We start from the raw sequence: 71,617 nt of genomic DNA, 5'->3' as shown, positions 1-71,617 counted from the left end.
TATATATATATATATGTATAATATATAAGTATGTATTTTAAGGTGGTAGACGCTAGAAAAACACAACGAAAAAAAATCATAAATTAATAAATTAATAATCATTCATCATAATTAATAAGCCCTTTGTATTTAATTTGTGTGTATTTAAGTGACGGTACTTAAGGGAAAATACTTGCATGCACTGAGACTGTTCTTAACATATGGTTGTCTTAGTTACAGCGGCCATCTTGAAAAAAAAAACCTTTTCTGGAGGTCTCAAAGTTTAAAAACTATTATTTATATTGAACATATAATCATTGATCCTTTTTTTTTACTAACTTTTTGTTAATTTTGTATGGTAAATTCTAAGTTAATTTAGCATTGATTTAAATGGTATTTCACCATACATATTTTTAAAAATTCGAAACAAATATTCCTTGATATGGTAAAATGCGAAATTGATTGCAGGTTAATGAGATAGAGATGTAGTGAAGTAGTACATGGTGTGACGTATATGTACACGTGCATGGAGGCCTACAACAAACCTAAATGTAACATAAAAAAAATTCCTACAGTTAAAAGAGAAGCTGGAGCATATCAATTAGCACCGTAATATTTGAATCGTTTTCTTGTGATTGAAAAGAAAAAAAAAACAACAACCCGGGTTATTCATTCATGTGTTAGCCATCGTCTCACACTCCACGTCCTTGACTGTTGCTGCTAGCCATCATTCAAAAACTGATGGAAAACATCATCGTCTGCTTACTGTCGTATTTCTCCTTCTTCCCACCCCCTCCCCATCATGGACAAAAAATCTGGCAACGGTTAAATCACGGTGACCCTTACTCGAGAATTTACCGTTAACCCTAACTCGATCACCTGTAACCCATACTGGGTCCCTCCTTCTCCCCTCCACCCCGCCCTCACCTCTCCCACACACACCCCCAACACTCAATGCTCTTAAGTACAATCAGCAGTCGAGCAGCCGTAAGCCAAATTGGTGTATCGCTCTTGTAGTATCACGAATAGTTGTATCACTTGTGGTAGAAAACACAATGCTATGGGATGGAGACAGTCTTGTGTATTAGCACATGTGCAATAGATTGCTTAATACCGTTAAGTAACACAGGGTTGCTGAGATTTGTGGATTAGAGGGTAGTACTCATTCGCAGATTATACTGTAGCACTCGTTCGCGGATTAAATGGTAGTACTCAATCATGGATTAGAGGGTAGTACTAATTTGCGGATTAGAGGGTAGTACTCAATCGTTGATTAGAGAGTATAACTCGTTCGCGGATTAGATGGTAGTAATCATTCGCGGATTTGTGGGTAGAAATCATTCGCGGATTTGATGGTAGTACTCATTCGCGGATTAGTGGGTAATACTCATTCGCCGATTAGCTAGACATGGGATACACATGGAACAGTGAGAGAAAAAAAATTACTCGAAATATTATATGATATCCGCATTAGAACTCACACGAAAAATTTAATACATTGGGAAACTGAGGAAGCGGCGGTTAGAAATATGACGGTAAAAGTGCCGTACAACAGAATCAATTGCATGATGACATTTTTATAATCTAGCTGAAACTTGAACTGTTAGAAATATGACGGTCAAAGTGCCGTACAAGAAGCGACATAAACCGCAACACGGCGTGACTAAAGTGCCGTACAAGAAGCGACATAAACCGCAACACGGCGTGACTAAAGTGCCGTACAAGAAGCGACATAAACCGCAACACGACATGACTTAAGTGCCGTATAAGAAGCGACATAAACCGCAACACGATGTGACTAAAGTGCCGTACAAGAAGCGACATAAACCGCAACACGACATGACTAAAGTGCCGTACAAGAAGAGACATGAACTGCAACACGACGTGACTAAAGTGCCGTGATATAAACCGCAACACGGCGTGACTAAAGTGCCGTGACATAAACCGCAACACGGCGTGACTAAAGTGCCGTACAAGAAGCGACATAAACCGCAACACGACGTGACTAAAGTGCCGTGACATAAACCGCAACACGGCGTGACTAAAGTGCCGTGAAACAGAAGACAAGAGTCTTGCCGAATGATACAAGTGGGATAAGTGGTGTGCGACATGATAAGTGGTGTACTACACCGTCAAGTGGTGCGATGATACAAAGTGCTCACACTTCTACCGTGAGGGGCGGCCACAGGGCACGTGAAACAATGAACGTGAGTACGACATAGGGTGTGGTGTAGAGAACTGCTCACTCTAGCTTGATCTGTTCAACATTTGTTTATAAAATAACGTGTATGTTGGTATACAAATATACGGAAATATATACATTCTTTGTTACATAAATTTTTTTTTTTTTTTTTGTTAAATAAAATATAAACCCACAAGTTGGTGAAGTGTTCTATAAATAGTATCTGTAACGTTAACCTTTCTATCAGCCAAATAGAAGGAGAACGTCCCCGGATTCTTTTTTCGGGGTCATATGCAAATGCCTTACGGCCAAAGTGGATGAACACTTAACACAATGACCACTAGGGCTCGAATTTAATGTCTAGGGAAGCTAGTGATACTATTGTAATTAACACTCATCCAATCTACATACGACCTTTTAATCAGCGAACTCAGTTGTGGCAGAACACAAGGATGAACTAGATAAATTATTTAATGTATAAAATATCAAAATCCAACTTACAAAATATAGGAACAAACTCTATCACAGATTTCTACACTGTCAAAAGAACAGCTACAGGCCACACAACACTGCTGTAGCTTCAAGACTTACTTAGCGACAAGTAATATTAAACTAGAAGACTAAATCAACTGAAGAAAGCAAGGCACACACAGGACTTAAGTACTCTCACGTTCAAATGGTCAGAGTCTATAGCCGGACAATATGGACGGCTGCCTGACTAAGGTAAAACGGCCTCGTAGTCTTTTAGGTCAAGAAAAACTGCCTCGTGTTGCGAGTGTGCGGGGCAATTAAAGACTTCTGTGACAGGGGAGGTTATCCTCAACTCATGTCGCCATTGGTTGGGATAATCATCTGATCAGAATCATTCAATCAGATTTTAATGGAAATTTTCTATGTCTCAAACACCTTAATAGTCAATGGAAAAACCCCAGGTGTTACACCATCATTCCATATAAGGAATTATACAATGTCAAAATAAAAATGACTCGACCTAAGTAGGTCACATCCCCTCCCTTTTTGGAAGTGACAGATAGGTTCCACAAAAACATACATAAGGAACCAATCTGGCAATGAAATAACAAAAATGTTTTACAAATGTAGGCAATCAAAATCATAACACCAGATGAAAATATCCCTGAACATAAAAGGGAAGTAACTCCAACTTTTACAATTGGTGAAAGGGGAGTAACCCTTCAAAAAGTAATTATACATCAAAATTCCTCAAGAAAGGGTATTACAATTTTTCCATGAGAATATTAAAAGTGGTAAACCCGCCAGGGTAAGACCTTTATTTCAATGACTAGCTACAATATCAATTGAGTCATGTGAGACATATTATTATAAAAGATTACATTTAAGGTTCACCTGAAAATAAACAAAATATTCAACAGGATTGGAATTTTGAAAAAAATTCAAAACTCACACCACTCATTTTCATATGAGTGACACTCAAACAAAACCTGTTTATGGTCCTAATGAACCACAAAGCATGTCACATGATCAATGTGTGTAACAAGATTTTACATCCTTGACAAACAATCAGCCACAACATTATCACTACCCTTAATGTGCGAAATTTCCAGATTAAAATTTTGGAAATATAAGCACCATCTCAATATTCTTTGATTTGTCTGTCCTAACTTAGAGGTAAATTTCAGGGGATCATGGTCAGAAAACACTCTGACTGGATTGGTTGAAGAAGAGACATAGACTTCAAAATGTTGTAATGATAAAACCAAAGCTAAAGCTTCTTTTTCAATAGTAGAATAATTCTTTTGGTTCTCATTTAACTTCCTGGAAAAAAAGGCAATGGGATGGTCAATTCCCATGTTGTCTTCTTGAAATAGGACTGAGCCAATGGCTAAGTTGCTAGCATCAATGGTAAGTTTAAAGGGCTTGCTAAAATTTGGTGCAGCCATAACAGGAGCATTAGATAGAAATGACTTAATGGTTAAAAAAGCTTCTTGACATTTATTGGACCATTCAAATTCAACACCCTTTTTCAATAATGCAGTAAGAGGTTCAGCAATAGCTGAAAAGTTTTGACAGAACCGCCTATAGTAACCAGCCATCCCAAGGAACTTTTTGATCTCTTTACAATTTTTGGGAGGTGGTAACCTTACAATAGCATCTACTTTAGCTTCAATGGGCCGAACTTGGTTCGTTCCCACTTGATAACCCAAATAGGTAATTGAAGCTTTACAGAAATCACTTTTATGTAAGTTTACAGTAAAATTCACTTCAGACAATTTTCTAAAAAGGTTAGTCAATTGAACAATATGTTCTTCAAAAGTATTAGAAAATACAACTATATCATCTATGTAGGCCTCACATTGGTCTATGTCAGCAATGACAGAGTTAATGACCCTCTGGAAAGTTTGACCAGCATTTCGCATACCAAAAGGCATACGTTTGTATCTATAAAAACCATTAGGGGTTACAAAAGCAGATATTTCTTTTGCACTGTCAGATAAGGGGATTTGCCAGTATCCTGAAAGTAAATCAATTTTGGAAATTATCTTAGCTTGACCAACTTTATCAATAACGTCCTCTATCCGAGGTAAGGGATAGGAATCAGCTTTGGTGAGCGCATTCACCTTCCTAAAGTCGGTCACAAACCTGAAAGATCCACCGTCTTTCGGGACTAGGAGACATGGGGAACTCCAGTTGCTGAAACTGGGCTCAATGATATCATTCTTGAGCATATAATCAATTTCATCTTTTATCAAAGCAGCTTTTTCCGGGTTAACTCTATAGGGGTGTTGTTTAATGGGTTTTGCGTCACCTACGACTACATCATGAGGTGGTACTTTCGCTTCTTTGGGGACATCCCCAAAGATAGAGGGAAATGTCTCAAATAACTGAGACAATCTATGGCTTTCCTCTGTGGACAAATGCATAAGGTGGACATTCAAATTATCTAAAAAGGAAGAATTTACCAATTTTGGGGGTTTCAATTTATCATGTATCACATCATCAGAAACATTAGAACATACAGGTAAATTAATTTTAGCTGTGGATTGAAAATTGTTACAATTATCATAATACTTTTTCAGTGAGTTGACATGATACACTGTCTGTTTCTTTCTTCTGTTGGGCGTATTGACAACATAGTTCAAATCACTTAATTTTGAATGCACAGTAAAGGGTCCACAATATCTCAAGAATAACGCATTGTTCAGATTAGGTACTAGCACAAGAACTTTGTCGCCTGGATTGAATGTTCGTTTACAAGAACTCTTATCATACAGTTCTTTCATTCTCACTTGGGCCTTTCTTAAGTTCTTGTGAGCCATTTCGCACACGGCTTTCAGTCGAACGTGAAAATCGTCGAAGTTTTCCACTGGATGATCACTGGTACCTGTCCAACGTTCGTGTATCAGCTTCAGGGGGCCACGGACAGAATGTCCAAACACAAGTTGAAAAGGCGAGTAGCCTAAAGAGTCCTGGACACAGTCCCTCGCGGCGAAAATAATCCAAGGAACAGACTCATCCCATTGGGTGTTACTATTAGCGAATGTCCTTAGCATGGTTTTGAGGGTTTGGTGGAACCTCTCAAGTACGCCTTGAGACTGAGGGTGGTAGGCTGAGCTGGTGATGTGGGTAACGCCTAGCTTGGCTAGTGCTTCCTGAAAATGGTGACTGGTGAAGTTGCTGCCTTGATCTGTTTGCACGATTCTAGGTAATCCAAAGGTAGTGAAGAACCGGGTCATGGCTCTGACTACAGTCTTTGCCTTAATGTTCCGTAAGGGAATCGCCTCGGGAAAACGGGTACTTGAACACATAAAGGTAAGTAGGTACTCGTTGCCCGCCTTGGTTTTAGGCAAGGGACCTACACAGTCCATGACGATTTTAGAAAAAGGTTCTTCTAATACAGGAATCGGACTCAAAGGGGCCTTAGGAATTGTCTGGTTTGGCTTTCCGGCCAACTGACAGTTCGTGCAACTTCTGCAGTAACGCGACACATCTTTTCTCATTTTGGGCCAAAAGAACAGTTCTTTGATCTTCGCCGTCGTTTTAGTGACACCTGGGTGCGCTGACATTGGATGGTCATGTGCCAGTTTAAGTATTTCATGCCGATAAGGTGGAGGGACCCACAGCTGGTTTTTACCCAACCATGGTTCGGCTGGTGAGGCATTCACTGGTATAGCGCGACGAAAGAAGAGGCCGTTCTCGGAGAAATATTCTCCATCGTCAGATGATAGAGATTTTTCGACCGTTGCCTTGAGTTCCGCGTCGACTTGTTGAGCTTTAATGATGTCGTCCTGAGATATCCTCAGGGGTAAGCCCAGGCCTGTGTTTTCTGGAAGCATAGACTCCAGTTTGGGAGTCGAATTTCTTGACGATGATGGCGGGTGTGGTTCAGACGTTGTGTCAGCCAATTGTTTGGTCTGGCTTCTTGTCACCGCACATGCAGGATACAGTTCATAATCATTATCTGGAACTGTTGACAAAGGGTCTGAAACCGTACAGGGGTATACTTTGCTTCCCGCAAGGTCATTCCCTAGAAGTAGGTGTACTCCTGGGACAGGAATACTATCTATCACACCTAAAATGACCTCACCTTCGACGAGATGATGTTTCAGGGCAAACTTGTGTAGAGGGACGACAGTAGATTTTGTCCCCACTCCCTGGATAATGGAAATCTTTCCGGTGTTCGTCTCTGGTGAAATGTCCATTGAACTTTTCAAAAGGAGTGATTGTGACGCTCCTGTGTCTCTTAGAACGGTGATATTCTTCTGAGACAACGGATCACCTGGTTTGCTAATGATGGCTTCGGCAATAAAAGATGAAAAGTCAACTTTTCTCGATCCCTCGAGATCGGTAGACTCGGCAGAAACTGGATGGTGGCGAGAACAGTCAAAATGTGACTGCACATAATGTGTGGAGACTTGACTACCTTCTTGCGGACACTTAGGGTTAGAGTCCTTTTGAATTCTAGAGTTCATAGTTGAACTGGCTGCTTGAGGGGATAGAGCATAGTGCGCGGAAGTACGCACCACTTCCCTGTTATTCTGAAGACGTTTGTAACAGTCCTTGACATGGTGACCAGGCCTTTTGCAGAACTGGCATACCGCTCGACGATTGAGAGTTGATCTTGGTTTCTCTCTGGACTGTGATGCCTTCAAATGTTGGCCAACAGGATGATTGCTGCCAAAAAGGGGAAGCACGGGGTTGAGGCGGTTTCCTGACACTGGTGGTTTCTTATGCACCAACAGATATGTGTCAGCCGACTCAGCAGCCTTCTGGATGTCAGTTATCTTGTTATCCAGTATGTGTAGTCGTATCTCTTCAGGCAGGGACGATAGGAATTCTTCCCTTAGGATAAGTGACCTGAGTTTCTCAAACTCAGAAACTTCTTCAGAGTGTAGCCACCTTGAGAATATTTTCTCCTTTTCAAAGAGAAATTCCACATGTGATTGTGTGGGTAACTTGCGGAGTGTTCGGAATTTTGTCCGATAGGCCTCGGGCGTCAGTGCGTAGGCCTTTAAAATGGCAGTCTTGACCAAACTATAGTTATTTTGAACGTCGTGAGAGAGTGCCTGGTATGTTTTTGCAGCTTTCCCAGTAAGGACAGAACTCAATAAAGCAGTAATGGAAGTTTCGGGCCATTCACATGTCTTCGCTAAACTCTCAAACGAGTTAAAGAAAACGACCAAATCTGTTTCATCAAATTTAGGAACTAATTTCCCAAATTTGGCAATCACTTGCCCTACCGACAACTTTTTTGGATCTACCAGAGAAGTAACATCACTAACTTGACCAAACTCTAATTCCAACCTCCTCTTATCTAAAGCAATTTTAGCCTCTAACTCCTGTTCTTTTAAAGCCTTCTCTAAAGCAACTTTTTCCTTCTCTAAAGCAATTCTAGCTTCTAATTCTACCTTCTCTAGAGTTTTCTCCTCGCGGAGCAACACACCAGCCAACAAACTTTCATCAAATACTCCTTCATTAATGAAATGAACAACAATTTTATCTCTCAACACTTCTGACTTCTGCGTAACAGAATAATCCAATTTCAATTCCTTAACTACACTAACCAAAACTTTTCTACTCAACTTCTCGACCTCTTCAAACGTAGGATTAGCCAAAAAAGACTCCATAACTCTAACTTGAAAATCACAACAAGCCTAGATCCTTTAAATTAATACACAGCGTTGGGCCGTGTACTTGACCTCTAAATGTAGGACGTGACACGTCTGCTTATTTGACCTAGATACTCTAGCCTGAGCGCGCGTTGTAAGAGCACTGCGCTACTGGATATAAAAACAACTAGATCCAACTAACCTTAGTATTCAACTGATATAACCAACAACTGGAACGACAGATTAAATCTCGGCGAGCTCCCACTTTGTAACGTTAACCTTTCTATCAGCCAAATAGAAGGAGAACGTCCCCGGATTCTTTTTTCGGGGTCATATGCAAATGCCTTACGGCCAAAGTGGATGAACACTTAACACAATGACCACTAGGGCTCGAATTTAATGTCTAGGGAAGCTAGTGATACTATTGTAATTAACACTCATCCAATCTACATACGACCTTTTAATCAGCGAACTCAGTTGTGGCAGAACACAAGGATGAACTAGATAAATTATTTAATGTATAAAATATCAAAATCCAACTTACAAAATATAGGAACAAACTCTATCACAGATTTCTACACTGTCAAAAGAACAGCTACAGGCCACACAACACTGCTGTAGCTTCAAGACTTACTTAGCGACAAGTAATATTAAACTAGAAGACTAAATCAACTGAAGAAAGCAAGGCACACACAGGACTTAAGTACTCTCACGTTCAAATGGTCAGAGTCTATAGCCGGACAATATGGACGGCTGCCTGACTAAGGTAAAACGGCCTCGTAGTCTTTTAGGTCAAGAAAAACTGCCTCGTGTTGCGAGTGTGCGGGGCAATTAAAGACTTCTGTGACAGGGGAGGTTATCCTCAACTCATGTCGCCATTGGTTGGGATAATCATCTGATCAGAATCATTCAATCAGATTTTAATGGAAATTTTCTATGTCTCAAACACCTTAATAGTCAATGGAAAAACCCCAGGTGTTACACCATCATTCCATATAAGGAATTATACAATGTCAAAATAAAAATGACTCGACCTAAGTAGGTCACATATCACTAATATCAATATCGTAAGCCAACATTGACACAAACTCTATCCACTAACACTAATCCTAATTCTATTCCTCGCGACGATCAAAATGCTAGGGCTAAATTTAAGTTCCATTTTGATCATGACCTTGATAAAAAAATAGGGCCTAAATCTTAATATATTTTACCGTACTTAACTCTAATAATCCTTATGTATTAATCAGGAAAATACAAGCCTTTTTATCTTATCAAGGTCTAATAGTAATAATAATATCTCCTTGCCTTAGTCCGCGTTTCGGAATTACCTTTTAGAAGGTACCCCCGATCATTATCCCTGTTCTATCCTCCGGCACTGTAATGGGGGGGGGGGGCATTGTCTCGCTTACCCCCTCCCCCACCTTATCCTTAAACAAACCTAACACGTTATGCTATCAGAGTTACCGAGTCAGCTCCAAGGACTGAGTATTTGAACTCCCTAACAGTCGTGTAGAACAAGGGTCTCCAAACTTTTCAGACCGAGGGCCACATTAACTATCAAATTTCAGTTTGGGGGCCAGTTTCTTCCAGGCATGTCTTTGATTTCTCTGGGCAAAGTTCCTCAACCATCACCAACAAACAATTTTTCCTTAGACAAAAAGATCTCCGCGGGCCGGATGAGAGGACTTCGCGGGCCGCATCCGGCCCGCGGGCCGTAGTTTGGAGACCCCTGTACAGTGTAGAACACCGACCTCCCCCCCCCCCCCCCCAACATACAAAAAACGGTTGCGCCAATTTGTCTGTCTGTCTGTCTGCCTGTCACCAAATCTCTCGTGTGGTTTTAAACAATTATCTAGCAGAGCATTGCATTGACAAGTAGCAGAAACTATAAGTGGTTGGGCCACTGTCTCAAGTTCCTCAGGTTCTAATCCTTCCCAGGCCAAGATTTGCATAAACGCTCTTGCGTGTAACAATGCAAGCGCTGAATAAAGTATAGAAGTATAATGTTGCAGTTGATTTTTTTTATTGCAGCGGCTGTTTTATTACGGACTATTTTAATCTTAGAGAGCTAGGCTGCTAACCCAAAAGTCTCGTGTTCGAATCCGGGTTCAAGTCAGTAGACTGTCCATGAGTTCACCCAGCTCTGATGGGTACCTGCTGACTAATAGTGATATTAGGGAAAGTAAAGACGACTGGACACAGTGCTGACCACACTATCCCTCACTATCCCTTCTTTTAGCGAGGTCACAGAACTCTACTTCGTTTGCCTCATGGACCGTAAAGTTTGAAATGAAAACTTTACTTTTACACCCCGCTCCCCCTACTAACTCAACTGCTAACCAATATGTCATACAACACAACACAACACCACAACTAACTTACAACTTAACTCCTAAAACACCACACACCAACTGACAACTTAACTTCTAAAACACCACACACCAACTAACTGACAACTTAACTCCCACAACACCACACACCAACTAACTTACAACTTAACTCCCACAACACCACACATTGACCCACACTTGTCACAAACATTTACACAGCGAACCCTCCCACAATCATGCACAAACAAAACAATCAACGCCAACTTACAGCAACACGAAACTACATCATCCGATTTCAAACGATGCAGGATAGGGGTCAATTTGTTTAACATATATTTCCTATACAGGGCGGTAATCTAGAGTGATGCCCCTTGGCTGACTAGTCGGGTCATGTAGCTTTAACCGAGTGACATCCTACAGATGTATTAACACGACACGCCCCCACTTTGTCTACCATTTGTACAGTCACGTGATAGGGGATTAACTGCGAGGTAGATCAAAAGTAATTAACGGATAATTTTTCTCAAAAGCGTTTCTGCGCTTTAATGCGGTTTTATTTACTCGCGGCGCCTCGGTGGTGTGTGGGGGGGTTGTAGGCCCGTGGATGGGGAGGTAAACACAAGCCCGACCGTTGTAGGGATTAGTTGGTCGTTGGGGCGGGGGTGCCGAGGGGGTGACCTAGCGGCAATGAGGGTGACACCCGATGTCTTCGGCACTCCCAGGGTCTAAGGGACATCAATCAAGAGGTGAAGGGAAAAGGTGGGGGGTGGGGCGGAAATCGGTGGCCTCCACGACGTGATGGTTTCAGGCGTTTGGGTGTGGGGTGGGGGGGGGGGGGAACAATGATCCCTACCTGTGGGGTGTCTAGATCATTCTTTTCTTGTTCCAGTTCCGTAATTTCAGGATGGATGGTGAAAAAAATGCGAATTCAATCCACTTAAAACAGACTTTCGACAATTTCTGTCTCTTTTATGGGACGATCAGTCTTGAATCTCCTCCGCAGAGATTATCTGTCACATGGTCACACAGAGATATCTATAACATTTACCACACAGAGATTATCTGTCACATGTAAGTGATGTTGTTTGATTTCCATAATGATGTTGAGTGATGTATGCTGATTTCCATAATGATGTGAGTGATGTATTTTGATTTCCATAATGACGTGAGTGATGTATGTTGATTTCCATAATGACGTGAGTGATGTATGTTGATTTTCATAATGACGTCAGTGATGTATGTTGATTTCCATAATGACGTGAGTGATGTATGTTGATTTTCATAATGATGTGAGTGATGTATGTTGATTTCCATAATGATGTGAGTGAAGTTGTTTGATTTTCATAATGATGTGAGTGATGTATGTTGATTTCCATAATGATGTGAGTGATGTATGTTGATTTCCATAGTGATGTGAGTGATGTATGTTGATTTCCATAATAATGTGAGTGATGTATGTTGATTTCCATAATGATGTGAGTGATGTATGTTGATTTCCATAATGATGTGAGTGATGTATGTGGATTTCCATAATGATGTGAGTGATGTATGTTGCTTTCCATAATGATGGGAGAGATGTTGTTTGATTTCCATAATGATGTTGAGTGATGTATGTTGATTTCCATAATGATGTTGAGTGATGTTGTTTGATTTCCATAATGATGTGAGTGATGTTGTTACCGTAACTCATTACATCTAAAAAAAGAAAAACTGACTCCATACACCATGACACGACCTCATCTGTTACAACATAATCCTTGTAAAACTATTATGAAGACCAAATCACTTAAGTGAAAATGACAGTAACACTTTTATAAGAAACAAATATTGCCTTTATAAGCCAGTTCTGTTAACGTATTCATCAAAGAAATCTTCACATTAATAAAACATGGTAACTAGGGGGCGTGACGTAGCGGTAGAGATCCAAAAGTCTCGAGTTTGAATCTATGTTCAAACCAGTAGAACGTCCCAGAGTCCACCCAGCCCTGATGGGTACCCAACTCACGTTAGGCTGACCACATTATCCCAGTGTATGCAGAGGTAATTGAAACGGATATATGTACTTCATCTGCCCCAATTGGGAAAAGGTTATAATGATAACAAATAGTTACAATACAGCACAATACATAACGTTTCCAAACTTTATAACGCAACATAACACAATATAACAGAATGATACACCACTCATGTGCCACAAAATGTTCACAATGCTATCATTTAATCATCTAGCTGTCAGCTGTCAATCTGTCATTCACCTTTACCCCCCCCCCCCCCCCACCACCACCACTACTAAATCAAACGATTTGTTTTATTTACTCTATCATCAAGCCTGCACCATGAAAGATATTATTTCAACTTAAGGAAACAATCTTCACCCCTAATGCTTCTATTTAACGCGACTCGCCTCCGTCAGGTTTTGTCCACCTCCCCCCACCCCGTCACTCCCGCCGCTGGTGGCACCATCTCACCGGAAGTGATGAGATGGGCGGACTTTATGATCAGAAAAATTTAGAGCATATATCTCACTCGTCGGCGTGAAATCTGACAGATTGTCGTCGTGATACGCTTGACTTCACCTCGACACTGCCGGTAACGACAAGACGGGGAATATAAATTTCCTCCAAACTCCACCCCCCACCCTTTTTTTTCTCCTCGTCACGGTCCAGTGGTTCACGGAGTATAACGCCACACCAGCGGCTGAAGCTGCGCAAGAAAGAGAAAAAAAAAGACTCGAATAGAAGAGTGCAGGGACCAGGGCCGGAGACAGAACCCCCCGGGCATGACGGCGAAACCTGACCCCCGGAGCCCCGGCCGGGGGCGGGCATGACCGCCGCGGCAAGGTGAGGGGTGACCCGCGTGAATGGGGGCCGCCACAAGCCGGCACGGTGGCTGAATTAAAAACTCATTTCCCGGACACGCTTGGCCGGAGACACGGTCGGGGAATTAATCTTGGCTAATAACAGGCGCGCGGGGATTCCCGCTAGACACAGGGGCCCCTGTACCACATCCTAGGATGGTGACAAAAAATAGACAAATTCAACGGGGATTCCCGCTAGACACAAGGCCCAGTACCACTACCACACCCTAGGATGGTGACAAAAAATAGACAAATTCAACGGGGATTCCCGCTAGACACAAGGCCCAGTACCACTACCACACCCTAGGATGGTGACAAAAATTAGACAAATTTCCACGGACCCGCTAGAGATAGGTCTTTGTATGATTCACAAGGATGGTGACAAAAATAAAAAGACGAAATGTGTGCATCTTAGTCTGATTTGGACACCTTATAATAGTGCAGAAGCTACCTAGTCAGTACATTTTCACAAATATGTGCTCATGACATTGTCAGATATAATATTTATTATACTCACCAACAGGTGAAGCTTGCTCTGAGGTAAAACGTATTAAACCGGTTTCTCCCAACCTAACCATACATGAATAACCATGTACCTACTCATACACTTAACTACACCTTTCTACCCATCAAATAATCCTAAACCTAACGTAAACCATACAGGAATAACCATGTCCCTACTCATACATTTAACTACACCTTTTTTACCCATCAACTAATCCTGAACCTAACTACTCTCAACCTCAGTCTACATTAACAAAACATCGGTCTCAACAACTCCCCCCCCCCCTATCATATCACCCCACACTATCCACCCGATACGCTATTAATTAATTGCAGCCCCACAATCCATTAAAATCCAATAATTAACCCACCCTTTCATGACCGACAACTCCATTAAACTAGAACCACCCACTGAATCTGATCGGACAAGGGAGGGCATCTCGCTAACCCATGAAAAGGGAGAGAAGTGCGAAGTAATAAAGCTTTAATACCTCAGGTCAGCACCTTCTGTTCCCGGCATGTTGACTGTTACCGGAGCCTGGCCCAAGCGTCTACACCCGGGCGTCGCATATCCCCCCCCCCCCCGTCTACACCCGGGCGTCGCATATCCCCCCCCCCCCCCACTAAATGGATGTCATTACGAACAGCGGAACGTGTCGGAGACAATACGAGGACGGCCGGGTCCCGGTTCGGATATGTCCGGATTGGGCGGATCTGGTCGCAGAGCTGGGAGGTAGCGTCGCTAATACGCGGGGATTTGCCGGGAGGGTCTCGGGTTTCGATTTGGTGGCAGGTTTTTTCAACGAGCACGTGATATCATCGTTAGTGATCAGATGGGTGGCCTAGAAATCGCTCATCTCCGAACAGGCGATTTTGTTTTTTTTTACCTGAATTTTTACTTTAATTAATCAAAATATATCGTTTGTGATTCTAGAATAGCTTCAGTGTTGTTGATATAAGGAATGAAATATGACGTAGAATGAAGGGATAAAACTAACTCCTATGAAGGGAAGTAACTACATCATAAATAGGGAAAAACCCACATGAAGGTAAATTACCGTGTTTAATAAAGGGAAGTAACTACATCAATTAAAGGGAAGTAAGCGCAATTAATACAGAGAAGTAGACACTTCTAATGAAGGGAAATAACAACATCGAATGAGGTGAAGGACCAAAACGTATAAAATACCATTCAATATGAGGGATCTGGGGCTATAAAACACCTTGACCTTTCTTGGTCGTTCATATCCCAAGGAAAATCTCTGGGGAAGGTCTTGGTTAAGCGATTTACTCTGAGGCTTCAGTGCAGGATCCTGAGATCTTGCCATAAATATTTGTCCGTTTTTTTCTGTTTGATTCATTAAAAATATATTGTTTATGAGCAGACCTTGTTTCCCCTCAATAATACCCTCACTTCCCCGCCCACACAAATCTAATGTTTCCCAACGTCTACCCGTTGTTTCTGTGGTTAAGCGAATCCCACTCTTAGAAAATCCCACCCACAAGACAGAAGTAAATGACACAGACATTGATGTGGGTGGCGGTTCTCGTGTGATCTGCATGAATGAGTTGTTGGATTAGACTGAGCTTGCTTGCAAAAATTTTGGAATGTTCTACGTCGAGCGTTTTGCCCCATAGGTTTACTGCAAGACAACTCTGGTATGATACTTTAAAGGGAGACGATTCAACCCAGTTAACTATTTATCGTTGTCTGAGGAAAAAAAACAAAATTCATAACTCGATGAACCAAAAAGTGAGTTTTGTTTTTCTAATTATGTAAATAAAACACGGGGTACGTGAAGTGCATTGCAATGTCGTCAACAGCGACAATAGTTGAGTAGAATGGTAGATCCATTGTTAGGGAGTACTAGATCATAGTTCTTCCTAGGTGAAATGACGTTAACGTTGTACGTGTAAGACTCAGTTAAGGTGAAATGACGTTAAGTTGTGTATGTGTGAGACGTCACTTGGATAGCAAAGATGTAAGACGTCAAAGTCGCGATGCCCTTAAAGAAGATGTGTATTTACGTACACATAATACCGAGACAGATTGGATGTAACGCTGGATAGCCAGACTGGATGTATGGATGTAACGATGGATAGCCAGACTGGATGTAACGCTGGATAGGCAGACTGGATGTATCGCTGGATAGCCACACTGGATGTATGGATGTAACGCTGGATAGCCAGACTGGATGTAACGATGGATAGGCAGACTGGATGTATGGATGTAACGCTGGATAGCCAGACTGGATGTATGGATGTAGCGATGGATAGCCAGACTGGATGTAACGATGGATAGCCAGACTGGATGTAACGCTGGATAGCCAGACTGGATGTAACGCTGGATAGGCAGACTGGATGTATGGATGTAGTGATGGATAGCCAGACTGGATGTAACGATGGATAGCCAGACTGGATGTATGGATGTAACGCTGGATAGCCAGACTGGATGTAACGCTGGATAGGCAGACTGGATGTATGGATGTAGTGATGGATAGCCAGACTGGATGTAACGATGGATAGCCAGACTGGATGTATGGATGTAACGCTGGATAGCCAGACTGGATGTAACGATGGATAGCCAGACTGGATGTATGGATGTAACGCTGGATAGCCAGACTGGATGCATGGATGTAACGCTGGATAAGATACATGGATGGCGCTGATTTGATTTGGTTCGATCATGATATTGATTGATTGATCGCCACGAGGGTGTCGTATTCCCCTCAACCAAGTCGGGGCAGGGGAGATAAATTAGGAAGGGGGTGGGGATTGTATTGATGAAACTACGGCCAGAGCAAAAGGGATTAACCGAAATGGAAGGAAAACACGGAGGGGGGGGGGGGGGGTACCAAGATGGTCATCAGAGGGACATGGACCGCTGTGCCCATACAATCCCGCACCCCTGCGTTACGTAAAAGAGCCGGATTTATCCCCCGAAATTTGCAATGACGTCGCTGATGTGAGTCAGTGTCTTTTGTGTGCGATACGGATCCCAGCGATAGCACTTCAGCTTTTTATTGTGTTAACGGGCACCCTTTCTTGTCCAAAGGCCGTCGTCATTGGGGACATGGCATTTTCGCTTGGTCAAGTCATTTCTTGTCTGAAATTCAAATTTGTGGGGCAGAGATTACAATTTTTTAACGAGATACTCGTAAGGATATTTTTTTGGTGTAGGATTAAAATTAGATCGAATGTTCGGGCAGTGACGGAATAAAATCAAGTGGCTATACACAATAACCTGGGGGATAAACAAATGATTTGAGATTATCTGGATTAGCACGAAGCACTTGCGCCTCTTCAACACGTCATCATTCTAAGAACATTTAATTTTCATTGAAATTTTTTAGTAGCAAACATGTTTAGCAATTATCGGCAATTATCGACACACCTAAACCCCGACCCACCTAATCCCCTACCCACCTAAATCCCGGCCCACCTAAACCCCGACCCACCTAATCCCCTACCCACCTAAATCCCGGCCCACCTAAACCCCGACCAACCTAAACCCCGACCCACCTAAACCCCGACCCACCTAAAACCCCGACCCACCTAAAACCCCGACCCACCTAAAACCCCGACCCACCTAAACCCCTACCCACCTAAACCCCGACCCACCTAAAACCCCGACCCACCTAAAACCCCGACCCACCTAAAACCCCGACCCACCTAAAACCCCGACCCACCTAAAACCCCGACCCACCTAAAACCCCGACCCACCTAAAACCCCGACCCACCTAAAACCCCGACCCACCTAAAACCCCGACCCACCTAAACCCCGACCCACCTATATCCCGACCCACATTTAACCCAAGTCACCAGTATCCAGTTCCCCCAACATCCTAACCCACCTACACCCCGACCCACCTACACATCGACCCCCCCCCCCCCCCCCCATATCCCGAACCATCCATTTCCCGACCCACATTTCGCCCATCCCACAACTTCTCACACCCCTCCAAAATCATCTTCCACCAAACCGCCAACTTTCCGAATCTTCCAAACTTTGGTCTCCAAAAACCTGGAGGGAAAAGCCTCCACCTTCCCCCTCCCCTCCCCCACCCTTCTACCCTACGCTCACCTGACAGTCATTAAGAAAATAGAGCAGACGATATGTATGTGTTTGTGCCCGCAACGCCCAGCCGGGAGTTGACGTCTGCTTCGTGTGAGCAGTTCTGCGTGTTCCTGCCACGGCTCATCCCTTCTGCTGCACTCTACTCTCACTGCAAATGTCTCCCCCGCCCCCCCCCCCCCCCAACCTACCGTCTACTCTCACTGCAAATGTCTTCCACCTCTCCTACTCTCACTCCAAATTGTCCCCATCTCCTAGTTTTCTGTCTCGCGTAATGTTTCAAATCAATTCAACAAAATGATCATTTAAAAGTTTTATTCTATCACTTCCAACGACTTCCATCCAGTCCAGAAAGTGTATATTACTATATTAAAAAGCAAATGTCTCTTTTACCTTCAAAATCTTTGCCCTTTCCACGCTATTAAAAAAAACCACCAATTAAATTTCGCCCTAGAACTCTCCATACCGACATTCTCTCATGTCATTTTTTTACTTTTTCGTCTTGTCCGACCAATTTCACGAAACATCGTTTTTATAGTTCAATAATTAAGGCCGATAATTCAATAATGTATGACTTCAATAATAATGACTTCAATAATAATTTCATTAATAATTACGATATCTATTATAATGGTTCAAAAGAGTAAATATAATATCTCATTGTGGTGGCACTCATTAATAAACTTAATGTTCATATTAAAAAGAAAATAATTTATAAACTTATAGCTACATTGTTCCTGATCCTATTCCAAAACCGTTATGGACAACCGTTCTACCTTAACTCTCCACAAATACAGTAGGCAAGTTTATCCCATTAACATTTTAAATAAAGTTGATTATACGTTGTCAATACTACCAGATAACATGTATCTTGATATATATATATATATATTTATATATGTATATATATATATATATATATATATATATATATAAAATATGTATATATAAAAACATGCAGCAATATATGCAGCAATGTCTAGATATTGACGGAAGGTTCAAGTTTCCGCTTAAGGCGCTGAAGTGTATTGCCGCGTGACTGGTTTACAGAGAGCCACTTATGAATTTGTTTACAGAACATAAGAGAGAGAGGCAGAAAACAGACAGCGGTACTAGACAGAATCGGCTTTATGTTACCCACTCCAGAGACTGTGACGGGGGCCGGTGTTTCAATTTCTGAACGCTTAAAAGAATTGTGTGATCTTGTTTGGGGTAACAGCAGTTCTCAAACTGATGAATGTTGGATGATGGGGTACGATATGGTGAACAGCAGTTCTCAAACTGGTGAATGTTGGATGATGGGGTACGATATGGTGAACAGCAGTTCTCAAACTGGTGAATGTTGGGTGACGGGGGTACAATATGGTGAACAGCAGTTCTCAAACTGGTGAATGTTGGGTGACGGGGGTAGAATATGGTGAACAGCAGTTCTCAAAACTGATGAATGTTGGGTGACGGGGGTAGAATATGGTGAACAGCAGTTCTCAAACTGGTGAATGTTGGGTGACGGGGGTACGATATGGTGAACAGCAGTTCTCAAAGTGGTGAATGTTGGGTGACGGGGGTACAATATGGTGAACAGCAGTTCTCAAACTGGTGAATGTTGGATGATGGGGGTAGAATATGGTGAACAGCAGTTCTCAAACTGGTGAATGTTGGGTGACGGGGGTACGATATGGTGAACAGCAGTTCTCAAAGTGGTGAATGTTGGGTGACGGGGGTACGATATGGTGAACAGCAGTTCTCAAACTGATGAATGTTGGATGATGGGGGTAGAATATGGTGAACAGCAGTTCTTAAACTGGTGAATGTTGGATGATGGAGGTACGATATGGTGAACAGCAGTTCTCAAACTGGTGAATGTTGGATGATGGGGGTACGATATGGTGAACAGCAGTTCTCAAACTGGTGAATGTTGGGTGATGGGGGTACAATATGGTGAACAGCAGTTCTCAAACTGGTGAATGTTGGGTGATGGGGGTACACTATGGTGAACAGCAGTTCTCAAACTGATGAATGTTGGATGATGGGGGTACAATATGGTGAACCGCAGTTCTCAAACTGGTGAACGTTGGATGACGGGGGTACGATATGGTGAACAGCAGTTCTCAAACTGGTGAATGTTGGGTGACGGGGGTACGATATGGTGAACAGCAGTTCTCAAACTGGTGAATGTTGGGTGACGGGGGTACAATATGGTGAACCGCAGTTCTCAAACTGGTGAATGTTGGGTGACGGGGGTACGATATGGTGAACAGCAGTTCTCAAACTGGTGAATGTTGGGTGACGGGGGTACGATATGGTGAACAGCAGTTCTCAAACTGGTGAATGTTTATGGAGGTAATACAATACAGTGAACAGTAGTTGCAAAATTAATTGAAAGGGTGCATAAACAAAGTTAAATTATCATTTCCACTTTTATAGTATTTATTTAGAACTTCTTACAAGGCACTGGCCGCTATCCCATACGCATGGTGTTTTATCTACTCACCAATCTACCCACGGGCGGGTAATGACCCCCCCCCCCCCCACTCCCCCACCAACTAGACAGAAGATAAAACCAAGAAGCACAGCGTGCAGTACCGGGTACCGGACTTAGACCCAGGGTAAGGATGGACAGTGTAGATCGGTGAAAGCACACACCCGACTACGTCACACAACTGAACATCACAAATATATACAAATTACGTAATCAGTCGAGTTATGGAGGAAGTTATAGTATTATCTGAGGGTCAAAGGTCTTCCATGTGATTGCCTATTGATAAGAGAAAAAAAACCGCATATTTTTGTTATTTAGGTCAATTCATATTTTTTAGAATCACAAATAGCTTGTGTAGCAACTAAGGGCAATACAACCACAAAGTGGTGGTAATGACGTATTTCAGATTAGTTAGAGACTAAAAGCCTGCCTTTACATAGTCCTCATGCTACGGAGAGGTGTTTCTTCATCGTGAGAAGAAACTCTGCTACGGAGTAAACCATAAATAGACTCTTCGTGAAACGGAATAGAAATATATTCTTCTTGGAATGGACTAAAGATAGATTCTTCTAGAAATTACCCGGACATAGATAATTCAAGCAGCAGCAGCCAAGACCAGACACACAAACTTGGAACAATGGTGTAGAGAAGGTCTAAATGACTCCAGTATTGTTCGTGACCGCAACAAAAATTCTCTGAGAGGTTTCTGTGAAACTGTAGAATATGTTTGTCGTGGACTTAAGTGTTTTGTCAATCTTTATAAACCTGGACTTAATATACATAATATACATAGACAAATTGCTCTTATCATTAGAAGCTATCATTAGAGCGATTTAGATAGAATTAAAAAAAATAGCAAACCACTTGACAGCGTGAAACCACAGCCCACCTGCTAAGCTATTCTTCATGTAAGACTTGTTGAATTCTATATACACATATTAAGTTTAAATATTAAGATGAAATTGGAGTGTTCTACCCTTTGTTTAGTTGGATTGTCTGGCCTTGTATATCCTTGTCTGTTTTTATTCACGAAGCAGCATAAAGGAAAGACAAGGTCTGGTTGGTTGTACGACATGTGAGCAGGGTAAGGACAGTTTGCGCATGTCCAAAATATGAAATAGCCGGACCTTTATTTCATTTCATCGAGTTTCTACTGCAGGGGTCTCCAAACTTTTCAGTCCGAGGGCCGCATTAACTATCACATTTCAGTTCGGGGGCCAGTTTCTTCCAGGCATGTCTTTGGTTTTTCTGAGCAAAGTTCCTCAGCCATCACCAACAAACGTTTTTTCCGTGGACAAAATTATCTCCGCGGGCTGGATGAGAGGATCTCGCGGGCCGAATCCGGCCCGCGGGCCGTAGTTTGGAGACCCCTGTTCTACTGGATAAGAACTTAGAGTAAAATACTGTAGCTCAAGACAAATATTTGATCTCAAATTCAAATGTCTTGAGATAAAATACGTTAAGACCATATTTATCAAGGTACACTGCGCAAAATATCTGAAAGGTTTGCCATAAAATTGCCCACAGACAAAAATTTCAAGAGAATATAAAACAGGACATAATGCATCTAGAATAAAATTTCTCCTGGAATAAACACCCGAACAACAATACGACCGAAGACAAAGTAGTATACATATTTTTATAACAAATGTATTGTAACATGTATTTTAGAATATTAGTTGACATATTTTTTATAAAACACTTGGTATTGTAAAATGTATTTAAAATATTGGTTGATAATATTTATTAGGATAGGCTGAAATGCATTTGAAAAACATTCTCTGTAAGAATCTTTTATCGTGCGTAGCGTGTAGTGTAGGCCATTCAAATAAAAAAACACACCGACATACACATATACACATACAACATTTGTTGATTTTTTGAGAAGGGGTGACATAATGTATTTTGTATATAAATACCAAGCGGGATAATTTGAAACAAAAACACAATCTTCAGTTTTGAAACAATCATTCTTACGGCAGAGGGGATCTAAAACAATCATTTCTACGTCGGTGAAGTTCTAAACCAATCATTAGTCTGTTTCGTGAGTTCCTCCGGCCTATTGTCAGCATTGAAGGTGAGCGACAGTGGTGCCAAGTGCAATGTAATTAAAATCTTCCTACACTGGCGCGTGTAATTATGTTGAGCGAGCGCATATTTTCTCACCAAACCTTCTACTGTTGACGTGTACAACATCCAATAGAATAAATTATTGATCTGTCGGAATTGTGAAGATTACAATCATATCCAGCGAACTATTCTTCAATTTTTTAAAACCCAATGAATTAGTTTTAATCGGTTTTTAATCAAAGAATAAAAAAAAAAATTCATTAAATGTTAAAAAATACAATTAAATTAATTATCAAAGATGAAGCTTGTAGCAGGTTTTGCGATCACATGACTTGAGCAGGTTTTAGCCGTCATCCAGCCCGTTGAAAACACGGGAGCTCTGCTAGTACATGCAAACATCACTATTGGAATCAATAGAGAATTCAAACAACCGAGCGCCCCAAAAAGTTTCCCCCGCCACCCACTGCTCCGGTGAGAACCAGGGTCAACAACTCTCCGACCCGTTTTGTTTTTGTTTTGTCAGACAGGTTTGCTTGCAACACGGGTTCGATTTTTCTCCCCTGGATAATTTATAAATGGGCAAACGGTTCGGGTATCCCCGGGTGTTTGGTGTCCCCGGCCCGACGGCCCGGGCCCTTTCTGCTCCATGGAGCGTCCGATGCAATATTCAAATAAGGCCGCTTTCATCACGTGACCCACGGCGGTCGCTGCAACCTTATGGTTTGGTGAAACCCGTTGCTGCAACCTGCTGTAGCCTTATGGTTTGGTGAAACCCTTTGCTGTAGCCTGCTGTAGCCTTATGGTTTGGTGAAACCCTTTGCTGTAGCCTGCTGTAGCCTTATGGTTTGGTGAAACCCTTTGCTGCAACCTTATGATTTATATGAAACCCATTGCCGTTTAGTATTCCTCAATGTGGTGGTGTTATGGGACCTAGGGTAGGTATAACCAGGTGGTAGGTTAGGTGGTATGAAGATATTTTGGTGTCTGGAATAGATGATGTAGTGCCTTTGATAGGTCATTCAAATATGTCTTGGTGCCTTGGTTTTGCGGCATAAAGATGCCTTGTTTCCCATGGTAACGTGGCACAAATAGACAGCTAGTCCAAGGCAGTGCGAGAATGGGGCGCAAAGCAAGGTGGACTTAGAAGTTTTGGGGCCATGCTTAGGTTCATCAAATAGGGTGCTCGATCTTTTTTGGCCTAAAAGTGTGTCGATGGTATGTGTCAATCCGGATAATGTCAGGCTAGTTATACCTCCGGGACAAACCACTTGACACTAAGTTGTCGGAGTCAAATTGGATGAGTTCAGTGTTATGTCAAACATGATTGAACGAATAAAGGATGAAAACATGCACTGTAAGTTTCTAATTTAAAATCATACCTTATATATATATATATATATATATATATATATATATATATATATATATATATATATATATATATATATATATACAACCTAAAATCTTTATAATTAATTCACCCTTTTTCGTATGTTATATTAGAACGAAATCTACCATGATGAATGTAAAAATGACGGCCTCGCTGGAAAACGCCACCTAATTAAATATTCTCGATTATTCCCCTTTATATTCCACAACTCTCCCCCGTTGTATAATCCATAGTTCTCTCCCTTCACATGTAGGTGGCGCTACAACGGTCAGGTGGCCGCAGTCAAACAAGGCTGGAATTGTGATGGTAACGAGCCCAAGATCGCCGCCCGGCCGCCCATTATCGCCCAGTTGTCCAAACAGCGCCGCCGACACTCCAGTGCGGGCCGGTGTGTTTGAGTAGGGCCGACAAGATTTGCATCAGAATGCCGTCGAGGGTGTGAAATTGCCTCGGAACTGCAAACTCTTCAGGTTTTTGTGGTCACGATATTTTTTTTTATATTCCTCTACCTAACGTAGATCCAGCCCCCCCCCCCCCTCTACTTAACGTAGATCCACCCCCTCTCTACCTAACGTATGTCCACCATCCTCCTCTACCTAATGTAGTTCCACCCCCCTCTACCTAACGTAGTTCCACCACCCCTCTACCTAACGTAGGTCCAACCCCTCTACCTAATGTAGGTCCACCCCCCTCTACCTAACGTAGGTCTACGTCCCACTCTACTGAATGTAGGTCCACCCCCCCCCCCCCCCCCCCCCCTCTACACAACGTAGGTCCACTCCCCACTACCTAACGTAGGTCCACCCCCCCCATAGTATACCTCATACACACATACACAGACCACAAGTAGTTAGTCTAGTAAAACTGTATGCAATTGAAAGAGGGTAAAATAATCGGGGCTAAAATAGTTAGAGTACACCATTCAGTTTAATAAAGACATGTATACAAGAAAGGTAACTCTAATGTTCGAGTCTATAATTAGCATCCAAACAGGTTTGTACAGATAAAAAGAATTACTGAATTAAATAATAGAGACACGATTTACTGCAGTGTATTTGTTTTTATAATTTATTTGAATTTCCGTGTTGGTCACCAGGAAATAAGTTGTATAGTGTACCAGGCTGAAAGTGGCAGAGGTGAGACGGTGGTGACACGGTTGAGCCACCATTTAGTTGTAGATATAGCGGGAGTTTTCTAAGCACACAGTGGTGACTACCAGTGGTGACAATGATTGGTGACAACGAGTGGTGACACTCAGTGTTGTCACTAAATAAGAGGTTGCTTAGTGGTGTGAATGGTCAGACAGAGAGGTGTTACACGTTTATGGAACACTGGTGACACACTGGTGACACACTGGTGGAAGTGATACACGGTGGAGGCAAAAAGGTGACATAAGGGGTGACATAAAGTGGTGACATAAAGTGGTGACATAAAGTGGTGACATAAAGTGGTGACATAAAGTGGTGACATAAAGTGGTGACATAAAGTGGTGACATAAAGTGGTGACATAAAGTGGTGACATAAAGTGGTGACATAGAGTGGTGACATAAAGTGGTGACATAAAGTGGTGACATAAAGTGGTGACATAAAGTGGTGACATAAAGTGGTGACATAAAGTGGTGACATAAAGTGGTGACATAGAGTGGTGACACAAAGTGGTGACATAAAGTGGTGACATAAAGTGGTGACATAAAGTGGTGACATAAAGTGGTGACATAAAGTGGTGACATAAAGTGGTGACATAAAGTGGTGACATAAAGTGGTGACATAAAGTGGTGACATAAAGTGGTGACATAAAGTGGTGACATAAAGTGGTGACATAAAGTTTTGACATAAAGTGGTGACTTAAAGTGGTGACATAAAGTGGTGACATAAAGTGGTGACATAAAGTGGTGACATAAAGTGGTGACATAAAGTGGTGACATAAAGTGGTGACATAAAGTGGTGACATAGAATGGTGACATAGAGTGGTGACATAGAGTGGTGACATAGAGTGGTGACATACAGTGGTGACATAAAGTGGTGACATAGAGGGGTGACATAAAGTGGTGACATAGAGTGGTGACATAAAGTGGTGACGTAAAGTGGTGACATAAAGTGGTGACATAAAGTGGTGACATAATGTGGTGATATAAAGTGGTGACATAACGTGGTGACATAATGTGGTGACATAAAGTGGTGACATAAAGTGGTGACATAAAGTGGTGACATAAAGTGGTGACATAAAGTGGTCACATAATGTGGTGACATAAAGTGGTGACATAACGTGGTGACATAAAGTGGTGACACAATAAAGTGGTGACATAGAGTGGTGACATAAAGTGGTGACATAAAGTGGTGACATAAAGTGGTCACATAATGTGGTGACATAAAGTGGTGACATAAAGTGGTGACATAACGTGGTGACATAAAGTGGTGACACAATAAAGTGGTGACATAGAGTGGTGACATAAAGTGGAACCACAAAGTGTTGATATGAGGAGGTGACAAAATTGTGACATAATATGAAAGAAAATATAGAGGTGTCAAAGGTCACCAACAGAGGTGACAACACCTTGTCAAAGTTTACAGACAGGTGAGACCTACCTGTGTGGCCGACGATTTACCTAAAGATGGCATGTATGTTGCAGGTGTAACCGAGGGGATATTGTCATAAAGATGCTTTGGTGGTAGCACACTCACAACACAGATTTTGGATATCTTATATCTGACGTAGAGTTCACCTGTTTCTTCGACCACGGCATTATTTATTCAGCACTATGCCCAACTGCGTTTACTTTCCATAATGTGAGTTGGGTACCCATCAGAGCTGGGCTGACTCACGGACTTTACCTGGATTCGAACTCGATACTTTCGGGTTAGCAGTTTAGCGCTTTACCGCATGCACTATAAACGTTAAAATTTGAAGAGATAACTTTTCTTGTGTTTAAAATGTGAAGAGCAAATATTGTGTGCTACGTTTGGTTTCTACCTATTGTATGTGGAGACAGCAGTCCGACCCTCATCAAACAAGTTCTGTACTATTATAACAGTTTCAGTATTTGTAGCGTTAAAATATCAATTTAATTTCGTAATAGGTAGGGAGATTTTTTATATAGCCAGAGCGCATTGGGATGTAGGTTGTATAAGACCTAGGTATGATAGTAGTCTAGTAAGGATAATTAGTGATATATGAAGGATATTAAATTAGGATAGTCTAGGACCCAAGTTGAGAAACCAAGGTAGTATAATCAGGGATCTAGATATGAGAATCATGGATCTAGATAGTATAATCAGGGATCTAGATAGTATAATCAGGGATCTGTAATATAATTAGGGATCTAGGTAGTATAATCAGGGATCTAAATAGTATAATCAGGGATCTAGATAGTAGGTCGAGGATTTAAATAGGAAAATCAGGGACAAATTAGAAACAAGAAACAAGAAACCTTCAACAGATCTCCAATTGCTTAAATTAAGGTTTTTCCCCTCAAAAAAATTACCGAAGACAATAGAGAGATCATTATTGAAAGTAAAAGTAAGGCGATACCTTACTGTAAAGTAAGGCGATACCTTACTGTAAACTGACATCTAGGGCTTACCCAGTGCCAGAACAGGTGACTCCCGTCACAACCAGGGGAGACCAGGTGTGAAGAAAAAAATGAGTATTTATTAAATGAAGCTCTAAAAGCTACTAACAAAGCGTAGCGGCATTACCTGGGGATGCCAGTGGCAGCACTTAAAGACGAATGTCAGGTGAGACAGGTGTAGACGGGGGAAGCATGGGGGAGGGGGAGGAAAAAATCTTCTGCCTCAATTCAGTTGCATGACAGGTACTGAAATACGCTGAGAATGTGGAGATGTACGACTTCGTCAACAGTAAATATTTGTGTAGTTAGAGTAGAGTAGAGTAGAGTAGAGTGGAGTGGAGTGGAGTGGAGTGGAGTAGAGTAGAGTAGAGTAGAGTAGAGTAGAGTAGAGTAGAGTAGAGTAGAGTAGAGTAGAGTAGAGTAGAGTAGAGTAGAGTAGAGTAGAGTAGAGTAGAGTAGAGTAGAGTAGAGTAGAGTAGAGTAGAGTAGAGTAGAGTAGAGTAGAGTAGAGTAGAGTAGAGTAGAGTAGAGTAGAGTAGAGTAGAGTAGAGTAGAGTAGAGTAGAGTAGAGTAGAGTAGAGTGGAGTAGAGTAGAGTGGAGTGGAGTGGAGTGGAGTGGAGTGGAGTGGAGTGGAGTGGAGTAGAGTAGAGTAGAGTGGAGTGGAGTGGAGTGGAGTGGAGTGGAGTAAAGTAGAGGAAAAAAAATACAGAATAGAACACAGTTACAATAAACTGAATCGAGTAAAATCTAGTTACAGTGCCTTGTGCTTTGCTGTTGTTTTCATGGTGCTAAAACTATTCTCTTCCTTCACACGATTAGTGTTGTAGTCAGTGTTAGGGCTTAAAGCCACTAACGCCATCTGTGTCTGTTCACCACCGCCAATCTAGGCGGGCAAATAGACAACCACACTCTAGTTTTAAGAACATGTTTGTCCAATTGTTTGAAAAATGTGGTAGAGGAGGGGGGGGGGGGGGAGAAAAAAAATGTAGGCAGTTAATCTGAAAGATGGCAAACAGCTTTACCCCAGTCCTGACAGGTCGTGATTGACAGCGAAAAATTTCGACGGCTTGGGGCCGGCTGTGCTGGAGACAAGGGAGAGAAGCGTTAACTCATAGCGTGACGCGGGCGGTGTCTTCGCTGGGAATGTTTTTTACTTGGTTATTTCCCTTGCGCTTAATTCGTTTTCAGTTTTTTTCCTTTCTTTGTCGACTATATGGTTGTGTAAGCTTGTGTAGGCTATCGACTATATTAAAAACAATGTAGAACTTTTTTATGTTAAAAGTAAACGCAGCTACTGTGTTAATTAAATACCATATGTACACCAGTAAAATTTATGTTTATGATTAGTCTTTTATGAGTTTTTTAAAAGGTACTCAAATTTTAGGTTTTTGTTTAAATTGTTGAGATATAGAAAACGCAAATTAATGATGTCTAATACACAAAACCATATTTGTGCCATTGTCTACGTTATTATTAAAGTGGTTTGGATGAGCGGTAGTGTGGAGTGTGGTAAATAAGTGGTTGTGTGGTGGCTCATACTGTGCTACCTGTACCAGCTAGCCACACATACTGTGCTACCTGTATTTAGCCACACATACTGTGCTACCTGTATTTAGCCACACATACTGTGCTACCTGTATTTAGCCACACATACTGTGCTACCTGTATTTAGCCACACATACTGTGCTACCTGTATTTAGCCACACATACTGTGCTACCTGTATTTAGCCACACATACTGTGCTACCTGTATCATCTAGCTACACATACTGTGCTACCTGTATTTAGCCACGCATACTGTGCTACCTGTATTTAGCCACACATACTGTGCTACCTGTATTTAGCCACACATACGGTGCTACCTGTATTTAGCCACACATACTGTGCTACCTGTATTTAGCCACACATACTGTGCTACCTGTATTTAGCCACACATACGGTGCTACCTGTATTTAGCCACACATATTGTGCTACCTGTATGACCCAGCCACACATATTGTGCTACCTGTATGACCCAGCCACACATACTCTACCATCACTCTACTCCACCCTCACACAGAATGCCTAAGACAACTCAAGTACACCGCTTTGCATGTGGCCATCCGCTTGTCTCATCAACCAAACCTTTGATCCATCTATCCCGCGCTAACAACGCCACCACTTAGCAACTGATCCCAACACCCACTGCAGCCAATGGGGACAACTCGAAAACTTGACATCAAGGATTCCTCTAGTCAACGATTTCACAGCGTCATAAGATTATCGGGGATTCCCGTTTTTAAAAATATACATTTTTTTAAAACATTAGTTTTATCCCGATTCATGCAAAAATAAATCCACAAAAAGTCTTAGCTTAGCGATTCTTAAAAATGAAGCTTACAATTTAATTGAATGCGCTTCTCAAATCCATAGAAACAGTTTCAAAAGTTGCGAATATGATCTCGTAATTGCCATTGCATGCTTCAGGGTTGCATTCACAGCGGTACATGTGAGTTGAAAATAAATACCTTTTAAAGTATTGGGGTCAGGTACAACTGCACTACAATAGAGTGGTTTTTTGTCTACTCAAGTCTAAATAGTTTTCAAGTGTTGGGTTTTTTCAATCTGTGGATTGTGTGCTGAATGATTGTTAGAGTGCAGAGTGTCTTGTCTCTACAGTGAGCTTTATTTTTTGTACGTGTGGAATCAAACAAGTGTGTGTGTGTGTGTGTGTGTGTGTGTGTGTGTCGTACAGAAGTGTGGGATGTAAGACGGAAACGCGTCTACACATGTGGGTATCTAGGTTGCTTATTTTATGTGGAATTTAGTCTCTAAAGTTTTTTGATTGTCTAAAAGTGTGGGGTGTCTGAAATTAAGTTCTCTAAAAGTTGTTACACATGTGGGTATCTAGGTTGCTTATTTTATGTGGAATTTAGTTCTCTAAAGCTTTTTGATTGTCTAAAAGTGTGGGGTGTCTGAAATTAAGTTCTCTAAAAGTTGTTACACATGTGGGTATCTAGGTTGCTTATTTTATGTGGAATTTAGTTCTCTAAAGCTTTTTGATTGTCTAAAAGTGTGGGGTGTCTGAAATTAAGTTCTCTAAAAGTTGTTACACATGTGGGTATCTAGGTTGCTTATTTTATGTGGAATTTAGTTCTCTAAAGCTTTTTGATTGTCTAAAAGTGTGGGGTGTCTGAAATTAAGTTCTCTAAAAGTTGTTACACATGTGGGTATCTAGGTTGCTTATTTTATGTGGAATTTAGTTCTCTAAAGTTTTTTGATTGTCTAAAAGTGTGGGGTGTCTGAAATTAAGTTCTCTAAAAGTTGTCACACATGTGAGTATCTAGGTTGCTTATTTTCTGTGGAATTTAGTTCTCTAAAGTTTTTTGATTGTCTAAAAGTGTGGGGTGTCTGAAATTAAGTTCTCTAAAAGTTGTCACACATGTGGGTATCTAGGTTGCTTATTTTATGAGGAATTTAGTTCTCTAAAGCTTTTTGATTGTCTAAAAGTGTGGGGTGTCTGAAATTAAGTTCTCTAAAAGTTGTTACACATGTGGGTATCTAGGTTGCTTATTTTATGAGGAATTTAGTTCTCTAAAGTTTTTTGATTGTCTAAAAGTGTGGGGTGTCTGAAATTAAGTTCTCTAAAAGTTGTCACTGTCTAGGAATGTGGGGTGTCTTGAAGTGTGGGCGTCTAGTTGTGTGGGCGTCTAGTTGTGTGGGCGTCTAGTTGTGTGGGCGTCTAGTTGTGTGGGCGTCTAGTTGTGTGGGCGTCTAGTTGTGTGGGCGTCTAGTTGTGTGGGCGTCTAGTTGTGCTAATTGTCTAAAAAGATTGGATTCTCTCTACGGATTTGGTCATCTAGAAGAGTGCGGTGTCTAAAAGTGTGTGTGAAGTGTGTTTTGAAGTGTGGACTGTCTTGGAGTATGGGATGTCTCAATGTGTTTTTATTGGTGTTTTGAAGTGTGGACTGTCTTGGAGTATGGGATGTCTCAAAGTGTCTTTATTGGTGTTTTGAAGTGTGGACTGTCTTGGAGTGTGGGATGTCTCAAAGTGTCTTTAGGGTGGTTTGAAGTGTGGACTGTCTTGGAGTATGGGATGTCTCAAAGTGTCTTTAGGGTGGTTTGAAGTGTGGACTGTCTTGGAGTATGGGATGTCTCAAAGTGTCTTTAGGGTGGTTTGAAGTGTGGACTGTCTTAAAGTACAGTCATCTAGAAGTGTGAGGTGTTTTTAGAATTGAAAGTCCCTTGTCATACATTTAAAACAAAATCATTCATGCAAGGGTTGATGCACAAATAACATAGTTGATTATAATTCAGCTTCTAAACAATGTATTACAAAGGAGTTTCACGAAAATCATAAGATTCTCATTGTATATCTATTAAATAATATTTTTTAAGCACCAAATCTTATCGCCGTTGTGGAGTGGGTGTTGAATGGCTTTTTAAAAATGATAATATGATTTTGAGTGGGGTCGGAATATGCAGTCTTGTCATACAATTTTAGGGGCGAATTTTAGTCTGAAAGGGGGGGAGGGGGGGGGGGGTAAACATTTTGAGAAAGACCTCAATTAAGGTTTCTACTAAATGATAAGTAGAAATTTCAAATTGCAAACAACATTACATTGACATTTTTGGTATTTTTTTTATTGTACTATAAGCATGTTTAATAAATAAAAGTTCTAACATTATTTACGCAGTGTTCAGTCTGTAACTAAACATGATTATAGTTCTAACTCCGAACGTTACTAAAGGGACAGAACTGCTCAAAGATAAGGATCTCAACAACAGATGCAATCTGACCTGGTTCTTATCGCTAACATCACAAACGTGTCCTCATAAGGTTTGTAATTATTTGCTGATAAAACTTCGTGTTGAAAGTGTAACTGGTTTTAGTGGAGATTAAAGAAGAAGAAGAAAAAAAAAAAGATGGCTTTCTCAGACGTTATTGTTGGGGCGTCCGTCGCATCATGTCGACCAATGAGAAGGCTTGCTAGCTGTCACGTGGACAAAGGGACGTCACTCAGAAGCAACAACAGCTACAAGCGACAGGGGACGGCTGTTAGGATTGAGACACCGTACGCTGAATAGCGTTTGGCTCTACCCCTTCCTTCTCTTTCTCACTTTCCCCTCAGAGGCTTAGGCACAGGTTTTTGTCATAGAGAGGGAGAGGAGGGGGGAGGGGGACGCACGTGGGTGACCGAAGTTTCGAGAAATCGGAGAAATTGACACACGGTTTGGGTGAGATTAGAACCTGGGATTACTGTCACGGTGACTAGAGTCTCATGGGGTGATGGCTAGCATTTCGTTTCCAGCTTACAGCTTACACTACACCCCCATATTACAACGTGATCCATGGGCCGCCCACTACACCACCAGATTACAACGTGATCCATGGGCCGCTCACTACACCCCCATATTACAACGTGATCTATGGACCGCTCACTACACCCCCATATTACAACGTGATCTATGGACCGCTCACTACACCCCCATATTACAACGTGATCTATGGACCGCTCACTACACCCCCATATTACAACGTGATCTATGGACCGCTCACTACACCCCCATATTACAACGTGATCTATGGACCGCTCACTACACCCCCATATTACAACGTGATCTACCTTACACATCCCAAATAAACATCTCAACCATCTCATACACCCCACAAACTCCACAGGGGGTAGTAGAGGAGAGCTATGTGGTGTGACACCCCACATCCACAACACCACAACCGACGCACAACATCCACAATATCACAACCGACGCCCCACCCCACCCCACCTGACATAACACAACACCACACCCGACGCCCCACTTCCACAACACCCTAACCGATGCCCCACCGCACTCTATACAACACAACACCACAACCAGAGCCCCACACCCACAACACCATAACCGACGCCCCAACCCACCCCACCTGACACAACACAACACCACAACTACGCCCCACATCCACAACACCACAACCGACACTAACCATCCACAACACAACAACCATCGCCCACCATCCACAACACCACAACCGTCGCCCACCATCCACAACACCACAACCATCGCCCACCATCCACAACACCACAACCATCGCCCACCATCCACAACACAACAACCATCGCCCACCATCCACAACACCACAACCGTCGCCCACCATCCACAACACCACAACCGTCGCCCACCATCCACACCACAACCGTCGCCCCACATCCACAACACCACAACCATCGCCCACATCCACAACATCACAACCAACGCCCCACATCCACAACATCACAACCAACGCCCCCACATCCACAACACCACAACCGTCGTCCCACATCCACAACACCACAACCGTCGCCCCAAATCCACAACACCACAACACCACAACCGACGGCACGACGCCAGTTAATCTTGCCTGGCCCATAAAGATTTCCCTGAAGCTTTGTCCCCCGACTACATCGCCTCTACGACAGGATTTGGTGCCATTTCCGGAAATATCTTCCACAACGGCAGCCCCGACCTTTGTCCATGCTATCGTGAAGCGGACAAATTAAGACACTTTACCCAGTGCACAACTTGTTTGAAAAAATCCGGCCGACATCGTTCACTGCATTTTGGACTGAAATAAATAACAATAAAAAGTTTGATTTTAAAAACCGAAAATACGACCGGCGCTATTAAGATCGTACGCTTGAATGATCGGCATTGTGAGGTTACGGGGAGATTCAGCAAGGCCACGACGAGCCACTCAACCTTTCATACCTCTATTACTTCCGCGCATTTAGTCCTTGTTGTGACCAACGTTCTAATGCTGTCATTATTTTTTTCGCGTGATTAGCGAAATTAACCTAGCGTGCGCTTGTCTGGCGCATGTTCAGCTGAATGAATCGGCAGCGGGTTATCGCTAGTTCGATCAGTGCTATTGAACTCGGTTCGACGGTATTAACATATTAATTGGGATAATAAAGGTTGGGCTTTGTGGGTGGGTGCGCAAATTAGATGGTACTGACTTCCTTGATAGGAAACATTGAGAATATAAAATAGCGGGTGACTTGCTAAACCATTGGAACAAAAGCCTTTCATGCCACCATTTGAGACGGTAGGTTTTTGATGTCAAGTTCAATGAAGTCGGACTTCATTTTATTCGACTTTTATGTTTTCAATTACTTCAACGTGGTCGGGATTTATTTGAATGATTTCAGAATAGACAGGATTTATTTGAATGATTTCAGAATGGACAGGATTAATTTTAATCGGCGTGTAATGTTCTAGCGGGTGTACTATACCTCCTGCATGGTCATTGATTGGCCAGTCATCGATGAAGGATTTACAAATCATCAATCCTTATTGATCGTGACCTCACCTCGTTGAGCTGGGTTCGAAACTCACTGAGAATATTGAAAAAAAAAATCTAGAGAGTAACTCTCTCAAATATCATGCAATAGTGAAAGAAAAATTATTCGTCAACGTTTACTCTAACTGAAATTCAATCTTTGGCCAACAACTTTCTTCATTTGTCTTTTGGCTACCTACTACGTGATTAATCAGCTAGAGAGTTGTTTTATTCAACTTTTGGTCAGAGAGTTTTTAAATTTATCTTTGGGCTTACAACGTACTCCATTCATCATCTTAAAACGAATTTCATTGAAAAGTCAAGTGCTTAGATTGTGTTACTACTTTACTGAATGTATTCATAATTCTTTTAAAAACGTTTTTTTTGTGTTGATAATTAGAATCGGAATTTGTTTTTTTTTAAAGAAACACACACTATAACAAAAATCAAGCTTGACCAATTTGTACTTTACAAAACTTATCAATCAAGTGTAACAGGTTACAGATTAAAAAAAAATAAAAACATATTTTTTGAAATAGTTAAAATTGTTGTGTAAACGATTCAGTTTATTTTTAAAGAATATTTAAGGCGTATGCTGAACATTTTTCAAGCGATGTGATTGAAAAATACAATCTTTAAAACTTTCACATGTTTATTTTAATTTTTTTTAAATTTTTTACACATTTTACACTAGTCACTAACCTCATAACGTTAAAGTTATCTTTTAATAATTAAAAAAAAAATTAGACAGTTTTTTTTTTAAAAAGTATTATTTTAAGGGAGTATTATAGATCTCGATCTACCTCCGCCCTGTTTTTAGTATCTATGTACAAAGTCATTAAATAGCTGATGATATTTCATAAGCTGTATTTTATGATTACATCAGATGATTGGTAATGGCGATCATAAAAATAAAATAAAAATTACGTGGACTGTGTTGAATTTAAAAACAAATTAAAACAAAACAAAAATGCCGGAATTAAAAGTTTGTTATTTTTGAACCAAGAGAGAATCACGATATTTTCAGGGTCATCATTGAATCATTTTTTGTCTGGACACTCTTATCTATGTATGTCATCTAGAACAGTTAAGGACATAGAGTGATGTGCCCTTGTACATAGAGTTTAGAGTAGTGTGCCCTTGTACATAGAGTTTAGAGTAGTGTGCCCTTGTACATAGAGTTTAGAGTGATGTGCCCTTGTACATAGAGTTTAGAGTGATGCGCCCTTGTACATAGAGTTTAGAGTGATGTGCCCTTGTACATAGAGTTCAGAGTGATGTGCCCTCGTAAAAAGAGTTTAGAGTGATGTGCTCTTGTCCGAAATACCATTTCCAAAATATTCGTACATGATACATATAACTTGCACACATACCATCATATAAGAAAGTCGAAGGGAGCCTTATAAAATATTGCTGTATCCGTTTAGATTTTATAGCGAGAAAAAAACACCAACGTGTCCGCTTTGTTGCACTGTGCGCATGCTCCAAGAACCTTATGACAAACCATCACCAAGTATAACGCAATGTTTAACAAACACATGCTCCAAGTGCTAACTGGTTACGGTTCCGGCGAGGTGGGCAGATAAGATTTTGATAGCACTTCGTCTTTTAGCCGGCTAGGTTTCACTTTGTTTAAAACACCAAAATATTCGCCCGGTTCAAGTTTTTTAAACATGTACGATGTTGAATAATGAATGTAATAGATCAGTATTATTGAGCCCAGTTTATGTTCATGCAAAAATAAATATTCAATTGCATTCCTCCTTTTTAAAGTAAAAGTAAATTTCCCTTTTCAAGCCTGACGGTCTATGGGGCAAGGGAAGTAGAGTTCACTTGTTTCTGTGACCTCGGCATATTAGTTGTCTCGAATTACGAATGATTCAATTTTCGAACGCCATTTCGAACCAAACCAGCAGCGTCTTTATGTACATAAACCATGCATATAACAACTCATGTTTGTTATATGTATCATTTAATTTTATTTAAACATGTTTTTATATATTTTTTTATTATTATTATTATTTTGTTATTATTATATGTATTATTATTAAATATTAATATATGTATTAATATAATTAGTAGTAGTATCATTACTATCACCTTAAGAAAACAACGCAGGCTGGCCGAATTTAAATTAGCTCAATCTTGCATAATGGCGTCTTTATTGCTAAATATTTATTTTAAACATTTTTTTTTCTAAAATTTTAAAAAAGAATAAAATCGTGTCTTACTAAAACACAATTTTAATCAGCAGTACCATGAGTGTTTTATGTTAAATTTATTTAAAGAGTCAAGGCCATTAACTAAAACGAAAACGTGGTCTTTTCAAATACATTAAATTACACAATAATAGTATTTGAAAAAAAAATCATTTACAAAAAGAAAATGTTATATAATTTAACAATGGTCTAGAACACAATATTTTCATATGATGACAGATCGACATGTTGATGCATTGTTATTATTATTTGTTTTCATTTTTTTTTAAAGTATTAAGCAGCTAAACGATTTAACATGAATACATAGATAAGGCATTTTTGGAAAGATCCTACACGACCACCCTGCATTTTCCCACAGTTTTGGCCTGATTTTTAAAAATGTTTCTGGCCATAAAAAGAGCCGGAATCCTGAACCCATCACCTTTTGGTAAGATACCGAACGTCCTCTCAACAAAAGGTAGGATTTTTAAATATTAGGTTTAGATTTTTTTTATTTCTTTCATATCAGGTAGACAAACTTTTGGAAAGAATAATGTATCGTTTAAGTTTATATGTGTAATTATTACTCACAAAAATATTACCTAACTTATGAAGTTTACAATTGACCTAACTTATATAGTTAACATTTTGCACCACTTTGCCTTACTGTTAACGTTTTACTAGCGCATTTATTTATTGATTTTTTTTTCTTAATTCATTCACACTCGCTCAATCCTGGCCTTGAATAAAATCGAAATTATATTTAAAGTTCAAAAATTTTTCACCCAACACACGGGGACATGGTATTTTACAATCACCTTACAATCACGAAATCCCGATGGGTCGGCGTGGTTGACTCGGTAAAGCTAGCTCATGGTTGCTAAACCTAAAGTCTCGATGAGGCTCGTTAGCTGGTGATGTGCTCCAACAGTAACTCTTCTAGGAGAGACAACTCCAAAATCAAACAACTGCTACCTTGTAGTTTGTTCTTGGTTGGACAAAGGCTAAGGAAGCTTATCCAAAAAGAAAAGCAGGCGGAAATCGGAATCATTGGCCTCAACGCCGCATAACCAGTTGCCACGTATACTTGTGTTGGAAAGAGGTCGTCGTGGTCTAGTCAGTAAAGCTCACGTTTGCTAAACTGAAAAGTCTCGAGTTCCATCCCTTTTAACACTAAAATTTAAGAACGAAGAAGATGAAGACGTGAACCCGAATATCTAGTGGGCATAGCAGTTAAGTGAAACCATAATTAGTACACTTTTTGTCATTTTTAATCTATTAAAATTCAAAACCAAACTGTTTATCTTGGAAAACATAAGAACCTTTTAGAATGTAAAAAAAACGCGGTAAATCTATTACCCATTATTCTTTGGATAATACATCGAAATTAAATTTTCTTCAACCAAAACTTCAAGCTTAATATGACTAAGGTGATACATTTAGATTCATTTTACTCAACAGGTAAAAAGTAAGATAAATATACTGTTCGGGCATTAAGTCTCATAAGAAAATAGAGTTTCACGAAGAGTATTTCTTGGCCAGGAATTACGTTATGAATTTAAAAAAAAATCACGTTCAATACTAAAACACTTCTATATGGATTATAAACAGCAGTCTAATTTGAAATGTAAATGTAAAATGTATTATTCCAGCAATGAAAACAAAACCTAAATCACCTCCAAATTAGCATTACTAATTTCTCCTTGTATCCCTAGAACCATAAAGCTGTACTCATGTATAAATGAGCCGTTTCTCCTTCTATCCCAAGTACCCTGAAGTTGTACTGCTGTATACATGACCTATTTCTCCTTGTATCCCCAGAACCATGAAGCTGATCGCTGCCCTCTTGATCTGCCTGCCTGCCCTGGTATTCTGCCAGCTGGACATCAACCAAATCGAGCAGGACATCTTCAACGCTCTGGACGCCAACAAGAACGGCATCCTCCTGAGAGGTGAAATCGATATCTTCTTCCAGGTAAGCACGGGTTTAAACACACAGGTGTAAACAGGTGTAGGGACTTAAGTAAATATTTGGTTAAACACGCAGGTGTTTATAGGTGTATGAACTAAGTAAACACGTGTTTAAACACACAGGTGTAGGAACATAAGTTAAATACGTGTTTAAACACGCAGGTGTAGGAACTAGGTAAACACTTATTTGAACGTAAAAGAAGACACATTTTAACGCTCTGTTAAACACAGTTTTGATCAAAATATTTAAACACCAATATTTGTACCAATTGTCGTTTTAGAGAAGTCTGCAATGAAACTAAATTAGTTGTTTTGCAAATAATGGACTAGCTATCTGTCTCGCACTCCCATAGCAACCCGTCTCCAACCACTGGCTTGTCTGGGGTCTTCAATAACCGCTCTATTTTTGACAACCTTATCCACATCACGCCTATCATACAATTCTTCATACTCCCTGAAAAACGAGGCAAATCATCCTATTTTCTGACATTCTCATTACACAGTGACAACCACCCCATTCTCTTACTTAACCCCTCCAATACCATTCCAAGTATTTTAATTCTAGCTCCCCCCAGCCATGCAACGCCAACTTGCTAACGACTCCCCCCGCCACAGCAACACAACGCCAACCTGCCAACCACTCTCCCCTTCCTAGTAGCATAACGCCAACCTGCCAACCAGTCCTCAACCACTCTCTACTCTACTTCCCCTACAACACAACGCCAACCCGCCAACCATTCCTACCCCAACACAACGCCAACCTGCCAACCACTCCCCCAGCAACACAACGCCAACCTGCCAACCACTGTCTCCTCTACTCCCCCTACAACACAACGACAACCTGCCAACCACCATCTCCTCTCTCCCCCCAGCAACACGACGCTGACCACACCGGAACCATCTCCCTCAACGAGTACACCGAGGCCATCCACGCCAACTTCGGCCAAGACCCCGCCCTCGCTGGTGCCTACAACAACCTCTTCAAGGTTCTCGATGTGGACAACGACAGCATTGTTGACCATCACGATCTTGACCAGATCTTCCTCCGTGCTGACGGCAACAAGGACTCCCAGGTCACTGCTGCTGAGTTCAAGACGTAAGTGTTCATCTGCCGATGTCTAAGTCATATATAATTTGCTGATAACTAAGTAGTATATAATCTACTGATCCCTAAATCGTCTATAATTTGCAGATCCCTAAGTCATATATAATCTGCTGGTCACAGAGGCGTAGCCACACTTCCCGGCTCCCGGGGACAAACTTTCAATTTGGCGCCACCTACCAATATATTTTTTATATTTATAATGCAAAACTGCAGCTTAAATGAGCATTTAATTTTTTTTCAACCCATTTTGGCGCCCCCCCCCATAAGGTCGGCGCCCGCAGACATATGTACCCCCGCCCCCTCTCCCTCGCTACGCCTCTGGATGGTCATTTAGTGATATATAATATTTTGATCCCTAAGTCATATACAATCTGCTGGTTACTAAGTCATATGTAATCTGCTGATACCTAAGTAGTATATAATCTACTGATCCCTAAATCGTGTATAATTTCCTGATCCCTAAGTCATATATAATCTGCTGGTCGCTAAGTCATATATAATCTGATCTTTCTGTTGCAGCTACTTCAACTCCATCATCTGGCAAGTCATCCTTGGATGAACGAAGTCAATAGATCTTAACATGATATAAATATTTATATTCTGTTCGGGCTGTTTTCTGAGTTCGTCTATGATTTATTTATTATGTGAATACATTGAAAGTTTACCCGAATTAAAAAAAAAAAGAAAAAAAAATGTCATACCTGGTTAAATACTGAGAGTAGTGATGTTTGTTGTGTGGGTACTTATATTGAGATGGTGTTGTGTGCCATCCCATAATAGAAGCTCGTGTGTAGTGTTATGTTGTGTGAGATCAATCTGTTACCTTGACTACGTATACCAGGGATTCTTTACCTGGGTTCGATCGAACCCAAGTGGTTTGGTTAGTCAGTCTCAAGGGTTCGTCGGAGCAGAGACGTAGCAACCCTTCCCGGCGCCCGGGGACAAACTTTCAATTTAGCCCCCCCACCATATATTTTTTATATTTATAATGCAAAATTGCAGCTAAAATGAGCTTTTCATTTTTTTTCCAACCCATTTTGGCGCCCTCTAGGGTCGGCGCCCCCTAGGGTTGGCGCCTCGGGACATATGTACCCCCCCCCCCCCCTTCTCGCTAGGCCTCTGCGTCGGAGGTCAATACACAGATTTTGTCAGTGCAAACGATAGAACTATTAAGAAGTGCACCTTGAATAGTTAGTGGAGTTCGGTACCTTAATAAAAAAGGTTAAGAACCACTGAGTAACACCTAATATTCGAAGTTCAAGTATTTTTTAAAACTGCTTGAAAGATTTCAATACAGTTTGTGTTAGACAATAAAACCCGCGGGTCGCTTCCAGCCAGACATTGACTAACACAATACATTTGTCCGTGCAGTTTGGGTTTATAAACAAAACCCGCGGGTCGCTTCTTGCCATACATTTACTAACACAATACATTTGTCCGTGCAGAGACGAACATAAAAATCATACATTACATCTGCGTGATGATATTAATTTTATTTTTAATTCATTGCAAATCGTAAAATACACGACTGTTGTTGTACACGGATTTACCACTTAAAAATGACTAAATCACTCAATGTAGGTTTGGTTAAAAACAAGCAATCACAAGTAGGCTATATTCTAAGCAAAATTTATAAATAAAAAACAGAGGCTTAAAGTTGCTTATAACAAATAATTCTTATCAAAGATCCATGAAGAAGTTAATTTAAATATTACAAACATCTACAAGTAAAGATAATTATTTAAAAAGCTACAAGTAAAGATAATTATTTAAAAAGCTACAAGTAAAGATAATTATTTAACAAGCTACAAGAAAAGATAATTATTTAACAAGCTACAAGTAAAGAAAATTATTAAAAAGCTACAATTAAAAATAATTATTTAAAAATTTACAAGTTAAGATAATTGTATATAAGGCTAAAGACAGGGAAAGGGGGGGGGGGGGAGATAGTGAGAAAGATATTAGAGGAAGAAAATATGTTATTTTGCTAAAAATTGATTTCGTGTTTGTAATCAACATACTAGTTTTTAAGGAGGACAATGGTTCCTTCTACATTAGGCTGATCATGAGCTAGTGGTCACTATACATTGATTGGATACTGAAATAATGATCACTAAACATGGGGTCATAAACTGGTGGTCTCTATACATTGATGGGGTCATGTACAGGTGGTCACTATACATTGATGGGGTCATGTACTGGTGGTCACTATACATTGATGGGGTCATGTACTGGTGGTCACTATACATTGATGGGGTCATGTACTGGTGGTCACTATACATGGGGTCATGTACTGGTGGTCACTATACATTGATGGGGTCATGTACTGGTGGTCACTATACATTGATGGGGTCATGTACTGGTGGTCACTATACATTGATGGGGTCATGTACTGGTGGTCACTATACATTGATGGGGTCATGTACTGGTGGTCACTATACATTGATGGGGTCATATACTGGTGGTCACTATACATTGATGGGGTCATGTACTGGTGGTCACTATACATGGGGTCATGTACTGGTGGTCACTATACATTGATGGAGTCATGTACTGGTGGTCACTATACATTGATGGGGTCATGTACTGGTGGTCACTATACATGGGGTCATGTACTGGTGGTCACTATACATTGATGGGGTCATGTACTGGTGGTCACTATACATTGATGGGGTCATGTACTGGTGGTCACTATACATTGATGGGGTCATGTACTGGTGGTCACTATACATTGATGGGGTCATGTACTGGTGGTCACTATACATGGGGTCATGTACTGGTGGTCACTATACATTGATGGGGTCATGTACTGGTGGTCACTATACATGGGGTCATGTACTGGTGGTCACTATACATTAATGGGGTCATGAACTGGTGGTCACTATACATTGATGGGGTCATATACTGGTGGTCACTATACATGGGGTCATGTACAGTACAAGTGGTCACTATAGCATGCCTTACAAGCTTAATGTTAATCATGTGGGCAAGCTCTGTTTGATGAACTTAATGTTTCCCTTAATGTGCTACATACACAGATACACATTTGATAAATATTGATACTGCCATAGTACAAAGTTGGAGTTTATAAGAAACAGAGGGGCATTGATGTTATTAAATTATTATTTTTCATGCCCTTTGCATGTCGCGTTTGTTAATTTATATATTAAAAATAAGTATTAAATTATTTGAAATCTAGTCATGGACTTCTGCATGGACCCCCCCCCCCCCGACCCACACCTCTCGAAACGAAAAAAAAAACTGCTCCAAATGAAAACAGCAAGAGTCAGTATCCTATGCCTTAGGCTTTTTTCAATTCCTGATCAAAAATAAAACATAACTTTAAAATCATTTTTTTGGGGTCATTTTGTCGACTGACATTAAGACCGTAGTTCTTTTTATCGTGATTTAGATTTTTGGTGTTTGAAATGAGTTTACTTTGTTTTCAGAAATAGATAACGTTCTACAATCCAGATAAGTAAATATGTTGATCTAAAACATTTCTCTTTCAACATTTGACTCGCTACTCTATCACAAGGTCTGTTTGATGCATCTTTTATTGTTTTAGTTGGTAGCTTACAGTAGCTGAAGTAGAGTTCATCTGAGTTTTGACCTCGTTATTTATTAAAAAAGATAATGTGGTCAGCAATATATGTCGTCGCCATATCTTTCCCTTAATTGGCGCAGATACCCGTTAGATCTGAGTGGAACCATGGGAGTCTGACGTACTCGAGCTCGGGATTTGAACCTGAAACGTTCAGGTTAATAATCGAGTACTCTACAACTCGACTACTGTGTCCCAGATGGTCAGCTGTGTGTGTGTCAATTATATTTTCAACATATTTTATTACAAGCCATTTAAAATTAATATTTGTTTCTAATATTTTAATAATCGTTGGTACATTTTTTCCTAAATCACATGTACAATAATCGTATAAGCTTAATATTCTTTAAAAAAATTGTTGTTGATAAGAATTGATTTAAATTTATTTAATAATATTTTTAAATTATCATTTATTTATTTTTTCTAGATAGACATTTAAAAAAAATTATCAATAAAGAAACATTATATAATCACGTTGAATGTAAAAATGAAATTACTTATCCTTACATCGTATTTTAAACAACAATATTGCAATAACTCATTCTAAAATCACATTTTAAAAAGCCCAAATATTTCTATGATTTATAATTTATACCAAAATCACATTTAACAAAAGCACCATGCAGATCGTGGCGTTGATTCTTCTGCTACCCGCCCTAGCTCTCAGCCAGACCCCGGAACCAATCGACATCAACGATCTGTTGACAACTGTCTTTCAAATCCTCGACGACAACTCAGACAACCACATAGCCAGGCACGAGATTGACATCTTTTTTCAGGCAAGATTTCTGTTGTATTTTTTTATCATTAGATTCATCTCTGCTGTACAAGCATTTGTTTTTCCACTTCAGTTTCGGAAACGAAATTTCTTATACAAGTATGCCCGGCCGGAAAACACTCTAGACTAAATAGTTTGGTTGGCTGAAGATACGAGCCACACTCTGGACCAAATAGTTAGGTTGGCTGAAGATACGAGCCACACACTGGACCAAATAGTTGGGTTGGCTGATGATACGAGCCACACACTGGACCAAATAGTTGGGTTGGCTGAAGATATGAGCCACACTCTGGACCAAATAGTTGGGTTGGCTGAAGATATGAGCCACACTCTGGACCAAATAGTTGGGTTGGCTGAAGATACGAGCCACACTCTGGACTAGGGATCTCAAGGTGGAGGGGAGGGATGTTACGTCCCTCGCTAATAGAATCCTCTGATTGTGTGTGTATTGTGCATTTAAACGACAGCCACTCTCTATTTGTACATAACTGTTGCTCTTGGTTGGGTGGTACCCGGAAGTGATTCCTACATCCGGTTTTGGCACACCCCTTGGTTTACCAATGGTCTTTTGCGGTTCAACAAGGGACTACTCTTAGTGATTTAGCTATTTACGCACATTGAATAACACACATAGGCTTTGTTTCAATGAATAAATTAGTAGCTTTACACAAAGAATGCGTCAACTGATTCTCTCCTTTTACAGAAAAAATATGTTAAACCCGACACTCAACCCCTGCAGCAAATAATGTTTAACCCAATTCTCTCCCCTACGATAGAAAATGTTTAACCTAATACTTTCCCTTGTAGCAAATTATATTTAACCCAATTATCTCCCCTGCAACAGATAATGTTTAACTCAATTTCTCTCTCCTGCAGCAGATAAAGTTTAACCCGATTCTCTCACCTACAATAAATTTGTTTAAACAAATTCTCTCCCCTACAAAGATAATGTTTAACTCAATTCTCTCCCTGCAACAGATAATGTTTAACTCGATTCTCTCCCTGCAACAGATAATGTTTAACCCGATTCTCTCCCTTGCAGCAACACGACGAAAACTTCGACGGTCTGATTGAGAAGAACGAGTTCATCGACGCCGTCAACGCCCACTCGACAGGCACGAACCCCGCCCACGTACAGCTCATCTACAACATCTACCCCTTCCTTGACATAGACAGTGACAACTTTGTTGACCACCATGACCTTGACCAACTCTACCTGCGCGCGGACGCGGACAAAAATGGACAAGTGACCCTGCCAGAGTTTGAAGTGTGAGTACTCAACATTTAAAGTAGCCATGTTTAATTATATGTAAACAATATGTATTTTATTTTTTAAAGGTCGAACAATGTATAGTTAGCCAGTATTAAAATTTATGTATGAAAATAAGTATCTATATATATAATTCTCTTCTGGGAGACGCTAGAAAACAAGCTGTAAGCGCGCTCCCTACCACCTCCACCCCTACATGGTTTTAGTGAGCTGTGTTCACTCTAAATGTTTACAAGCAGAGCCGGGTTTAGTGACGACTATTAGGGGCAGATAATTTAGTTCGAAACGATTTTAAACGTAGGGGGGGGGGGGGCGTAACTAAGTGGAGTTTACTGTAACGGAGGGGGGGGGGTATCGTCCTTAACGAGATACTTAAAGTGTTTTAAAGAAATATTTTCAGTGGCAGCGTTGGTACTGTCGAATTCACAAATTATGAATTACTGAAAAGTAGAAAAACAACAACAAAATAGCGGCGTATGATATGCCGCGGGTCAGCTCGTTAACTATCATTTTAAATTTAAACAATTATATTTCCGAAGGTAAAATTTGACAATGATTAAATTTGTTGTATTTTCAACATAAAGAAATCTGACCTCCGAAAACGTTTATACAATTTGTAATTTTTTTTTATTTGTAAAAGAATTATCTGCATTTTTCTGTTCGTCCAGGTTCCTAACGCAGTTGCTTTTTGCCCACGGCTTTGACAAATACTACGAAGAAAACTAAACAACGGACTGCCTTCTGTTAACTGTTTAGACGACAAAACACTAAGGAACATTAAATTGTTTTGATAATAAAATACAAAAGTAAATTTCAATATGTGTGGCGTGTTGAACGATGTTAAACATCTTTAAAGCGAATAACAAATCATTTCGAGAAGAGGCGGGTTCATTTAACGCCTGAAGCGTCAGCCCATCTTTTCAGATGTCGTGGTTTACAAGATCGTTCTTTAACAAGATCATTTTAAACAAGAAAAGTCTTCAACAACAAGATCATTCTTTCAGCAACAAGATCATTCTTTCAACATGCCCCATGTTCAGTACAAACAATAGACATTATGTGGATCGAAAGAATAATCTGTTAATGTATTTAAAATTGCTTGTGATAAGCTAAAAAGGAAACTGGGCAATTTTTAATATAAAATCAAATAACTCAAGCGTTTGCCGACATTTTACGTCATGCTGACTAATTGATTTTAGTGGGGGTCATCATAATGAACAACACCGCACGAAAAAATCATACTCAACACAGTTTGTCAAGGTCACAGAAACAGGTTAACTCTACTTCACTTGTCACACGGACTGTCCAGGTTGGAAAACCTGGTACTGAACTAAAAAAAATGAAAATGGCTATTGCTCGGTAACAAGAACGTAAATACCTGTCTTATTCCCACGTTTTCTTTAACTTGCTTTCTCTGTTTGTCTGTTTTGTCTGTTTTTCCAATCCAATCTTGCGATCGAAATTTCTGGCACTTCCCAGTTAGCTAGCGCGCTGAAATTTTCAGGGAAGCTTTCTTTTGGATGACCATATTTATGTATAAAAGTTTGGGCCGAGAAGCGGACGGGCGGGAAGTCTCTGGTATACAAGAATAAATATCGGTATCGTTTAAGCCATTTAGTTTAATGCTCTCAGACCGGGCCATAAGTCCAGCAGAGAGTTGGAGCGTCAACTTATGGTCTCAGATCTACTCCCTTAGGTCGGTTTTAAAATTAATGTGGCCCTAAGCGTTTTGAAATATGGGACCTTTATAAATTTACATGTTATATATCAGAGCCAAATATGATTTAGTGATACCTAGCGTGTTAACCGGCCCTTTGCTCCCCAGGGGCCACAAAGGAATGATGAGCGTGTTAACCGTAAACACAACTAAGAAGTAGGTCTTTATAGAATGTGAGATAAAGGTTTTTTTTCAATCGTAAATAAAAAAAAAAGGCTGGTTATGTAAATTTTGAAAAAAATAATATATTTAATTATAAATGACGATTTCTCACTCGTGAAGGGAGGAGGGGGAGAACTTAGAAATTAGGGGCGCAAATCTATAGAGTGTATATTGTCAACGCAAATCCTGCACTGCCAACGTTAGTTATTATCAATGCCAGTCTCAACCGACTCGAGAGACGGAGTTATCTCCCTCTATACCACTCGTGCTGACGATGTTGACAGAAACGTTAGTTAATTTTTTTAACGCGTTCTCATGTCCAAATATCATTTGAAACTGGTTATGTAATGCTTTGGATTTCGGTTATTAGTATTGATTTGATTGAATTATTATACAAATTTTTGTAATTAAAATTATGCTAACTAGTGCGGATTTTTGCCCTTTCCGCTCTATCGCCACTAAATTAGTCACATGATTAAAGAGGTCAAAAGGTTACACTAGATTTGTTGTGTACAAATATATCTTCCTAGCTTTAAACTAAGTTTTATGAAAGTATAGAAAGTGTGCCATTTTACAGATGGGATTTTTCCCAAGACAATTTCTTATCTTTCAAATATTTTAAAAATGCCTGGCCGATCGTACGATCACAAATTGTGTCATCGAAGCGATTCTCAGATACTGGAGCCGCACTAGATAGCACATAAACCTTCTCTGTGACAACACGAACATAGCGTGAGAACCTTCAACGTAAAAGTAAATTAGAATATTGACCGGAGCGTATAAAAAAACTGCTGTATGATCTAAGAGGTACACCGTCATACACGGGTCACTTCAATATTTTACCAGGACACCTTTCAAGGTTTGTCGATATCTTTGTCAACAAAACAAAGATGTAATTGTGGTTTAAAATTTAATTTCTATAACATAAAATCTAGACTGAACTTATTTGTTTACATCTTATACGCTTAATTTTCTCATTTGTGTGTATAACAATTTTAACATAAATTAAAAAGTAAACACGAGTGACGTCAATATTATCGATAACATAACTTTTTATTTAAAAGTGTGTCGAAGTAAACAACGGATTCTTCAAACATTTTACTTTGTCTTCTTTTCTATTGTTGTGTTGAGCAATAATTTGATTATCTAAGATTTAAAGTTATTGCTAACTGAAATTGGTGTGCAAATTACAATTGTTTTGGCAATATTAACAAGGACATTTAAGTTGACCACAACAATTCCATGATTACTGTTTATCAACGTCATCATTTCTATAGGCTCCATGTCGAGCATAGAGTCGCAACCACATTTATCCAATGTTCATTTGGGCGATTCCACCAAGTTGGGCCCACGACATTGCGGCTGTTTCTGCTTCACTGGCAACTGATATTTTCCATGTTTTTTTTGACAAACTTACTTTCCTTTTCCTATGGGGATTCCTATAAAACACCATTCTGGTGGTTTTGCTAGTTGGTTTACTCAAGGTGTGTCCAATCTATCCCATATTGGGCGTTTCAAATTCTTTGCCAATATGGTTTTGCCCTTTTTTACTACCATAGATTAGTGTAAGTATTTACATTCTCAGTCAAGGTAATCTCACATATATGATGTACGCATTTATCTATGTAAGTCTAACGTTTGTGTTACTCTCCACTCTCTGTCTACGATAGTCTAACGTTCGTGTTACTCTCCAACACGCATCTGTCTATGTAAGTCTAACGTTTGTGTTACTCTCAACTCTCTGAGCCATAAAGGAGACATCAGGTTGCTGTGAAGCAGTCGTATTTTAGATAGCATAGACATTGACATAGCTCTTAACCCTCAGATTGTGTGGAAGGACTTTGCTATGGACAGATAATAGCAAGATTTCTCTCTAAAGGTTGCCTATAGCAGGTTCTGTGGTTGCTCCAAATGATATCTGCGTTTCCAATTAGCAGGGGCCTTCTTGTTCACACGTCTTCGACATGTGTAATTGTAACATTTCTGCTGTTGCAGATGGGTCTAATTTATGAACCTCTGGTCGGGTTCCATTCTTAATCTTCTTGATGGCTAAATGGTCTCTCCGTTTTGCATCACTTTCTATAGTTTCCATGAAAAATGTTAGCAAACAGTAGTTAAGAGAGCGCAACTATTTCAGTGGGAGAAAAACAAAACAGTTCACAGTTAACCCTTACTATCAATTTGGTTTAATTTACATAGTAACGTTTATAAAGACTTAGGTGTTATATACCAATACATAATGACCACTGTCTAAGAAATACGCCTAGTTGTATTGAAAAATATTCGCTAAGAAATTATTTTAAAGAATAACTATAGCTGTTTAAAGGAAAATCCTACCAGGCTAATAACTTCAGCTGGCTAAAAATATAACGATTTAGCCAACAACCATAGCAGCCTAACCACCCTGACAAACAACCCTACCTCCCTAACCAACCTGACAAATAAACCAACCAGACAAACAACCTTACCCCCTAACCAACCCGACAAACAACCCTCCCTGCCTAACCAACCTGACAAACAACCCTACCTCCCTAACCAACCTGACAAATAAACCAACCAGACAAACAACCTTACCCCCTAACCAACCCGACAAACAACCCTCCCTGCCTAACCAACCTGACAAACAACCCTACCTCCCTAACCAACCTGACAAATAAACCAACCAGACAAACAACCTTACCCCCTAACCAACCTGACAAACAACCCTCCCTGCCTAACCAACCTGACAAACAACCCTACCTCCCTAACCAACCTGACAAATATACCAACCAGACAAACAACCTTACCCCCTAACCAACCTGACAAACAACCCTCCCTGCCTAATCAACCTGACAAACAACCCTACCCCCACACCAACCTGACAAACAACCCTACCCCCACACCAACCTGACAAACAACCCTACCTCCCTAACCAACCTGACAAACAACCCTACTCCCACACCAACCTGACAAACAACCCTACCCCCACACCAACCTGACAACCAACCCTGTGTGTTGTATATCTTCCAGCCATGAAGCTCCAGATAGTATTCCTTATGCTGCCCGCAATCATCGTATGTCAAGCTTTCGATATACAAGGGCTAATGAGAACAGTCTTTGAAATTTTGGACGCTAATTTAGATGGTCATATCTCTAGGGGTGAAGTCAGCCAGTTCTTTCAGGTAGGTCTTGTTTGTTCTTAGAATTGTATGCATTTAGATATTTATGTGAGCTACTATATTCTCTCTCTCTCTCTCTCTCTCTCTCTCTTCTCTCTCTCTCTCTCTCTCTCTCTCTCTCTCCATCTCTCTCTCTCTCTATATATATATATATATATATATATATATATATATATACATATATATGTATTTCGGCCGTTTCCCACATTTCCCAAAACTTTCCTTCAGCCGCCTCACCATTCCCCCCACTTTCCTTTACCCGTCTCACCATTCCCCCGCCCCCACCTTCCCGAACCCGTATCACCATCCCCCCCCTCACCATTCTCCCACCTTCCTGATCTCGTCTCACCATTCCCCCACCTTCATGAACCCGTCTCACCATCCCTCTCCACAGAACCACGACGAGAACTACGACGGCGTGATTGAGAAGAACGAGTTTATCGACGCCGTGAACGCCCACACGGTCAACACTGACCCCGCCATGATCCCACTCTACTACAACCTCTTCCCCTCCCTGGACATTGACAGCGACGGCTTCGTTGACCATCACGACATTGACCAGATCTTCCTACACGCCGACGCCGACAAGAACCAGCAGGTCACTGAGGCCGAGTTTGAGTCGTAAGTAGTGCTACGTCATAGTTTGGTTCAGTCGTAAGTAGTGCTACGTCATAGTTTGGTTCAGTCGTAAGTAGTGCTACGTCATAGTTTGGTGCAATCGTAAGTAGTGCTACGTCATAGTTTGGTGCAGTCGTAAGTAGTGCTACGTCATAGTTTGGTTCAGTCGTAAGTAGTGCTACGTCATAGTTTGGTTCAGTCGTAAGTAGTGCTACGTCATAGTTTGGTTCAGTCGTAAGTAGTGCTACGTCATAGTTTGGTGCAATCGTAAGTAGTGCTACGTCATAGTTTGGTGCAGTCGTAAGTAGTGCTACGTCATAGTTTGGTTCAGTCGTAAGTAGTGCTACGTCATAGTTTGGTTCAGTCGTAAGTAGTGCTACGTCATAGTTTGGTTCAGTCGTAAGTAGTGCTACGTCATAGTTTGGTGCAGTCGTAAGTGGTGCTACGTCATAGTTTGAGTCGTAAGTAGTGCTACGTCATAGTTTGGTTCAGTCGTAAGTAGTGCTACGTCATAGTTTGGTTCAGTCGTAAGTAGTGCTACGTCATAGTTTGGTGCAATCGTAAGTAGTGCTTCGTCATAGTTTGAGTCGTAAGTAGTGCTACGTCATAGTTTGGTTGAGTCGTAAGTAGTGCTACGTCACTTTTGGTTCAGTCGTAAGTAGTGCTACGTCATAGTTTGGTGCAATCGTAAGTAGTGCTACGTCATAGTTTGGTTCAGTCGTGTGTAGTGCTACGTCACTCTGGTGCAGTCGTAAGTAGTGCTACGTCATAGGTTGGTTCAGTCGTATGTAGTTCTACGTCATAGTTTGGTTGAGTTGTAAGTAGTGCTACGCCACTTTTGGTTCAGTCGTATGTAGTGCTACGTCATAGTTTGGTTCAGCCGTAAGTAGTTCTACATCACTTTTTTCGTCGAAAGTAATGCTATTTCATAGTTTGGCTTCAGTCGTATGTAGTGCTATGTCATATTTTGGTTCAGTCGTATGAAGTTTAGATGTAACATTTTAGAGTTTAACCAAAACTAAATAAGTTGCCGCAATTAATTACATGAACGTAGTGTTAAGTCATATGGTATCAGAGTTTATTCCAGGCATCTCTTCGAGAGGGAGGGGGGAACGGAGAAAATCTAACGTCCCTTCACCCCCCCCCCCCCCCGGAAGGAAATGGAATATATATTAAAAACATATACTTCTACTAGTGTTCGCACCCCCGGAAAATATTGTCCGCCCCGCACCCCCTCCCCCCGAAAATATCAAGTGCCCTACCCCCTCCCCCCGGAGAAAAAACTCTGGTATGGTATTCGTTAGAAGTTCTACTTCACACACAGTATGCTTGCTATTTTGTCATTGTTGCATTGCAGTGTGTCCCAACGTTTAAGACCCATCTACATTGTAAAAACTATTCTTGTTTACAAATGGTGTATTGATGCTCAGAAACAGTGTTTCGTACAATTTAAAACAGCTTCGACATAAGATAATCTTTCATTCAGATGTCGCTTCCATCGATAAAATGTGTAATCAATCTTCTCAAATACAAAGCTTATACAAAGTGAAGACAGACAGCAGTGCCACTATTTGAAACAACAATGTTCCAAGCTTACACCTTTTGTAAAACTTTAGATGTAAAATTTTAGAGTATAACCAAAACTAGATAAACTGACGCAATTAATTACATAAACACGTTTTAACTATGTACACTTTAATTTAATGTATACTTCAAAACAATTTGTCTTTTCGGGACATCTTTTGAATTATTGCATGTTCCTCTACAGGTATTTCATGCAGTTGATACTAACTCATATAGGGTAACGGGACAAGATTAATAATCTAATCTATCAATTAAAGATCATTAGGATTCAATAATGTATGTTTCGATGGATACTGATTGTAATGCTACTTAATAAAGTATGTGTTGATATGTAAACCTCTGTAAACAATAAACACTGTGTTCACGATCTATAGTCTTGTATAATTAGTTCGGCGTGTTTTCAATTTGTAGAGCGGTACCCATGGTTAGTTAAAAAAAATATAACACAAGTCACGCATGTACGTTAATGTGGACGGGGTGGTCGAATGGATGACCGTTTGGCTGCTAGCCCAAGGGTCTCGAGTTCGGATCTAGTTTCTGACTTGTGTTTGTAGGACGTCCCTGATCCCACCGAGCGCTGATGGGTACCTGACTTACGGCTGGGAAAGTAAAGGCGGCTGATCACACTATCACTTCATGTTTCGAAGTCAAGAAACATGAAATCTTCATCTCCCAATCGATCGCTAGGTCCATATTATATGCGTATGTCCATATTCGATTACCTTTTTTCACTGCCTTAATTTCGTATTTCTTTTTCTAAATTGTACATATGGCGCTTGTTCTTTATCAACATTTACTTGAATGAAGGTTGGAACAAAGGGTGATACGCATAAAAATATATGTTTAGGAAATAAACTGTCCCTAATAAACAGATAAGCGTTAACATGAATATCCTAAGTTACATGTGATATTCAATTATAGCTTTTATTCCGCACCTCCACTCGAAAATTTCAAGTACCTCCCCCCACGCCTTGTGAAAAAAATCTGGAAGAAACACTGCAGTACTGGGAAATGATGATGTCTTGTCTGTAACTTTAAAACTTTGAGACAAATCGCTACTTAAAAAAAAAAAAGAGATATAACTCAAGAAATAGTCAAGAATTTATTGAAAACTAGCCAACAGAGCGGCAAGATTTGTGAACCACGAGATTTCTTTAAAAATTTGAAATGTGCTCACACAACACAGTATTGAAACTATCAACAGATCAGTTGAGAGAAACTATCTCACAGCTCAGCACATGTTGTTGAGTACACACGTATCTGTGCTTGGCGAAACACATCAGACACAGAACAACACACGTGTTGCGACACACAATAAAACAAAGGCTTGATACAAAACTTAATAGAAAGTGAATGACTATCTACACTATCTACACACAATAAACACAGACTATTCTAACTAAATGATTGACACACAAGTAAAACACATGATACAGTGGCTACAGAACTATAGCACCCAGCACTAACCTACAGAGGCGTAGCGAAGGGTGGGGGTGGGTGGGTGGGCGGGGGGTGGGACCTGCCTTGGTGTCACCATTTAAGCTGGTGACACCAAGCCAAGCCAAAAAATTGCAAATTATATACAGAAAAATGATAATTTCACTTCATTAAATGATCAATTAGAGTGAATTAAATAGTCTTTTAAAAGCAAAGTAGACAAATCCCCCCGGGTGAGTGGGGGGGGGGGGGGGTGACACCATGACGTAAACCTGATAATGATAAAGAAAACATGTAACATCCAGCTGAATTTATAACCGAATATAGATGCAAATCGTTAGTATTATCTGAGCACAGTCAAAAGCAATCACAGTGCGGGTTGCGTGTGTGTGTGTGGGGGGGGGGGGGGGGGGGGGGAGGGGAGGGGGAGAGTCACATCAACTCAACGTTGCAATATATATGCCTGAGGAAAAAGGTAATAACCTATATATTAATCACTGTATGGGTTGGGGGGGGGGGTGAATTAAATACAACCAGAAGAAAAAATATGTTTGAATACATATACACATGCGTATACATATACTTAATAGTGCATATATATATATATATATATATATATATATATATATGTATGTATATATCAAAATGTCTGGGGAAAAACGCTTCCTTTGGCGTATTCTCAACGATTTCCCAAAGTTTTTTTGCGATTGGATGAAAACCAAAAACTTATAGTGTTAATAGCGCCATATTGATTAAAGATTAATTAGATCAACAAATGAAATGTCATTAAGGTAAAGATATAGTGATATTATTATGGATGGACCCTTTTCGATCCCCACCACCCCCACTGAATCCCACTACTTGTAAAGTAAGAACAGACTGAAGGCCTTTTTGGAACTTTTAATTATTTCTACAATAGAAAAGAAACGGAATTTTCATTTTATTTTTAAAATTATTTCTATAAAAGAAATATTAAAATTCCAACGTAAAAAGTTTTAATTTTTTAAGAGGGAAAAGGGCCCCTAAATGCCTTGGGCCCCTTTCATTCCCTTCACTCATTCGCTTCAGATAAAACATACTCTATTGTAGTAGTCGATTAGAAAATACACTTCTACTACACATCTTTCGGAGTGTGGTGACTTGGCATTACATAAGTTAAGTGATATTGACTAGTTCAAGATTATGAACGTAGAGTGTGATGTTGACTGTGGTACAGCATGGTCAGATGGTAGAGCACACAGCTGCTAGGCCGAAAGATTTTAGCCCACCCTGCTTTATTAGGTACCTGACTCACTATTGCTAAAGTAAACACGGCTGGGCATAATATTGACAACACTATCTCTTCATATGGTGAGGTCACTTAAACATTACCTGCCCCATGGGCCGTAAAGGGTACTCTTTATGTGATGTTAAATATGACAAGATTATCAACATCATCGTATTGCTAAGACAATGTCAACATGATGTTTAGACAAGATTATCAACATCATCGTATTGCTAAGACAATGTCAACAGGATGTTTAGACAAGATCATCAACATCTTCGGTGATGTTTACCAAGATGTTTATCAGGATCAAAGACAACACAATGTGTTGAATACATCTCTCACAAATTATATTGACCTGGCAAGTATTACTTTGCTGATGAAAAATTTGTATTTCAATGCCGAATTTAAAATACAAATGTACTCAGATGGTCATGAAGAGTTGATTTATAATTTAATAATGTCTAACCTCGCACTTTCCTTGACTTGGTACAAGCAAACTTGATTAAATACACTTGTTCTAGATCACGAAGGTCTGGCATATGCTGGTTCACATACACCGTATTTTACACGTCCGATAATCACATAAAAACTGACAGGCATTCTCAGACGTCAAATAGTTTGACAGCTTTGAGTTGCGTGAGTTTTCCAGGTTGTAAAAAATGTAAGTCGGGTTTTTGCTTTGTAAAATAAGAAATTTAATTTCTTGTCTTAAGTGCTCTGTTAAGTTTCTCTGTAGTTTAATTTTGTAAGAGGATTTAACGACTAACGTGATGAAATTATTTAGACAACTGCTATTCTAGAAGAGACGGTTAACTACACCAAATAAAATAACTGAGCTCTCGAAAGTCTACTATTAATTAAAGACGGTTGTTTAAATTAAAGACTTAAACGCCAAGTTTTAGTTTTTAGAGTCTTAAAACGCATATAGACACATGAGAACATTTAAAAATATTTTTTTAAAGTTTGATTTCCAAGTTTTGACAGCAGTGTTTCTTCCAGACTTTTTTCTCCGGGGGGGCACTTGAAATTTTCGGGGGGGCGGTAAACTTTCTTCGGGGGGGCGGACACTGTTAAAAGTATATATTTTCTATATAAATTATATAAATTTCATTCCGTTCGGGGGGGCGGTAAAAATTTTTCGGGGGGGCTTCGCCCCCCCGAAGAGATGCCTGGAAGAAACTCTGTTTGACAGTAAAATGGGTAAATATTCTTAGTGTGAAGTAGAGTACATGTGCTTCTTAACCGTGGCACCTAAATGCATAGTGAGGTTAGCTGCTCACATATTTAGTGTTTACATCTGTAAGTTGTCCAAACTTCAACCACCTGGCTTGTTACAATACACCTAAGATGAACCAACCAGGCGACTCAAATCTTCTATTCCAGTTAACGACCTTCACCCCACGATGCCATCTCTTATCGCCATCCTCCTCTGTCTCCCCATCCTCGCCCTATGCCAAGACCCAGACACCATCACCGCTAATGTCTTCAAAAAGACGGACGTTGACGGAGACGGCAACATCGAACGTCCAGAACTTGACCAATACTTTAAGGTTAGTCTAATGTAATCTCTTGACCAGTACTTTAAGGTGAGTCTAATGTAATCTGTTGACCAATACTTTAAGGTAAGTCTAATGTAATCTCTTGACCAATACTTTAAGGTAAGTCTAATGTAATCTGTTGACCAATACTTTAAGGTAAGTCTAATGTAATCTGTTGACCAATACTTTAAGGTAAGTCTAACGTAATCACTTGACCAATACTTTAAGGTAAGTCTAACGTAATCACTTGACCAATACTTTAAGGTAAGTCTAATGTAATCTGTTGACCAATACTTTAAGGTGAGTTTAATGTAATCTCTTGACCAGTACTTTAAGGTGAGTCTAATGTAATCTGTTGACCAATACTTTAAGGTAAGTCTAATGTAATCTGTTGACCAATACTTTAAGGTGAGTTTAATGTAATCTGTTGACCACTACTTTAAGGTGAGTCTAATGTAATCTGTTGACCAATACTTTAAGGTAAGTCTAATGTACTCATGTAATCTCTTGACCACTAGTTTAAGGTGAGTCTTCCACCAACACGTTCATGTATTGTAATCCATTGGTCAGCACGTTAAAATAAGTCGTCGACCAAAAGTTCCACGAGTCTCGTCACTAATAATTAACCCAAAGGCCTTGACCAATACTTTCGACAACCCAGCCTAAATATAACGCTTAATCTTACATTGATACATTCATTGTTTTGGTGGGACTAAGTACAACCAAATGTACAAGCAAAACATCGACAACCATATGTCTTTCACGACCCTCTGTTTCAGCTTTCGACCAAACGACAACCATATACCTACGCCAACCCTCTGTTTCAGACTTTCGACAAAACGACAACCATATAGCTACGCCAACCCTCTGTTTCAGACTTTCAACCAAAACAACGACAACCATATCTATGCCAACCCTCTGTTTCAGCTTTCGACCAAACGACAACCATATACCTACGCCAACCGTCTGTTTCAGACTTTCTACCAGGACAACCATACATTTAAACCAACCCTCTGTTTCAGACTTTCGACCAAAACAACGACAACCGCATCTCCCGACACGAGTACGGCCTACAGGTGAACGCCACCTACGTCCACGACCCAGTTGTCAGCCACAACCTCCACACCATGTTCGACAACCTGGACTTCAACAACGACCACCATCTGGACACAGCCGACTACGACCACATGTTCACCACCTGTGACACGGACAACAACCAGCTCGTCAGCTCAGCCGAGTTCACCAGGTACATTTGTGCATGATAGTTTACGTCAGTTTTACAGATACATTTGTTCATGTTAGCTTCTCAGTTTTACAGATACATTTGTTCATGTTAGCTTCTCAGTTTTACAGATACATTTGTTCATGTTAGCTTCTCAGTTTTACAGATACATTTGTTCATGTTAATTTACCTCAGTTTTACAGATACATTTGTTCATGTTAGTTTACCTCAGTTTTACAGATACATTTGTTCATGTTAGTTTACCTCAGTTTTACAGATACATTTGTTCATGTTAGTTTACCTCAGTTTTACAGATACATTTGTTCATGTTAGCTTACCTCAGTTTTACAGATACATTTGTTCATGTTAGCTTACCTCAGTTTTACAGATACATTTGTTCATGTTAGCTTCTCAGTTTTACAGATACATTTGTTCATGTTAGTTTACCTCAGTTTTACAGATACATTTGTTCATGTTAGTTTACCTCAGTTTTACAGATACATTTGTTCATGTTAAGTTTACCTCAGTTTTACAAATACATTTGTTCATGTTAGTTTACCTCAGTTTTACAGATACATTTGTTCATGTTAGCTTACCTGAATTTTACAGATACATTTGTTCATGTTAGCTTACCTCAGTTTTACAGATACATTTGTTCATGTTAGTTTACCTCAGTTTTACAGATACATTTGTTCATGTTAAGTTTACCTCAGTTTTACAGATACATTTGTTCATGTTAGTTTACCTCAGTTTTACAGATACATTCGTTCATGTTAGCTTACCTGAATTTTATAGATACATTTGTTCATGTTAGCTTACTGTGATGGTACGAAAGGACCTTTGTTTGAGGTTCTTCTAGTTGCACCAGTTGTGAGGGTGGGGATTTTTAAGATGCGAAACGAATGAATCCAATAACACAAGTTCTAGTATAAATTATAACATGTTCTTTATTAAAATGATAAAAATCAAGTTTCTACCTAACTAGCTTATTCTATACTCTCTACTGTTTACTTTTACTACTAACTGTTCACTATACTACTAACTACACACTCCCATGACCACTCCTAACACTATCTAACTGTTCTCTACATAACTACGTCTGCTCCATTCTACAACCTAACACCTTCTCTACTCTTCGCTAGCTACCCATCAACTGCTGCTAAACTCTCTACTGACCCACGCCTCAGTGGTCAGCTGACCGTCCCACGTGACCGGTCAGTTCACGTATTTTTATTGGTCTATCTCTGACCAACTCACTATAGCCTGTTTCTGCTATCTACCTGAGCTCTCCGACGCAACCTTGCGTCATCACACTTACCTAATTTTTACAGGTAAACCTGTACATTTTAGCTAATCTAAGTTCACCAGGTAAATTTGGTAATTTCAGTAAACCTGAATTCTCCAGTAAATTCTTATCAATTCAGCTTATTTGAGTTTACCAGGTAAATTTGATCATTTCAGTATACCTGATTTCTTCGGGTATATTTGACCATTTCAGCTTACCGGCATTGTCTTGGTAAATCTAATCTTATCATCTTCGGAATTCTTTAGGTAAATCTTTGCAAGATACCTGAAATTCCCCAGGTAATTCTTTTCCAGTGAACTTGCTGGAATACTTCAATTATTCACAGCAATCTATGGTAGTGTCCCTACTGACAAGTATAGGTATATTTCACGTCATGAATCTTTTTGAATATTTGAATATTGTAATGTTCCGGTTCAATAAATTAAACTTTAAAATGATCATAATTCCGTTTCTTCTCTAATTCAGCTTCTTCAAGACTATGCTGTTGGCCTCCATGAGCCAATAAACACAGAAACACAAGGTTTTGTCATCGTCATTCGTTCATGATTTTCACAATAAAAGATTTGAAATATAAAAATATTTGTGTTTTGTCAACTTAGGAATTCGTTGTAACCCGGGAAAAGTTTTTATATTAATTAATTAAGGCTATATGATTGTAAGCAGGGGCGGGACTACAGTGCCGCCAGGGGGGGGGGGGGGCAACGCCATTTAGGAGCCCACAGCCGACCATAATCAATTTTTTTTAATTAAAAAAAATAATTTTCTTGCATTTTTTTATTTGATGTTTGTTTTGTAAAAAGAATACTGTAGCTGCTGTTGGATTATCTTTATTCTATAGAAACCGTCCCACGCTCTTGCATATTCTTTTTTCCCTTTGTTTTTAAACCGTTGTGAAAGCGGAGTCCTCTTTCTTCTGCAATCAAAAACATGCTGTTGTCGGAAATTCTTTTGAAAAGAGGCCGTTAGATATTAAGACGACTTTTGCTTCTTTGTAGCGTTGTTTAGGGTCCCACCATCCATTGTCATTTTACAATGTATAATGTACTTTTTATATTGGTAGAACTACTATTCTGTACTATCCTGTATTCTACAAATAATCAGAAAGAATATAATAACAATAATTTCGGTTGTATGTACGTTTACTTGTTTTTGTTTTGGGGTCATCAATAAATGACGTCGCGCTTTTTTTTGACGATTTTTACCTTCCCCTCCCCTCCGTCACACATCGTCACAAAAAACCAACGCCCCCCCCCCCCCCCCCCACCATATTTTGTAACTAACAAACAGATCTACTACAGTAGTGATGTTATACAGTAGCTAACACATGCTGTTGTGTAAAAAAAAATATATGCATGAGCTGTAGTGAGAAAGATAGGCAAACGTTCAAAACACTTCCATGACTTATTTCCCTTCTCTAAATAGTTAAATGGGGTGGGTTGCTCATAAGCTCCTTTTAATAGATTTGTACTAAACAAATTTAAAAGCAATTACTTCTCTAAATTTGAATTTTAAAAAAAATACATACTAAGGAATGACATAGTATAAAAAGGAAATGTATTTAAAATCAATAATATCAATACAAAAAAACATAAAAACAAATATAACACGAGAAACCATTACACATACAAAGCTTTCAAATTTTATATTCTTTTGACCAGCTAGAAGATAGAAAGTATTAGGGCTTACCTAAAATGAAACAGAGATTTTCAAAACAGACTAATGCACTCACACACATGACATGATGTAGTTTGTTTTTAATGATGAAAAAAACAAAGGCGTTTGTTTCTAAACCAGATCAGGCCAGAAATGAGTATCCGATGTTCGTAGAATTTTTTTTTGCGGGGTGGCCCTTTTTTTCTAGTTCCGCCACTGATTGTAAGAAATAACTGTAGACTTATAGGGTAACATATAAGAACGCATCTAAGATTTGTTTGATAAAAGTAAATGTAAAACATCAGCCCTCAAAGCTTAGAAATAGGACCATAATATGTTATTGACAGTAAATGTATTTTAGATGTGATTCTGCTCAAGATGGTTGTGATGGAGGGGGGGGGGGGTGGGTTGGATTTGAAGCTTCGCGAAGGGGGAGGGGATAGAAATAAAACAAAATGTTTAATGTATAAACGTAGGCTCTATATATTTTAACAACTTATCTATTTCGACACCCCCTCCCTATCTCCGGATAGACGCCTGCAAGCTGCAGATGTTGAAGCAAGACGTTGTTCTGAAAGACACTTGGCATTCTGGGATTTGTCCCATTCGGGCTAGTGTCCATTTGGGCATTATTCCCATTTGAGCAAGTGTCCATTGAGGCATTATTCGCGTTTGGGCACTTGTTCATTTGGGCATTATTCCCATTCGGGCAAGTGTCCATTTGGGCATTATTCCCATTTGAGCAAGTGTCCATTGAGGCATTATTCGCGTTTGGGCACTTGTTCATTTGGGCATTATTCCCATTCGGGCAAGTGTCCATTTGGGCATTATTCCCATTTGAACAAGTGTCCATTGAGGCATTATTCGCGTTTGGGCACTTGTTCATTTGGGCATTATTCCCATTCGGGCAAGTGTCCATTTGGGCATTATTCCCATTTGAGCAAGTGTCCATTGAGGCATTATTCGCGTTTGGGCACTTGTTCATTTGGGCATTATTCCCATTCGGGCAAGTGTCCATTTGGGAATTATTCCCATTTGAGCGAGTGTCCATTGAGGCATTATTCGCGTTTGGGCACTTGTTCATTTGGGCATTATTCCCATTCGGTCAAGTGTCCATTTGGGCGATATTCCCATTTTAGCAAGTGTCCATTGAGGCATTATTCCCATTCGGTCAGTGTCCATTTGGGCAATATTCCCATTAAGTAAGTGTCCGTTCAGGAAAACGGAATTCTGGCATATGGCATTCCGGCAAGTGTCTTTCGGGAAAGGTCGTATACCCACAGTTACACCTACAGATTTCAAATTACATCTGGATATATTTTATAGGTTTAGACATTATTAGAATTATATATTTTTTCTCTACTTTGATTTTTTATGACCGGTACAGAGAGAGAGAAAAAAAAAACTTCTCCAAGTGAAGTTATTTTGTATTTTAGTAATTTTATAAATCAGAAATAAAGTACCACTTGCGAATATCGGAAACTAATCGCAAATTGAAAGTGAAACAAATATAACATCTTTTACTTATTTCTGAAATTTGGCTAAAGCACCTGAAATTTTTTTAAAGTTATCGTATTCCCACACAAATAAAATACCATTTTGGATTGCCGGAAACCGTCCAAGAGCTCGTAGACGCATACAATGGGGATGTGATGTGAAATTTCGAATCCCTCACTTTAACCGTACTTAGACTTATCGAATTTTAAGGGACCTGAAGCAGAGTAAGTACCACTTCCGGTTACTGGAAATCGTTCAAAAGTTTAGACAAAACTACACATTTGATATAATACCTATATATAAAATGTTGGTCAACATAATTGAAACGGCACAACAGACAGAAACACTCAAACACACTGACGGACAAACGAACAGATTGCAAAACGAAGTTTTTCTGATACCGGAGGGTTGTAGAACGTCAGAATTTGTCCTGATCTCGATTTAGATTTCATGATTCCAATACATACTTTGCAAAACTGTCAAAATTTCATTTAGTTTTGTGATTTAGATTTCATGATTCCAACACATACTTTGCAAAACTGTCAAAATTTCATTTAGCTTTTGTGCACGATTACAATACATTCTCAATAATGTTTATACGAGAAAGTATAAAAAAAAAAAAAAAAAACACATTGGCCGTGTGAAAAAGTTATAATTTACCATGTTACATCTGTATATCAAAGCGATTATTTTAAAACAACAAAACAATTATGTTGCTATTATCGTGAAGTATCTGAAAAAAATATTTACAAATAATGTTTTAATGATGATTCGAAGGTACAATTAAAACTACATCATAATATGCTATTTTAGCATTTTTCTTTTAAAATACTCGCAGTTAAAAAACGGTAATGCATAATTATGTTCATAATCGTTTCACGTTAAATTCAAAGACACATTGGGTAGGTGAAGTAGAGCTCATCCGTTTCAATAATCTTGGCATGTACGTAAAGTTGGGTCAGCCTTATACTCAACCCATTGCTTCCCCTAATGTGTGTCAGGTACCCATTAGAGCTGAGTTGACACCAGGGGCGTAGCGAGGGGGGGGGGGGGGGGGGCGGGGGGTGCGGACCGCACCGGGTGACACCATTTAGGGGGGTGACACCAAGGCAAAAAATAGCAAAATAAATAAAGAAAAACTTGAGGGGGGGGGGGTGCAAAGCGAAAACTTGAGGGGGGGGGGGGTGCAAATCGAAAGTTTGAGGGGGTGTGCAAATCGAAAATTTGTCCCCGGGAAGGGTCGCTACGCCTCTGGGGGGTGACACCATTAAGTGCCGCACCGGGTGACACCCGACCTCGCTACGCCACTGGTTGACACAAAGGTATCTGACGCATTACGAACTAGAGTACGGGATCTGAACTCAAGACATTAAGGTGAGCAATCGCGCTCTCTACCATCTGACCTTACTATGCCTGTATAGTCTAGGTTTAATTGACTTTAATTATAAGTGTATGGGCCTTCTTCTTCTTCTTCCTTCTTAATTTTAAGTGTTGGAAGGGATCAAGCCTTATCTGCCAGAGTGTTTGAACTCTAGACTTTTTTCGAATTTATCAACCATGACCTTTTGCCGACTCGACCACGCCTCCAACACAATCAAGGATACGTGTCAACTGGTTATGCGCCATTGAGGCCATTGACTCCGATTTCAGCCTGCTTTTCATTTTGGATTTGCTTCCATAGCCTTTGTCCAACCAAGAACAAACTACAATGCAGCAGTTGTTTGATTTTGGAGTTGTCTCTCCTAGAAGAGAGGCTGTCCCCAGCTAACGAGCCTCATGTGCCCGAGTATGGGTCTTTAAATCTAATGTTTGCATCGCGTCTAAAGCCTTTAATCCATGGCTGAGATATTTCAATAAGTGATGTTGCCCTATTCTCACCCCCTACATATGTTTAGCTTGACTATAAACGTGTTTGTCCATTCAAACGGAAGAACCGTGTAAAAACTGGGCATAACTTTGTGTCTGCCAAGAACTGTGTCTCTTTCCGTGTGTCAGTCACTGTGTCTATTGCCGTGTGTCCATCAAAAACTGTGTCTGTTGCAGTGTGTCCCTCAGTCACTGTGTCGGTTGCCTTGTGTCCGTCAAGGAATGTATCTCTTACCGTGTGAACTCGTCCACTGTGATCATGTTATTCTTGTTGGCGTCAGCGATGGTGAAGATGTCGTCGTAGTCGGCGTTGTCGAGGATGTTGTTGTTGTCGGTGTCCAGTCCGGGGAAGATCTGGCGCAGGACCTGGTTGGTATCGGGGTCACGGTACAGCTGGTCAACCCGCTGCTCGTACTCGACTCTGGTCACTCTGGCGTCATGGTTGATGTCGTGGCTCTGTGGTTGGCATGGAATGTGTTTTGTTTTGATCACATATTTTAAAACAGGCGGTCACTAAGGAGGACTATAAATAGTTCATTCGGCTTGATCGATAATATGGTCAGTTCTATGTCCAGTAGCCTTTGCTATTTTGATGGAAGCATCCCCCATGTTGCGATAAAATAGTTGAACCTGACAACGGCTTAGAGTTAGAGTTTTGAGATTATTTTTGCATTTAAAAAATCTATCAGGCGGGTGTGGGGGTGCCGTCCGCATCGGGTGACGCCATATAGGTGGTAACATCAAATAAAAAAAAATCGTAAAATCGGCTGTTAAAAACCACAGTTTGGTCAAGTTAATATAAAAAAAAATCGTAGGAGGAGCGGAGTGACACCAAACCGAAAATACAAAATTATTGAAGGCGGTTGGGTGACAACTTCAGTTACTGGAGCGGATGTCACTCGACCTAGTGGCCCCAATGATTAGAGGGCAGAATCGTTTATATATAATACTGCATTTTTTTTATAGTCTTTACTTTTGTATGATGTCAGTAATGTAGAATTAATTAATTTAAGATATTCTTTCTTTATCTTTATTAATTGCAACTTCCTTTTAATCACGTGAATCGAAGATATATTTTATAAATGATCGTGTTTTTTTAGTAAGATAGGTTTCTAGAAACGTTAGTGCTTTAAGGAAATATTTATGAGGGCTAGGGGCTTGCAAAAAATGGTACATCTTGTGTAAATAGATAAAAATATAGACGACAGTGGTGTAGGTGGGACGGTTCGAACCCTATTCTATCAACCCCCGCCTATGCCACAGTCGCCCTTATGGAGGAGGGTATTTCAGAGGAATAAGTCTAAACCTTACGTCGAAGTAGGTTAAAACTTCAGCCTTGGTCAAGTGGCCATCTTGGGGTGTGTCTATCCTTCTGAAGACCTCGTAGGCGACTTGTGTGATGTTTACAGCGTTGACCATCAAAGGGAGACAAGCAACGAAAAACAGGAAGATGGACATTTTCGTTTTCTGAAAAAAATAATAATTGCACATATGGATAGTTTTAGGAATGATAAAAATTAAAACAATTGTAAAACGTGGAGTAGACGAAGGGGCGTCGATGTGTATAACTAGAACGATATTAAACTGTCGTTTATATCGATAGAGATTTTGATGGGTGCTCCAACTTTCTTATGCTGAGAAATCAAAGTTTACTCTTCAGATTAGTACTCATATACTATAACACTCAACCACCTTATTGCATTTATTATTTTGACAGTTATTTAATATATATAATATACAAGCAGATCTGAAACCGATTAAAATGTCGACAATATTAATGTCATATTTATCCCGGCTTCATTAAGTGACGATGCTAATTAGCCAACCGCTCTACTCCTATATTTTGGTTAACCGTCCATTATGTCAGAGGTAAGTAGAATGTCGAGTTCACCCAGCTCTTATGGGTACTTCACTTGCCCAATAGACAGGTACAAAAAGGAAACTGTACTTTTAAACACCTCATAGTTGTTATAAGAGTGCAAGAAAAAAAACACCGTTTGATGTAGAGTCAACAGTATTCGAACCTACTACAAATATGAGTCACGAGTATAACCACACAACCATAACAGTCACTAACAACAATCTGTTTATTTATTTAGAATCTAGACTATCAAAAATAAAACAGAAGTAAATATCTTACGATGTGTATCGGTGACAAGGTTACAGTTGGTGTGGGGTATGTCTTAGACCAGTTCCATTTATTAAAGTCTGGAGTCAAGAACCGTGGGGAGTCACCAGATTGAGCCGGCTGGAATCAATATGGAATTATCTAGAACATGTTTTTAAAAAATCGCCAGACAATCTTATCTAGAGAGCACTTATGCTCAAAACCAACTTGCGTAATATTCATGATGCATGTTGACGCCTGTCAATTAACTAGAGTCAATTCGTTTCTAATATTTAGCTCAAATTTTGTAACTAAAAAATCAAACTTAAAAAAAACAACTTTGATTAATTAGTTATTGAGATTTTTTTAAAAACAATTTTGCAGCTCATTGACAGTGAGTGCGAATGAACTCGGTATTTGATATTAGTTTATGGACAATGATGTTCTTAATTAGTTCCTGCAGCCGTTAAGTTCGGTTAAAGCAATTAAGTTACTGTCCCCCCCCCCTCTTCCATGAGTTACTGTCCCCCCCTTTCATAAGTTACTGTCGTCCCCCACTTCCATGTGTTACTGTCCCCCCCTTACGTGAGTCACTGTACCCCCCCCCCTACATGAGTTACTGTCCCCCCCCCCCCCTTCCATGAGTTACTGTCCCCCCCTCCTTCCATGAGTTACTGTCCCCCCTTCCATGAGATACTGTCCCACCACCCCCCCCCCCCCCCTTCCATGAGTTACTGTCCCCCCTTACATGCGATACTGTCCCCCCCCCCTTACATGAGTTACTGTCCCCCCCTTACTTGAGTTACTGTCCCCCCTTACATGAGTTACTGTCCCCCCCCCCTTACATGAGTTACTGCCCCCCCTTACATGAGTTACTTCCCCCCCCCCCCTTACATGAGTTACTGCCCCCCCCCCCCCTTACATGAGTTACTGCCCCCCACCCCCTTACATGAGTTACTGTCCCCCCTTACATGAGTTACTGTCCCCCCCCCCTTACATGAGTTACTGCCCCCCCCCCCTTACATGAGTTACTGCCCCCCCACCCCCTTACATGAGTTACTGTCCCCCCTTACATGAGTTACTGTCCCCCCATTACATGAGTTACTGTCCCCCCCCCCTCCTTACATGAGTTACTGTCCCCCCCTTACATGAGTTACTGTCCCCCCCCCTTACACGAGTTACTGCCCCCCCCCTTACATGAGTTACTGTCCCCCCCCCCCTCCTGACATGAGTTACTGTCCCCCCCCCCTTACATGAGTTACTGTCCCCCCTTACATGAGTTAGTGCCCCCCCTCCCCCCTCCTGACATGAGTTACTGTCACCCCTTTACATGAGTTACTGTCCCCCCCCCCCTCCTGACATGGGTTACTGTCCCTAGCTAGCGAGCCTCAACTGACTGGGTTTTATAGCCCGAACACGCCCAACACTTGTGCTATCAAAACTAACAATCTCCAAAACTGAATTAGCAGATTATCAATCAATTGTTTTTTACTGCTTTAAATGCTGGTTACATTATGTAATACTTGTTGAATTACTTTTTTTACAGCTTCAAGGTTACATTATGTACGTCTTTTCACACTATCTATTTTTTCATGCACAGAGTCGAACAGACAGTATATTTTAACCTTTTATAAAAACACAATTCAACTTTTTCCTACTTACTGTAACTTGGACCACGTCAGTCTGTCACACTCCCACGTTACCACGTACAAGAGCATCATAAAAGTAAACCCCTCACCTGCAGCCCACCACTACCACAGCTACAGCTGCATCCACACACAGGTTAGTATAACAGCATCCACACACAGGTTACTACATATGTTCTACTGGGACCGTTTGATTAGCAAGCGTACAACTGAAAATTCTAAAGTCAGAATAGTATACACTATACAGATATAACAAAAGAACTGAAGGCTAGTTTATTACATAGGACTATCGGTAGAGAGCGTTAGACTTCTAGCCCGATGGTTTCGAGTTCGAATCCTGATTCTCGTCAGTAGAACGACACTGAGTCCAGCCAGCTCTGATGGGTACCTATCTCTTGTAATAGAAAGTAAAAGATGCTAGGCACAGTGCTGATAATACTGAGGTCACAGAAACAGGTGAACTCTACTTCACTTTCCCTATGAATCGTCACGATGGAAAAGGGAACTTAAATTTTACTTTTTCCACGGTTAAGTAGAGTTTTTTCTGCCTAGTTTTTTTTTTTTTTTAAACACAAAACTGATAAACCGGCAAGACTGGTTTTTACAAGCTCATTAACCGGAAGTAGCCGATGTCCGTAAAGGGGAGGTAAATTAGCCGATGAACATACGCAACCAATATCTGGTATCCACTGGATGCTCTGACATAGGTCAAGGCTTGTTAGACTCGAGACAATCAACACTTTAATGAATACTTGGACTATACATTATGTCGTTCTGATGTTCTTCTCCAAATAGTTTAGTTAAGAATTTGGGATCGCTCTGTCGATTGCTAAACACGCGCCTGCGTGGTCTAGTATTAACGTGACTAGGGTCAGTCTGCGGGCCTGTTCGAATCTCTATAATTGTATAACATGGGTCGTGGACAGCCTGTCATGGTTGCGGTATATAAAGAAAAAGAAAAGATTCATCAAATAAATGTATATTTAAAACGTTCAATTAATTTTCCACAGAACCTCCAAGATGTCCCTCCTACACGTCATTATCGTCTGCCTGCCACTGTTGGCCCTCGGCCAGGATCTGACTGCTATCGCATACGAGTCTTTCAGAAGGATTGATGCCAATAATGACGGGCACATTACTAAAGCCGAAGTTCTAGATTATTTTGATGTAGGTTTTGTTATATGTATACCAAAATTAAATCGTTTATTTATTATTTTAAGGACATATATATATATATATATATATATATATATATATGTATATATATATATATATATATATATATATATATATATATATATGTATATATATATATATATATATATATATATATATATATATATATATATATATATATATATATATATATATATATATATATATATATATATATTGTAATTGGCACAGGACTACGATCTGAACAACGATGGCCATGTGACCAAGGTAGAGTACGGCCAACGTGTCGACTCAGTTTTCCACGACCCAACCGTCAACCAGGTCCTGCACCGCATCTTCCCCGGCCTGGACAGCGACAACAACAACATCCTCAACAACGCCGACTACGACGACATCTTCGCCATCGCTGACGCCAACAACAATGGACAAATCACACAAGATGAGTTTGACAGGTAAAAATTCCTAGAAGTTAACTGTGTTTTTACGTTATGAGTTGTTTGATACCATCACACAACTGTTTTAAGAACGCAATGAATCTACACAGTTTTAACGTTAACAATTCACATTAACTACGATGCCCCAAGTATATAACCAGCTGCCATCCACATTTCGAATTTACGAATGCCTTTTAGAATTAAAATTTATTGCAGTGTTTATTTAATGTATTAATATTAGAAAAATTGAACAAAAAAACAACACTTTTATAACGCAGAGTTAATTGCAGATCTACTTTTAAAATTCAACGAACTATTGTCGAAAATATATCTGATGGATTTAGAAACAAATAGTTTTGTTTTTTGACAAATTCAATAATGAAATTAAAGACTTGTTGAAATATTATCCATGATAAATAAAAATAACTATTAAGTGGTTATTATTTATGTTAATAATTATAAATTGAAAATTGTTTGGTTTACTTTCAGATATTTCAAAATTATCGCCACGTAAATTGCAGTCTATCGAAGAGATTTGTTTTGTTGTGAATAAATTTTGACATTTAGTACTTTTCAAGATGCTTTGGTTTTCCTTTTTGTGAAGTTTAATCGAAAGTTTTTGTTTAAAACAAATATTTTATTGGACACTGTTCAAATATTTCAATTTTATCATCTATATAGATAAAGCATAGTGGTTAAGTGCCCGATTCAATTTTGGTCGAAAAGTCCACGAAGAGGGGTCAAAACTGACCTCGACTAACCGGCGCCTTATATGGGCTATATTACGAAACATACTTGATATTTTGTGAGGTGGTAGGAGAACACCTAGGGATGTCACAAAAAACTCGGCATATTTGGGAAAACTTCGTAAAGGGGTCAAACATGACCAGTTGTATTTCCCTATATAATCTTTGTATTTTATGGGAAAAACAGAGGGTCATTTCAACGCGGATTTTAGGTTACTCAGTATATCTGGCTAATTTTTTGCATGCTCCGAGGTAAATGGCTTGGCCTTTAGGGAAAACTGTCGGTTTGACTCAAAGCCCTTATTTGAGCAATATAATGAAAAAATTTCTTGCCGAACGACCCACCCCCTTTGCTTTCCCTAACATGAGCTGGATGGACTCAGGATGTTCTATTGACTAGAACCCGGATTCGAAAATTTCGGGTTAGCAGCATTGGACTAGCACTCAACCGCTAAGCCACACCATCCCATAGCATGTATACTAAAACGAAATTGAACTTGTGTTACAATATTTCTACTGCAAATGTGTCTGTATAACAGCAGTTTACACTAAAAACCAAAATGAAGAGTCAAGGTAAAGATTAGCTATTCGGCTTTAGTCACGTGACAGTCATTGTTAAGGTCCATCCTTCTGAAAGGCTGGAATGCGATTTGTTGAATGGTCAAAGCATTTTCCACCAGTGGAAGACAGAGAGCCAACAACAGAAAGACAAACCTTTTTCCTCTTAACAATAAAC

General features: G+C 40.0%; 6 protein-coding genes across 7 annotated transcripts; 5 read left to right on the top strand and 1 right to left on the bottom strand.

The window, feature by feature from the left end:
• Positions 1-37,436: 37,436 nt before the first annotated feature.
• Positions 37,437-40,660, top strand: LOC131947696 (uncharacterized). Its single transcript, XM_059308974.1, has 4 exons — positions 37,437-37,497; positions 38,841-38,994; positions 39,863-40,086; positions 40,615-40,660. The coding sequence occupies exons 2-4, from the start codon at positions 38,845-38,847 to the stop codon at positions 40,652-40,654; spliced, it is 414 nt and encodes a 137-aa protein (XP_059164957.1). The 5' UTR covers positions 37,437-37,497; positions 38,841-38,844; the 3' UTR covers positions 40,655-40,660.
• A 2,883-nt stretch (positions 40,661-43,543) lies between these two features.
• Positions 43,544-46,564, top strand: LOC131947712 (uncharacterized). Of its 2 annotated transcripts, none has more exons than XM_059308993.1 (4): positions 43,544-43,573; positions 44,316-44,478; positions 45,520-45,746; positions 46,416-46,564. In XM_059308993.1, the coding sequence occupies exons 2-4, from the start codon at positions 44,320-44,322 to the stop codon at positions 46,471-46,473; spliced, it is 444 nt and encodes a 147-aa protein (XP_059164976.1). In that variant the 5' UTR covers positions 43,544-43,573; positions 44,316-44,319; the 3' UTR covers positions 46,474-46,564. The 2 variants fall into 2 exon arrangements, with proteins under 2 accessions (XP_059164976.1, XP_059164975.1); XM_059308992.1 differs by having other exon boundaries at positions 43,549-43,633.
• A 1,821-nt stretch (positions 46,565-48,385) lies between these two features.
• LOC131947642 (uncharacterized) lies at positions 48,386-53,329 on the top strand. Its single transcript, XM_059308880.1, has 4 exons — positions 48,386-48,485; positions 50,636-50,787; positions 51,179-51,405; positions 53,171-53,329. Exons 2-4 carry the CDS (start codon positions 50,638-50,640, stop codon positions 53,205-53,207), a joined length of 414 nt encoding a protein of 137 aa, XP_059164863.1. The 5' UTR covers positions 48,386-48,485; positions 50,636-50,637; the 3' UTR covers positions 53,208-53,329.
• Positions 53,330-56,252: 2,923 nt separating this feature from the next.
• LOC131947715 (uncharacterized) lies at positions 56,253-60,313 on the top strand. The gene is made up of 4 exons (XM_059308995.1): positions 56,253-56,351; positions 57,074-57,240; positions 58,251-58,474; positions 60,222-60,313. The coding sequence occupies exons 2-4, from the start codon at positions 57,094-57,096 to the stop codon at positions 60,259-60,261; spliced, it is 411 nt and encodes a 136-aa protein (XP_059164978.1). The 5' UTR covers positions 56,253-56,351; positions 57,074-57,093; the 3' UTR covers positions 60,262-60,313.
• Positions 60,314-63,538: 3,225 nt separating this feature from the next.
• On the bottom strand, positions 63,539-67,036 carry LOC131947687 (uncharacterized). The gene is made up of 4 exons (XM_059308960.1): positions 66,913-67,036; positions 66,084-66,239; positions 65,008-65,228; positions 63,539-63,639 (listed from the first exon to the last, which is right to left on the bottom strand). The coding sequence occupies exons 2-4, from the start codon at positions 66,228-66,230 to the stop codon at positions 63,615-63,617; spliced, it is 393 nt and encodes a 130-aa protein (XP_059164943.1). The 5' UTR covers positions 66,231-66,239; positions 66,913-67,036; the 3' UTR covers positions 63,539-63,614.
• A 1,514-nt stretch (positions 67,037-68,550) lies between these two features.
• Positions 68,551-70,712, top strand: LOC131947688 (uncharacterized). Its single transcript, XM_059308961.1, has 4 exons — positions 68,551-68,661; positions 69,536-69,692; positions 69,933-70,153; positions 70,625-70,712. Exons 2-4 carry the CDS (start codon positions 69,546-69,548, stop codon positions 70,647-70,649), a joined length of 393 nt encoding a protein of 130 aa, XP_059164944.1. The 5' UTR covers positions 68,551-68,661; positions 69,536-69,545; the 3' UTR covers positions 70,650-70,712.
• The last annotated feature ends 905 nt before the right edge of the window (positions 70,713-71,617 follow it).

The sequence above is a fragment of the Physella acuta genome, unplaced genomic scaffold (assembly GCF_028476545.2).
Source record: "Physella acuta isolate Inbredline_101_S28 unplaced genomic scaffold, ASM2847654v3 ptg000604l, whole genome shotgun sequence".
NCBI classification, from domain to species: domain Eukaryota; kingdom Metazoa; phylum Mollusca; class Gastropoda; family Physidae; genus Physella; species Physella acuta.
Note: the sequence above shows the minus strand (reverse complement) of the source record. Positions and strands in the feature narration are given on the sequence as shown.

Excerpts from the sequence above, each read along its gene's own strand:
- LOC131947696 (XM_059308974.1), top strand. The coding sequence starts at position 38,845 with ATGAAGCTGATCGCTGCCCTCTTGATCTGCCTGCCTGCCCTGGTATTC. Across the intron at positions 38,995-39,862 it reads AAATCGATATCTTCTTCCAG|CAACACGACGCTGACCACAC; the intron begins GTAAGCACGGGT and ends CTCTCCCCCCAG. Across the intron at positions 40,087-40,614 it reads ACTGCTGCTGAGTTCAAGAC|CTACTTCAACTCCATCATCT; the intron begins GTAAGTGTTCAT and ends TTTCTGTTGCAG.
- LOC131947712 (XM_059308993.1), top strand. The coding sequence starts at position 44,320 with ATGCAGATCGTGGCGTTGATTCTTCTGCTACCCGCCCTAGCTCTCAGC. Across the intron at positions 44,479-45,519 it reads AGATTGACATCTTTTTTCAG|CAACACGACGAAAACTTCGA; the intron begins GCAAGATTTCTG and ends TCTCCCTTGCAG. Across the intron at positions 45,747-46,415 it reads ACCCTGCCAGAGTTTGAAGT|GTTCCTAACGCAGTTGCTTT; the intron begins GTGAGTACTCAA and ends CTGTTCGTCCAG.
- LOC131947642 (XM_059308880.1), top strand. The coding sequence starts at position 50,638 with ATGAAGCTCCAGATAGTATTCCTTATGCTGCCCGCAATCATCGTATGT. Across the intron at positions 50,788-51,178 it reads AAGTCAGCCAGTTCTTTCAG|AACCACGACGAGAACTACGA; the intron begins GTAGGTCTTGTT and ends CCCTCTCCACAG. Across the intron at positions 51,406-53,170 it reads ACTGAGGCCGAGTTTGAGTC|GTATTTCATGCAGTTGATAC; the intron begins GTAAGTAGTGCT and ends GTTCCTCTACAG.
- LOC131947715 (XM_059308995.1), top strand. The coding sequence starts at position 57,094 with ATGCCATCTCTTATCGCCATCCTCCTCTGTCTCCCCATCCTCGCCCTA. Across the intron at positions 57,241-58,250 it reads AACTTGACCAATACTTTAAG|ACTTTCGACCAAAACAACGA; the intron begins GTTAGTCTAATG and ends CCTCTGTTTCAG. Across the intron at positions 58,475-60,221 it reads AGCTCAGCCGAGTTCACCAG|CTTCTTCAAGACTATGCTGT; the intron begins GTACATTTGTGC and ends TCTCTAATTCAG.
- LOC131947687 (XM_059308960.1), bottom strand. The coding sequence starts at position 66,230 with ATGTCCATCTTCCTGTTTTTCGTTGCTTGTCTCCCTTTGATGGTCAAC. Across the intron at positions 65,229-66,083 it reads AAGTTTTAACCTACTTCGAC|AGCCACGACATCAACCATGA; the intron begins GTAAGGTTTAGA and ends TGCCAACCACAG. Across the intron at positions 63,640-65,007 it reads ACAGTGGACGAGTTCACACG|ATACTTCACGATAATAGCAA; the intron begins GTAAGAGATACA and ends TATTTTTTTCAG.
- LOC131947688 (XM_059308961.1), top strand. The coding sequence starts at position 69,546 with ATGTCCCTCCTACACGTCATTATCGTCTGCCTGCCACTGTTGGCCCTC. Across the intron at positions 69,693-69,932 it reads AAGTTCTAGATTATTTTGAT|GACTACGATCTGAACAACGA; the intron begins GTAGGTTTTGTT and ends TAATTGGCACAG. Across the intron at positions 70,154-70,624 it reads ACACAAGATGAGTTTGACAG|ATATTTCAAAATTATCGCCA; the intron begins GTAAAAATTCCT and ends GTTTACTTTCAG.